Genomic DNA, 51,503 nt, shown 5'->3' on the forward strand with positions numbered 1-51,503 from the left:
TGGTCAGTATACCGTATTATAATAATGCTACTAAAGTTATTAATGATATAAATTAGACTACTGTATAAGTTCAAAGGCACTAAGAAGATCTATGTTTTCTTCTAGCATTTTAAGAACAAAGGATAATTAAACAGATGTACACATTAAGAAATTGGGCAGATACTGGCGTGCTTAAATGTAAACTCTACCCATTCCTTAATTCACAGCCCTATAAAAGAGAGGGATTTCCTTAAGATTTAAGGGGAAAGAAGTTTTTAAAAGACTAAAAAGAAACAAAACAAGCCACCAAAAGTCAATCATAATTTCAATAACACATTACAGATGAAGTAGCACCACCCCTTCACCCAAAGTAACTTTTTAAACTTGAAGCAAAATTTTTTTTTGCTTTTTCCAGAAAGTTGGTATCATAGCTTGTCAAATGGATTTACTTGAGGGGTAAATACATGGGTAAAGACCTCTCTCCATTAATCCTATACTTTACCAGAATTAAAATAAAAATGGGAAATACTATTTTATATTTTAATATTCTAATTATTAACATATGTAATTATGGGGTTTATCAAAAAACATACTACAAACAACATTCTACCAAGGATCCTTTTAAAAAATAAATATTACTTTTTTAAATTAAAGGAAAAAAAACATTTAATTACCTATTTATATATAGGTGACATTCATTCTAAATCTACCTATTTCAAATAATGAGCAAGTTTGTCCATCTAGATCCTTTCATGAAATTAACAGTGAAGTTACAAAATAGTTCATTTGTAGACAAAGACAGTAAAAGTGGAAAACACAGAGCTGCTATGATTGGAGCTAAATGAGTATCTTTAAAGTCAGTGTCCCATGTTTTCTTATAGATATACAGGCCTGGCTCAAATATATAATTTTGGTATTTAATAAGAAGACTATTTAATGTTCACCTGATATATTCGGTTCTAATGTAAATGCTTTTTTAAAAACTATTGCAGCAGTCTGGTTTTTTTAATTCTCAATGTTTTGACTTATTATAGATTTCTTTTTTGTTATACAGTAGAGTGGAATAGAACAAAAATGTAACATGCGGGTTTAAAATATCCATACTTCCAAAGTTTAATGCAAAAATTATTCCTTTCCTATTAACTGAGTTGTTAAAGGCCAGAAACATAACTTTCAAAAAGAAGTATTCATCTTTTTTTCTATTGGTAACTCAATTTTACCAACAGTTAAATGTATGTCTACAAATTGCCAAGATATCCTGCTTACACAAAGCTTTTACAAGACAAATTCACCTCAAGTCTTCACAGTACCTAGACAATGCCCCACAGAAAAAAGTGATAAACTTCTAACTCTTATATACTACAAAGAAAATGCACCAATTAAAGGCAATTCTTATTACCTAGAAAATATTCACCACATACAGGACATTTACTACACCACCTTTGGAATGTACTTTAAATTTATGGATACATTTTTAATAACAGTTCACAAGTAGACTGCCTTCACACTCACTTTATATACAGCTTTATAATTACAAACCAGTATATAACCAAACTTAGTAAAATTATGTTAATAAATATTAACTTATGAAGTCTCAAAACTAGGAACCAGTGTGTTCCAGGACATAATTTTAAAACTCACAAAAGCTCTCTTAAGTGGTTTAGGAGAAACATAGTTTAAAAAAATGATTTTGTAAGCAGCCAACAAAAGAACAATTTGTTAATAGAAGAAATTCAAGGAAGAGTATTTCCTTTTCATAAAATGTAATAAAAGACCAAAGTGTTTTAAAGGCTAATAATTAAAAGATATTTGCTTATTTGATTGGTTGTATTTTCTGGAAAATAAAGTCTTCCCAATTGAACAAAGAGCAATTTCCATCAAACTTTATAACTCAGACGCAAGGAAAGCATCCCTTAGTGACACTTCAAAGTGAATTTTAAAAATCATATATAGAGATGCAAAGATTAGTGATCAGTACTTAGCTTCTTAATTTTCCGCAACTGTAACTCCTTTACATTTGATGTTTCAAGAGAACATGAAACTATAACCAAAAAAAGTATTTTGACTAAAGTGGCAAAAAAGGTCAAGAGAGATCCAAATGAAACATACTTTCAGCTTCTCTTTTTTAAGCATGAATACTTCCAAAGACTGTGAAATCATGAAATTCTCTACAGATAACCAATAAGATCAGTCATCTCATACTTAAAATGCAATTAGTGTTAGTATAAAAATTAGAGCATATTTAAACAGCCAGGTGGGTGTTAACATTGAATCTTTTCTTAGATATGCAGCCCAAACATTCATGTATAACGTCACAACAAAGGACAATTACATCTGCTAGTTTCTGTGTGCATAACAGAACATACATTGCTTTTTCTATTGTGAAATTCTGGTTATCTAAATATATAATAGTTGAGTAAACTAACAGATTTATGTATACATGTAAGTTGCAACTTTCTATAGTATTATCTGCTCCCCCAACTTCTCTACACAGTATAAAGTGAGAAATAATAGCACAATTTGAACAATTACCAGGTTTACAATTTTAATGTTAAGATTAACATATATATACTAAAAGTTATCAGGTGAATTATTCTTTCCAGTCTTACTCCTTGATCTACAGCTTCCATTATTTGGAATTACACAAAAGTTTTCAGTGATTTAATGAAAGATTTTGTCCAAGCATGAGAATATCACTAATTTTTATTATAAGTCTTTAACATTACTGAAGTAAAGAATCAATTACAGTTTCAGGCTTTGCAGAACGCTTTCTGTTTAGAGAAGAGAAAAAGAAAACATGAATGCTTTTCCTAAAAGACTGAAATGCAAACACTTAATGTAGCAGATAATACAGAGTGGCCACAGACACCAGAAACAGACCCAGGTGTGACATAAGAGATTAAAGCCCACCTTTGCAGGCTAGGGAAAGGCTGCCTAGAGCAAGAACTACTAAAGCAAGGCCCTCTACTATATCACACAGATCGGGCGGGATTGAGAGGATAATTTCCAAAGCCACATTAAGTACCATGGCCAGGCCAAGTGAGCTGCATGCTTGCCAGACCTGAATCACTGTGATTATCTCTTCTGGGGCATGCTAAAGGTACAGGTTTACTCAGTGAAAATCACACACAAGTCATCTGAGGAAACATCATAGATGAATGTGTAAGAACCAATGGAACTGCTACATCAATGTAAAATGCTTATTGCAATTCTGCTTAGCACATGAAGCTACGCATTTTTAATGAGGAATTATCACATTGAACATTATCATATGACATAACATAGTATCAATAAACCATTTATTGTTTATATTTACTTATGCTTAAGACTATCATTTACTTAGGGTTTTCATAATATAGCAGGCTAATTCTAATATAAAAAGATGCTAGATTTGGCTCATCTAATATTGATATATATTTTTTTTTTCCCCTTTTTTGGCTAAATCAAAAAACGAACATTATTTTAAAATGAGCATTCTGAAAACTGTACCCAATTACCAAATCCAATTTTTGTTTTAGGACACATATCTTAAAAAATAAAGGAAATAAAAACTGACAGATCTCATGTACTGATCTAGATTTCTGGCTTCTTAGAAACAAGATGTAGCAAACAAAGGGCTCTCTATTACCAGATCTAACTAGGAACAGAGCAGCAGTCACTAGCTTTAGACAGATCCCTCTTCAGTGTGCCTCAGCCTCCACTACTGCTTATTTCTGTCCTATACTGAGACCAACTGTCTTACCATTTATCATCACACTCAGACTGTTATTTTTCTTACTAACTGCAGAGTTAAGGAGAAAGTATCTCTGTGAAAAGGTAAAAGATCTAGAGGGAATGTTTCTGTGGACTGATTTCACTCATTCTGTATTACATGGATGGACTTCTGTTGGCATGTAAGTTTTCAACCTGTGGCACCTAAATGCTAAAGAATGCAAGAATTTGTACTCTTAATATACTATTGATTCATCCTCCCCCAGGTTCAACTACCCCAAATATATCAATGTATCAACAGATGTCTATGGGCTATCTGAAACACAAAAATATTAAAACTATCAACCTTATCCTACATATAACTCAAAAGTCCAGATATTTACAGTAGGGAAAAGACTTATTAGCTTATTATTAATTTCAGGAGCCCAAAGTGGTACAGTTTAAACAAATTGAACAGTATATAACATAGGGAAGAAAGAGAACTAATAAGTTCCAGCACAAGGTTCCCACATACTGATTATCCTGGTTTTATATTATGATACAAATACACAATTAAATAGTTAAAACCAATGCCCAAAGAGAGAAATTAAGGTTCTTGGGGCAATGTTTATGACAGAAAAACAAGTATTAATACAAAACCTTGGGAATTTAACCAGGGATATCAATTAACATGACACTAGAAAAATCAGTGTAAGAAATAAGACAACAGATGACGTGTACATATCTGGAAAGAAAAAAGTCAATTAAAAATAAATTCCATTACTAAGAGGGACTGAAGAAGTCAGAAGACCTTAATTTTTTAGCCAGATCTTACTCAAATTATAACTATCTAAGGACTTTGATACTTTACTAACATACCATATAAAAGTCAACTAAGCTTCCTCTTAATCTTAGAACATCTCACAGCCTTTGTTTGATGGGATTCAAAGACAGTCCTTACCTTCTCCCTGTTTTTGGTCTTGCTTTCCCCTTTGATGTCCGTGGCCTTTCCAATTTCATTAAAGACTGTCGCAGGCTCTCCTCAGTATAGGCAAGATACACATGGGAAAGGTCTACTTCAAAGGGCTAAGTAAAGGAAATACAAAACACTCTTATAGGGAGAAGTTAAACCACATTTGGGGGGAGATTTTAAATAATGAATAAAACTTTAAGAAAAAAGTCAAAAAATACCAAATAAGTATCTAAAGATATTTCACTACCGTTTTTCTCAAATGTACCAAGCTTAGTGGATAAGCCCTACAAGATCCTTAGAAGTAAAGAAAAATGTATCATTTTCCTTAATGCTGCTACTTCCACCTGTTGACCTAGGACTAAGACTAGCTTTGAAAAGGAAAAAACACATTCTATTCTCTAAATAGATCTCCACAACCCAGAGAGGATGTGAAGAGTGCTCCAAAGACTGATTCCACATCACCCTTATGGCGTAAGTGATAAGCCTGCTACCATGACTAAAGGTGAGCAGAATAGTCCTAATAATCATCCCATTCTACAGCCTCTATTCACAAAAGATTCGTTCATTTTTCAGCAGACCTGATTAATAGATTATCAAGATGATAGTATAATTTTGTGACCCACAGTCCTGTAAGGAAGTAACTATAATTAAAAAAAAAAATCATTCTTACGTCTTTTTCTTTTTTATCAGCAACAGGAGTCTGCTTCCTCATGTTATTCCCTGTGTAGGCAACACATTTCTCAAAAAAGAAAAAAAAGGGGGGGGCGAAGGGAAGAAAATTGTCTTAATTAACAATACTATGAACAAGGTAAATTACTATGAGATATAATGCTATTATACTCATAAAATATGCTAGATCAGAAAGAGACCCCAATGCTTATTCAGTCCTAAGTCACTCAGTTCCATGTAGCCCCAGACTAGACCATTTATACTAAATACTCTGTGTGTTATAGCTAGTTAGAAAAACATCTTATCCACCCTACTGCATTCTCCTGATTTATACGCTGGACCACCTATCTCTTCAAAGTGCCCAGCACAATTCCAAGTCTATAGGAAGTACTCCAGAAGTATTTCATGAAACGATGAAGGTAATACTCACTAGCTGCCATTCTCCTATGTCTTCATTCCAATGGACATAGTTTTCAATCATTTCCTTTTAAAAGAATCAAAGATAGCCCACTTTTAATATTTAATAATATAGAAAAATATTCATGGAATTTAAATCTTAGTAATATTAATGAAATAAGTCTCAAAACATTACATACTGCTGGTACCCTTTTTAAAGATTTCTAAATATATAGACACAATTAAGCTACAGAAAAATGAAAGCCAGGGTATGAAGAGGCTGTTACCTTAGAGCAAAGGAATGAAGAAGAGAGGGAGAAATCACTTGGTTAGAAGTACTATCATGGTCTGAGCCTAAGGGGATGAGTTCAGTACAAAATAATTAATAAGTCAATGCAGGCCATTCAAGGATAAATAAGGAAAGAGTACCATTAACCAAAGATTAATCCTATGTGCCTGAGAACCAAAGGAAAAAAATAGCATGGCTTATTTTCACAAATTTCTTAAGGCTATATAGACATTCAAAATAGATTTTTAAGAAATCAATATATTAAAATTTATTAAAACAGGAAATTTTGAATAAGAAAGGTTGAGATTTTTAAAATATACTATTATTAAAAATTAGCGTCCATCTGAAGATGGATGGTGGTAGTGGCTGCACAATGTAGTGCATACACCTAATATTGCTGTACTATACACTCAGTAAAGTGTTAAATTTCATGTTGTATGTGTTTTCATACACATGTACATAGAATTAGCATCCCTAAGTTGAAAGAAAATGCCAGCACAAGGGTTCTGCTCTAGTTAGGATACTTAAAGGATAAAGATGTTGAATGAATGAACAGAATCTATGCCTCGTTTCTGATTCTAATTACAAGAACCTTGGTTCCTCCAAAGGGCTGAGGCACTACTATTTAGATGCTCAGAAGAATTATGTATCAAGTTCAAGTGAAATGTGATGGCATTATTTCAAGAAAATTTTATAATCAATACTAAAAAAGTTATTGGCCACCAATTAAATTAAAAATTATATTTCTCTATTCCTTAACCCCAGCCAAGGGACCCAACATATATGTTACTGATACCACCCTCTTACCTGATAATCCTGAGGTATAAAGTTATCAATAATAAGCATCTGAAGTCGAAGCTCCCGACTAAGTTGTCGAATGTTCTCCAGTAGCCCTTCAATTTCTCTCTGATGTTCTTGTTGGAGATCAGCCATCTACCAGAAAAACAATGAAAATATTAAGGGTAAGCAAGATTTCAAGTACAGAACAGTTCCATGTGAGATAGGGCACTGGTCTGAGAAACCTTGTGTTTATCCAGTTCTTTCACAAAAACAATGAGCAAAATGATACTATTACTATCCCACAATATTAGGTAAGATTGTAAACAACATTTTAGCTAAGTAGCTAAAATTTTAAATTGCACATAAAGGAGAAATAATTTATTTCTTTAAAATTATAAGCATATACATGAGTCCTCTAGGATTTTAAATCATACCTAATCAAATAAGACTTTTAAAAAAAAATTCAGAACTGGGCCTCCCGAGAGGCGCAAGGGGTTAAGCACCATACTATGAAGCAGTCCGCAGCCTCTGCAGCACAAGTTCAATACCCGGCTGGCCAGGGAGCAACCTACATGGCGCAGCAGACCTCTCCTGACTTGCCCTTCAGCAGTGTATTTCACTCAATCTGCCTGTTCTGCTCCCGGCTCTGTCTCTGGTGAATCCTCTCACCCACCACATCTCTGGCCTGTACCCAGCTCTCGTATGCATAAATAAATCTTTAAAAAAAAAAAAAAGCTTCAGAACTACCTTATTTAGTAAGCAATTTCTAAGAGACCAACCTCTGACTTTGCAGCCATCAACATAGTCCAAACTTTCTTTAATTTCTTGGTCTTTCCTTGTGCTTCCTCTTGCAAACTGGTATATTTTTCTTCGATATCCAAGCGTTCTTGCTATGACACACACACACACACACACACAAAAAACGTTCAGAACTACTTCATTAAATTAAAAGCTTGATTTTTGTCTCCAGTGTAACTCTCTTGGATGGAAATTTTCATTGTATGTGGTGTATTTCTAAAAATTACATTTTGATTATTTCTTCTCCGTGTCGGGGGCACGTCAGTGGGTTTTAGTTAGTTACAGATTAAATAAAAAATTAATACTACACAGTGGTATAATTTGATAGAGATGTTACATTGTTACACTCATATTTGGGAAAATTATGTCAAATTCTTGTGAAATTTCGTGAGACAATTGTAGTAGAATAGCAATAAATTTGAATATTTAGCATAAATTTGATTATTTAACATATGACAAATGTTTATCAGCAACTACAGCTGCCCCTGTAACAGCATGGGTTTGAATGGTGCAGGCCCACTTACACAGATTCGTTTCCCTCTTTCTCCTCTTCAGCATGAAGATGATGAAGATAAAGAGCTTTATGATGCTACACTTATGATTTTCTCATTAACATTTTATTTTCCCTAGCTTATTATGTTGTAAGAATACCGCAAATATAACATATACAAATACTCTTATCACTAATGCTTCTGGTCAATAGCAAGCTATTAATACTTACGTTTGAGGGGAGGTACAAATTATACATGATTTTTTGATTGCATGAGGGTTGGCCTTCCTAACTCCCATGTTATTCAAGGGACAAGTGTATCATCTTTCAAACAAGCCACACATGCTTTAAACTTTCACTAAGATTATTGATAGTTCACTTTTCACTAGAAAAATTAAAAGGTTTGGCAAAGCATGAACCAAAAACAGTCACATTACCTCTTTTTCCTCAAGTTCTCTGCGAAGTTGTTCTGCTCTCTTCCTCCTTTCTTCCAATTCCATATTAGATTCTTCAAGAAGTTTTTCTTGTTCCTCAGCTTTTGCCAACAAATCAACACCACCAACAATTACCTTCTTCTCCAGTGCAGATAATTTCTCTAGCAAAGTCTGATGCTCTTGTCTGTTGATTAAAATAAGAGCACTCTTAGTCTATTAATCACTTGCTATTCTACTACAATTGTTTCACGAAATTTCACAAGAATTTGACATAATTTTCCCAAATATGAGTGTAACAATGTAACATCTCTATCAAATTATACCTGTGTAGTATTAATTTTTTATTTAATCTATAACTAAAACCCACTGACATGCCCCCGACATGGAGAAGAAATAATCAAAATGTAATTTTTAGAAATACACCACATACAATGAAAATTTCCATCCAAGAGAGCTACACTGGAGACAAAAATCAAGCTTTTAATTATTACTCAATATTCTTACTTCTGCATCACATGAAAAATACTAGAAATTTAAATCATGATGCCATCTCAAATTAGTATTACTCACTGGGCCTTAAGAAGGTCTTTTTCTCGTTTCTCTAATTCAGCTCTAGCCTTGTTCCTTTCTTCTTCTTCCATGTCAAGTTTTGTTTCAAGTGCTTTTCTCTCCTCATCAATTTTTGCTTGCATTTCCACCATCTTATCTGGGGAAACCTTCTTTTTACCTATTTGTCATTTAATTACAACAACCACACCAGAGTCAATATTTCGACTTGTATAAAATATCCTCAATACATAAGACACATCCCTTAGTTAAAAAAAAAAAAATCAGCACTTCAAGGAAATCAAACAATACATTTCATTTTTATTTACTGTGTTCACAAAAAGAATTTTTTAGCTAACTGCTAAATTCAAACTATTATCCAAGTGTCAATAACTAAGAACAGAAGTAAAAGAAAAACAAGAGATGAGCAGCAACGAAAGATTAACAGAAAAGCCGAATAAATGAAAAGGCAAAGATCTGTGTGCACTCATATAGCATATGTGATCCAAAAAGCAACATGATTACTTTTTTTTGATACTGAGGTATAAAATCAAGTGACTTTGCAGAGTGCTCCTCAAAATTTAGTAAAATAACTGAATAAAAGTCACATATATGTATAATATACAGGGGTAAAAATGTCAGGCAGAATTAGTTTTTAATATATATTTTCAGAGTTTTTCTAAAATCTTTGTTTAATAGAATTACTTGTTTTATTGCACAGTATATTTTTAAGGGAAGAAATTCTATACTAATTTTATAACAGTTACATAGTAATTAACCAAGCATTTTATAGATGCTGAGCTGTTGTCATATATATCTTACATGAAAAACTAAAATAGCTCATAATTATATTGAACTCAGCATCCTAGATCTCTCTACGTCAGATTAAACATGCCAGTGTCAAATCTATGTGGAAATACTATCAGATAATAATGCTTGAAATACAGGTTTTGATTATTTTGGTTATAACATCTAGTAGTGTTTTGGGCCTTCCCAGTGGCACAGTGGGTTGAGAGCCGTGCTATGAAGCTGTCCACAGCCTCTGCAGTGCGGGTTCGATTCCTGGCTGGCCAGGAAGAGTCCCCCATGGCACGGCAGACCTCTTCTGCCTAGCCCCCTTTGTCTGCCTGTTCTGCTCCCCGCTCTGTCTCTGAATTCTCTCACCCTTCCGCGCCTCTGGTCTGTACCCCAGCTCTTGTATAAATGAATAAATATTTTTAAAAAATCTAGTAGCGTTTTAATGTATCTATAACAGTTCAACAAAAGAATTTTAAAATCACAAAATTAAAATGAAAAATCAAAGAGTGAAAATAAATTCTAGCTCATTAAACTGGTTATGAAACTGAATCAAAGGTAATTCATTTCTGGTAATTCAATTTCTTTGAAACATACTTTCCTTCAGAGAAATGATCAAACTTTTCATAGAATTGGTCTGATGCGCTCCTGAAAGTTTGTCTTTCTTAATTAACTTCCTTCCCAAGGAACCACAGAAAAGTGTTTATCAGGAGAGTTTATAAATCGTTAATGTCTTCACCCAAAAGCTAACCTCTCCTGCTAAGAAGGAAAGAGAACCAAATAATGATTATGCTGGAGATATATATCTTGAGTTTACTCTCTCAGGAACCATGAGAAAAAGAATCATTTATTGCCTTTAATTTTTTAGGATAAAATTGTATTTAAAAAAAGGCTTAAAATACGTCACCCTTCATTTCTATAGAAACAGTCCAAAGCAACTAAAGCCACAAAACAAATAAGTTAAATAAAAGAATAAATAAAAGCACTAGATCCAAATTCATGCTTTGGTGTGGTGTGATTCATTGCATTCCAAAAGTCAGGATTTAGACCTGATCACATTGCTTTCTCTGGCACAGGCACCTGTGTTGAATGTTCAAAATTACACTGTTAAAAAATAATTGAAAAAAATAATTTAACTCCTAGTTTAGTGAATTCCTAGGAAGGATTTCTTACTGATTATATTATTTCTTAGAAAACTGGGGGGAGGGTAATAAGATCAGGAATAAAGTGCATGCATTTTAAAAACTTCCAACTTCCTTTCCACCTCAGAATTACAAATATTTACAGAAAAAAATGGGAACTATGTTAAGACCAAAAAAAAAAAAAAAAAAAAACACAAGAAGAATGTGTGAAGTCATGGATACTAACAGTATAGAGGAAATGATCTGATCAACATATGTACTAAGTTTTTAGGCTTCTAAAGTTCTATTGTTTTATTAACAGTTAGAAAAACTGTTTCCAAATCTCTCAACCGGCAGTGAAATAAAAAGATTACATGTACAGTAAGTAATACAAAAGCCCATGGCTATTGATGTATTACTACTATGACTGAATTGCACTCTTTACTCAAAACCATTTAGGCAATATTTTAAACTGAAGCTTCAGCAGCAAAAATCTTGTGCTCTCATAACAGTTTCATAAAGATAATCATGCATATATAGCTAGGTTCAGTTTCAAAAGCATAATATTTAAATGACATATTATTCTTGCCAGAATTTTTGTAATACATTATGTTCTTTACAAATCATATATTAAGCTAAATGTATGTACCAACTCTCCTAACCAGATATTTCAAAATGTGACATCATTATAAGTCACCTCTAACAAGGCCTCCCTGATGGCGCAGGCAGTTGAGTGCAGCGCTGTGAAGCTGTTCACAACCTCTGCAGCGCGGGTTCAATGCCGGCCAGCCTGCGAGAATCCCACATGTGCAGCACATGGTGCGGAAGACCTCTCCTGTCTTGCCCGCTGCTCTCCTCAGCAGTGTTTCGTCAGTCTGCCTGTTCTGTACCCCGCTCTGTCTCTGGTGAATCCTCTCGCCCTCCCGTGCATCTGGCCTGTACCCCAGCACTTGTATAAATAAAAAATAAATTTAAAAAAAAAGTCGCCTCTAACCCTAAATCAAACAAAACAAAAATCCTTATAATAGGATTTCTACATGGTAGAATTCAGCAAAAACTTCATATAAATCTTTAAAAAAAATTATATCACAAAGTAATTAAGCCAAACAAGTAATTAAGCCAAACAAGAGTAGTAGTATTTTTATAATGGCCCTTTGCAATGTGTTCAAACCAAAACAGTAAAGTGAATTCTGGAAAGGAAAAATTAAAGGGGAAAATTTCAGTTAAGTGTTTATTAATTTCATTTTCATTTCATGAACACCCAAGGGCATAAGTAACAAGTTGGCCTTTAAAAAAAGATCACTTGTGGGCCTCCCCTGGTGGCGCAGCGGTTGAGCGCTGGGCTGCGAAGTTGCCCGCAGCCTCTGCAGCACTGGTTGGATCCCCGTATGCCAGGGAGGATCCCACATGATGCGCAGACCTCTCCTGCCGCGCCCACTGCTCCCCTCAGCAGTGTACTTCATCAGTCTGCCTGTTGTGTTCCCTGCTCTGGCTCTGGTGAATTCTCTCACCCTCCCGCGCTTCTGACTGTATCCAGTGCTTGTATAAATAAATCTTTAAAAAAAAAAAAATTTATTCTTAAAAAAAAAAAAAAGATCATTTGAATATGAAATCATTTATATTTGTAGTTCCAAAATTTGGCTTAATGGGCTTTAAAATTTAGGGAAAAAAAGCTTTAAAAAAAAAACTAAAGATTTTTTTAAATACAGAAGATACTTACCTTGTAAAAAAAATTTCTGAATTAAAAAAAAGTAGTTAAATAACAAAGTTGTTTATAGTTTAAATAATTGTACCATGTGGAGTGCAAATCAATCACACCAACCTGCTTGATCTTTCAATAAGAAGTAGTAAGCAAATCGTAGACAGGAAGCATATGCACAGAGATGAGGAGGGAAAAGAAAAACATTATTTCTTTTGTAAAACAAAGAAAAATGTATAATAACATTCACTTATAGTATAAGTGTAGAAATAATTATCAAAACTGAAATAGAGCAGTTTTATACAGAGAAAGGCACATTCAACACAAAGATGTAATTTATATACAAGGATAAGATTTAGGCTAAGATTTCAGTTCTAAACAATCACCACTGCTCACATTGACTCCCAAACTCGTGCAAATTTAACAATTCATCACCATGTGGTTATACTAAAAGAAGACATGAAATTGGGAACCTGTTAAGACCATGGAAATAATCTAAATGGGCAAAACAAAGTTAAGCCAACTTTAAAAATTATTTTAAAAACAGCAAAATTTACTTTATCCAGTTTCAAATGTTCCCAATTCAGTATTGTTCTATTGTAAGGATTCATTAAAGGTGTCCCTCCCCCTTCAAGAAAAGGCAACACAAAACAACAACCAACAAAACAGACAAATGATAGTAATTTTCGGTGATTATTTGATTAACAAAGGATTTAACAGACTGAAGAGTTTTTAAATCTGCAAGTTTTCCTAATGTTTTTGGCTTTTCAACTTGACATATAAACAATTTTTAGATGAAAAAAGTTTACTGCATAAAGTAAAATACATCTGTATAACAACAAACTTGTATTTGACTTATTAGATTGTTAAGGGTAATTATATAATGATTCTACAGAAGTAAATCACCAATTGATGATTCAAAGGACACATTATAAAGGTTATTCATAAATTTAAAAGGGAAGGTACATACAAGTTACACACAGCAATTCACACTGGGACAACCATCTTTCCATTTCACCAACACACATCACGAAACAATTTATGTTCCAGTTACATAAATTAGAACTAAAACTGATTGAATTTAACAAAGTATAGCAAACCTAACAACATACTTTCATGTAACTTTCTTTAAGAATAAAGCTTTTAAAACAGAAAATTAACTATAATACCTCCCACTCAGATATTTTCTCATATTTCACAATTTATAATACAAAATACCTCTACATAGTTTCTAAAGACAATTTTATGTATTTACAAGCTATCCTCTGAAATCAATGTCCTGATAAAACATAAGAATTGACAACAGAGAAAAACAATTCTTATTATTCTTCATCTTCTTCCTCTAGAAAGCTAAAAGCATAAGAAAAATAACCAATTGTTTTTGTTATTAGTTTTGGAGATGGTAAGTATCTAGATAATGCTTTAAAAGACAGTAAGCTGCAAACTAATACAAGAGACCATCAATTCCCTTTTCCTCCAATAATAAAATAAAATTTACAATACTTCCAACTTAATTAAATGAATTAAGGTTTAAGAAGAAGTCTTTAGGTTTGAAACAAGTCTAGGTAGATTCTACATTAAAAACTTCCTTGGAATCTAAATTCTCTAATCATGACCTTAGAAAGTTTCTCAAAATCAGTCAATTTAGAAATAGGGATAAACAGCCATTTAAAATAAAATGCTATTAAATTTATCTTTACTTGCTTCAAACTTTACATTTTTCTTTATTTGGGAGCTGTGAATCTCAAGTATCCCTTAAAATAGGACACCAAAGTATAAGGTCTTTACAATTCTAAGACATGTTATAATGGGCACTGGTATGCTTCCTAATAAAATGTATAAGTTTAGAAATTCAGGACTGGTTATTACATGTCTCTTATATTGAACAGAATTAGCAATTTATCATGGAGCAAAAAGAAACCAAAAAAATTATTTTATACAGCTTACTAGCTCTCTTTACATTATCTCAATTGCAAAAGCATGAATCTCTCTTCCATTGTCCAAAACAACAGCATAAGCATATGTTTTAACAATTATGTTTAACTGGAAGCAATGAAGGAGGAGGATGGGAGTAATCACATGCTTTGTTCTACTAAGAAATTCAACATGTATTGTTTAGTTATGGAAAGGAAGCAGTGCAGCAATTCTCAAATGAAGCCCATGAGCTATGAAAAAGCAAAAGCTCTGTTAGAGAATTGAAGAGCTACCACTCACTAGGCAAGAACTTATCCAGAGGTTTCTCTATGACAGAACATGTGGAGTCTGAACTACTGCTGCTGCTACTGCCTGGAAGACAAAGAAATGAGCCCAACGGGAACCAAAGAAAGAGGAAACAAGAAAATGAACACATATACAGAGAAAAATTCAGTTCCAGAGAAAGAATTTTAAAGGATAACTAAGCTTTGTAGTAAAGAACCAAAACTTACTTTCCTTTAAAATTAGTCTTGGTAGTCTATGCAGTACTTTATTTTACAACATTATACATGGAAATTAGAAACTGTATTCCTTTAAAGATCTACTGTGGGCAAACTCCACTATTACCTAAAACTTCAGGAGATTAAAATAATCAAAAATAAAGTCATTTGGTGACAGTTTAAGTCTATTTAAACTATTTAGGTTGGTAAGTTAAAGGGAACTGAATTTTAAAATTTAAAGTCATACACAATTCAAGTAACAGGAATGATATATTACCATTCACTATAGACAGACTGGTTTGTCCCCAATGTCACTACTGCCTTCTGAAACGTCAAACTATCAGATAAAATTATGTATAGTTAAACTTTCATGGTAAAACTTTGAAAAGTACACTGAACATTAAGTATTTAAGCCTGGAAGGAAAGTATGTTACTATTAAGTATTTTAACATATTACGCAATGGCATTTTTTTCTACTTAAAATTTTGTTTTTAATAAATCTGGTATCAACTTTGAATGGTTTACTCTGTGAAAAAAGATGTATGGACACAAAATCATTTATCTAAGCCTGGGGTTTACAAACATTTTGCATAAAGGGGTAGAAAATAAGCACTTCAGGTTTTGCAGGCCATGCAGTCTCAAGTGAAAGCAGCCACTAACCACACATAAATGAGCATGGCTGTTTCATATGATGTTATTTACAAAACCAGGTGGTGGGCAGGTTTGGCCAGCAGACCATATTTTGCCAATTCTTGCTCTAATAATGCTTTTACTGTCTTTTTAAGTTATAGAATCTTTCTAGGTTTTAAACCTAAGGCCTGTAATCAATCACTTACAGGTTTATTTTCAACAAAATCATTTTATTAAGACAAGCAAAATATGCACCAGCTTGAAAACAATGATCCATGTTAATGGAAGAGAGTTCTGAAATAAATATTTAGGGTAAAAGGTTTGAAATGTAAGCCATTATAGTATATTTCTCTTTTGCATTCACACTTGTCAACAAATGCCCCATAACAAGGTGAGAATGAGAGTACATTTTACATAGATAAAAAAATTAAAAAATAAACTCATGCAAATTTATTTAAAAATCCAATAACCTTTAAAGCCTAATCATGCATAAGAAAAAGTCATATTTCCCTAAAAAATTTAGGCCCTTAACACAAATGAAAGTCAGCATAAAACACTATATGAAATTTTAAAATGTATGTCAACTATCATAGGTTTTTCTAATCCTAAGTTTTCAAAAACAGGACATACGGTATTCTGTTCAGTTATAAATAGGACATCAATATAGGAGAAAAAAATAATGCAAAATTAACCAGGTATATGGCATACTTCCTCTGTTCAAACTGCTACCACAACTAAAGATGGAAAAATAAAAGGCATGCACTCAACTCCTTCAAGAATGTATCATTAAGGCAGAAAATTCAGTTAATTTCGGGAACACTAAAAAGAGCTTACCCCTTCTTTTTTTCCTTTTCTCTCCGTCTTCTCCAACCTCACCCTCTTCATCATCTTCTTCCTCAGACCCACTGATATCTGAGCCTGATATTTCTTCCCCTTGAAAAGAAATTTGATAGAATGATTTTTATTCTGTACCAGATAATCAGCTATTAAGGAAATGTCTTAATATGTCTACTTTCTTCATTAGTTTGTTGCAGTAAACAGACCTTATTTTAATATTCTTAGGCAGTATATGAGATTTCCAAACCTTAGAAAGTGATCATGATGTTACATGGAGGATTTTTTTTTTAATTCTTAAAGAGAAATTAAATTTTGATCCACTTAAAATTTCAAATGATCAGTTTAAGTACAGTTTAAAATATATTTTTAAAACAACATATTAAAATCTTTAAAAATGTGATCACTTTTGAGGAGCACTTTCTTCTCAGTTTTCGTTAAGATTTTCATTCAACCTACGTATTTTTAAGAGCCATTAAACTGTCAAATAGTACAGTGATCCCACTTTCAGGATTATATCACAAGGGCTATTTCAAAAGTACATATTTTATATAAAGATTATGTTAACTTTAAAAGTAAAATACACACATCGCTTCTCAGCCTTTTGGCTAAGATCAAGTGTAAAAGTAAAATACACACTAATCACAAGGTAATATCTGAGCCTGTAAATAAAGAATGGAAAGAGATCAGGGCCTCCCCGGTGGCGCAGTGGTTGAGCGCTGGGTTGCGAAGCTGCCCGCGGCCTCTGCGGTGCCGGTTCGATCCCCGGCTGCTCCCCGGCCACCGGAGGAGGGTCCCACATGGCGCGCAGACCTCTCCTGCCGCCCGCTGCTCCCCTCAGCAGTGTACTTCGGTCCTTCTGCCTGCTCTGCTCCCCGCTCTGGCTCTGGTGGGTTCTCTCGCCCTCCCGCGCTTCTGACTGTACCCAGTGCATGTATAAACAAACAAACAAACAAACAAACAAATAAAGCATGCCTCTATTAAAAAAAAAAAATTAAAAAAAAAAAAAAAAGAATGGAAAGAGATCATAGGGTCTTGGAAGAAAGAATTCATTAAATTCCTCTGTTCTCTAGGCTGAGAAACAATAACATTCTGTTAGCAATGAGCACACCTAATGCCCAAATCTGGAAATAACATTCTCCAAAGAAAGCTATCAGAAAGAAATCACTGCTTCTAAGGGCAAATAAAATGAACTTTCTATGGTGTCAGAAAGAAGAGTGCTTAAAAAAAAAAAAAAAGGAAAGAAACAGAACTGATGCAAGCTTGCTAAAATACAGAAATTATCCTGAAAGAGCTAATGGCCAAAGTTGATACAACCTGATTTAAAAAAAAAAAAAGATCGAAAAAGAACTACTATATGATCTGAATGTTTATTTGAAGAACATGAAAACACTAATTCAAAAAGATATATGCGCTCCCATGTTCACTGCAGCCAAGATACAATCTAAGTGCCAATGGATGGGTAGATGGATAAAGAAAATGCACTATCTATAAAAAATGAATGAACTAGTGCTATTTGTGACACATGGATGGACTGGGTTTCAATAATTGTACTATGATTATCTAAGATGTTAATATCAGAGGAAGGCACGGGACAGAGGAACTCTCTTTACTACGTTTGTAAGTTTTTCATAAAATGTAAAATTATTCCAAAATAAAGATTTTAAAATTATTCTTTTAATGTTTTTGTCTATTTTTTGTTTATATGATCAACTAATTAACTGGATTTGTTTCTACAAATGTCATAAGAGCATAAATAAAATGAAATGTGTTAAAAATAAAGTTAGTATTACCAAGTGATTCAGCAATTCCACTTCTGGGTATTTCACTCAATACCCAAAAGACTTGAAAGCAAGGAATCAAAGGATATTTCTACACCCAAATTCATAGTAGCATTATTCACAATGGTGAAAATGTTGAAGCAACCCAAGCATGAAGAAACCAAAGGTAGTTTATACATACAATGGAATATTACTCAGCCTTAAAAAGCAAGGAAATCCTAACATATTACAATTATGGATCAAACTTGAGGACATGATACTAAGTGAAACAAGACAGACACAAAAGAATAAATATTCTATGATTCTACTTAAATGAGGTACCTACAATAGTAAAAATCATAAAGATGGAAAGAAAGCAAAAGTGTGGCTACCAGGGGCAGAGGAAGAGAGAAGACTAGGGAGTTAGTGTTCAATGAGTACAAAGTTTCATTCTGGATGATTAGAGTTCTAGAGTTGGATGGAGGTAAGGGTTAAAGAACAATGTGAATGTACTTAATGTCACAAAATTGTCCACTTAAAAATAGTTAGAATGGAAAATTTTATGTTAGGTACATTTTACCAAAGTAAAAAATGTTAAAAGTCAGCAAAATAAAGAAATTAACTCAACATTAGCATAGCTAAGAAATATCAAATCTTTAAAACACACTGACTATAAATACCACCTAGTGGTCACAATTAAAACACCAGATTTCATAATCTCAGAGATAGCTCAATTACTGCTTTCCCCCACAGTAACCTTATTCAAATGCACTGAATGAGTATCTTCCCCATATGTTTGCAATGCCTGCATCTCTGGATTTCATGTTATCTAACCAGTTTTCCAAAGACTGAAAAGAGGCCATTTTAAAGACCTCTGTTATGCAAAAGACCCATAAGTCAATCAAAAAGGATCTGTTCTTAGTTTGAAGGTGAGGAGTCAGTGAGTACTTTATGATGGTAAGTACCTTATCCTCATTGTTATAGGGCAGCCCCGATATTGAACGGGTTGCCTGGCTGTGGGTCCTCACCCGCACGCTTACAAGGGACTTATTAATACTCCACTACAGGCATACACAAAAGGTTAATAAAAGGTTTATTTACAAGGGAAAAGGAAATAAGGAAAATGTACAACTCAGGGAGAAAATAGGGAAATAAAGTCCTTAATGCGTTAGTTATTTAATAAACGGCCATATGAAATTTACAGCATGGGAATTGACCTGGAGGTTCAAATTAAATGATTTTTAATCACTTATAAAAAGATTACATAATTTTACTTGATTTTAATATGAAAATGCTAAAGCATGTATCAAGTTACTTTGCAGAAATATGCCTTTAGATATCAATGTTAGAGGCGCACAGAATTCTGAATAGGCGTTTTTATCAAAACATATAGTGACTAAGAAACATACTGTTAGCCAATGCAACGATTAAAATTTTGAGAAAAGTTACCTTCTTCAAGTTTTTTTTTCAGTTCTTCTATTTCTTTCTGAAACTGACGAAGCAAAGCATCTTTTGGATCTTCATTAATTCTAGCCTTATTTTTAATATTCTTAGCACGATTGGCATAACGTAATGTACTGATAGTTTCATCATAATTGTAATCTGCTGGCCCAATATTTGCACACTGTTGGATTAGGAATACAAAATAAAATATTATACTTGACAAAGGGAAATTAATACCAACATTATTATTATATCAAAAAGAACTTCTGAACCACATTTACACTCTGATCTTTTTGAAAAAGCAAGCATCAAGCATACGTATTTCCAAACAATATTATGGGCTAGTATACATGGTATGCTAGAAAAATAATTACAAATCAAAGAAATAAAACATTCAAGTTTTCAAAATGCTATGCATATTAATTATTGGCAAAAACAGGCATCTTAAATTTGCCTGATGATAACCATACCACCAATTAAATCTTACCATCATGGTTTTTGAATTTCCGCCTAAGGAATCCTGAAGAAGACGAGTCAATTTAGAGTTACGATAAGGTACATGAGTGCTCTTTCCATCAACCAACGCAGAAATTACATTACCAAGGGTGGAAAGCGAAAGATTGATTTTTGTAGCTTCCTTCAGGCGCTGTCCAGTAGCTCCAGTTTTTGCTTGTCTTTCTGAGCCCTAACAACAGAGACAGAAATTAAACTAAAACAAAAAAAGTAAAGGGTAATCTTCCCAAAGTGTAAAAAAAGTTAAATTAAACAGTAAAACAGCAAATGTGATACCAGGAGTTCTCCTGAAAATAACAGGCAGGGAGGAAGAAACTAGAGGTAGATGTGAAAAATGACAGGCTAGAAAAATTCCACAATAAATAATAAACACAGACAAAAGTAAACAACTTAAAAAGAATCAGAAGTCAAATTTCTTCACCTGAATTTTTGTCCATTTATAAAAGTCACAAGAGTTATTCCGTAAGTAGTATCATGTTACTTACAGCAAGATCAACAAGATGAAGTTTCCCCATCCTGACATGCATGTTACCATCAACACCTTTTTCACTGCATTCTATAGTGATTGTAAAGATGGCATGGGAACGAGAACTATGTTCATTCATATTTGTTGCACCAACAGAACCTTGAATAAAGGAAATGTTTTTAAGTATAACACCAGGAAGTCCTTTAAAAATAATAAAATATCCACAATGGTTTAAAATGCATAAGCCATCACAACTAAAAGCCAGAGTATGGCTAACTCATAAAAGCACAATTAGCAATTACTAGAAATTTATCTGACAGTTTATGTTGAAAAGAAAGGAATTTATAATGTTTCTTATATCAAAGAGATAATTTCACAGAACAAAAACACTTCAAGTAATACTTAAGTTCACTGGCTAAAAAATAGTTTACAGAAAAATACATATCATGAAAAACATGAAAAATGATTGTTGATTCAGGTGTCTCTATAAAGTATTACGTTCTGGCTCTCTAAACCACAGAACCCTTGCACATATGCATTAGGTGACACAAAGACACTCAGTACAGCATTGTTCACAACAGCAGATCAGAAACAACCAATAGGAGTGGCTATACAACAGTCAGACTATGGATTACTAAGTAGTCTTTTAAAAAAATAAGGTTGATCTGTATGACATGGAAAGATGCTTGTAATATGAACTGAGGGAAAAAGTTATAGCAGAATACATAATGATCCAATCCCTATAAAACAAAAACATCCACTCAAAACATAAGTACTTGTATGTAAGTATTTTACATAAATAAACTGTCAACAAAGTCTGCTTTGCTTTTCACAATATGCATGCACTGGATCTTTCTTAAATTTCCAAGTACTTTATTTTTTAATTTTTTTTAAAGATTTATTTATTTATGCATACAAGAGCTGGAGTACAGGCCAGAGGTGTGGGGGGTGAGAGGATTCATCAGAGACAGAGTGGGGAACAGAACAGGCAGATTGACCAAAGTACAGTGTTGAGGGGAGCAGCAGGCGAGTCAGGAGAGGTCTGCTGTGCCATGGGGTAGCTCCCTGGCTGGCCGGGGATTGAACTCATGCTGCAGAGGCTGCTGATTGCTTGATAGTGCAGTGCTTAACCCCTTGTGCCACCAGGGAGGGCCCCAAAATTTCCAAGTACTTTAAAAAACATGTTAATTTTACCCAATGCCAACATTACTCCCTACTGTATTTTCATGGAGAACTTCTCCATGCAAGTTTTGATTTTAAAAGTTTTTGATGTTAAAAGGATATTCTTTACTGGCAAATAACTATATTAAAAGTTAGATAACCAAACTGTAAGTTAATAAAGCCTGATTAAATAAAAAATGTGTGAAAGTGCAATGATTTGTTACTCCATATTATGATATCATTCTATTCTTTTTAAAACCAAATTGTGAATCTATGAATTTTTCCAAAAATATAAAAAACTATTAAATCAGACACCACTTCAAATCATCTGATCACTAGAGATACACATGCATGTTTTCATGGAATGTTAGGTCTAATTTTATCTTCTGGGTTTTTTCCACTTAACACTATCTCCTATGTACATATCCATGTAAAAACAACTTGAAAATTTTACTGAAATTAATTTTACTATTACTATACTGAGAAATATCTGGGATTTCCACCTTCCCCTCCATTTTAGGTCCTTATAAGGAATACTAGTATGAGCATCTTTAAGCAGATATCTCATTTTTTTTCTTTAGGATTTATTATTTCCATTTATTTATCATTAGGATGTACCTTCCAAACTGAAATTACTAGGTCAAAGGTTAAGACTAGTTTTACATAACTATGTGATAATCAAATCACACTGTAACAGTGTTTTTCATTTTGGAATGGAAGAAAACAAGCAAACTGAAAAACCATGAAATAGTTTAGTAGTATTGCTTTTACAGTATAAGTAAAACATACTATTTCTGGTTGTGAAAACAAATCAATGCTGCTAAAAGTGACCTCCACTGAATTTCACAATTCCTAGGAGAGAAGAGTGTGCAGCACTCAAGCAAACTCTTTGTTCCAATCTACTGACATATCACAATATGAATAACCAAAAATTACTCCAGTTTTAATGTTTGTCAAAATATTTATAGACTCATGTATATATAATATTTACTGCAGTATTACTGATAATAGAAAAATTGAAAACAGGGTCTCCTTGGTGGCACAGGCGGTTGAGCACAGCGCTGTGAAGCTATCCACAGTCTCTGCTGTGCGGGTTCAATACCAGTCTGCCGTGGAGATACCCACATGGCGCAGCAGACCTCTCCTGACTCGCCTGCTGCTCCTCTCAGCAGTGTATTTCAGTTAGTCTGCCTGTTCTGTTCCCCACTCTGACTCTGGTGAATCCTCGCACCCTCCTGCACATCTGGCTTGTACCCCGGTTTTTGTATGCATGAATAAATAGATCTTTAAAAAAAAAAAGAAAAGGAAAACTGAAAACAACTCAAAAATCTATTAATAAATGATTGGGTCAATAAATAATGGCAGATTCATAGAATGAAATGCTATATTATTTTTATTTTTTTTTTATAGAGGCACGTTTTATTTATTTATTTGTTTTGTTTTGTTTATACATGCACTGGGTACAGTCAGAAGCGTGGGAGGGTGAGAGAATTCACCAGAGCCAGAGCGGGGAGCAGAGCAGGCAGAAGGACCGAAGTACACTGCTGAGGGGAGCAGCGGGCGGCAGGAGAGATCTGTGTGCCCTGTGGGACCCTCCTCCGGTGGCCGGGGAGCAGCCGGGGATCGAACCGGCGCTGCAGAGGCCGCGGGCAGCTTCGCAACCCAGAGCTCAACCGATGCGCCACCGGGGAGGCCCGCTATATTATTTTTAAATGCCTGTGTATGTCCTAGTGGGTGCTAATGTAAAGTGATCTCCAAGATAATATTAAGTGAATAGAGTACTATTATCTGAACTATTAAAAAAAAGGTTAAGTACTCTCTCTAAAAACACAAACACTCAGGCACACATACACTATATCAAGAAGAGCACATGAGAAACTACTAGAAATTGTCACCAGAAAAGGGAACAAGGTAACGGAGACCAAAGGGTATGACAAAGACTTGTTTTTCAATACAAACTTGTGTTCCGAATTTGATTATCATGTTTGGATGATCTATTGAAAAAGATAATTTTTCAAAGAGGAAGTTTATTGTTTCAAAGGCTTAAAAACACTGGTTTGTAGAAATATTAACAATTTACAATGATAGCCACAATGTAAGTGTACCTGACTAATTTAAATTTGCATTTTAGTTGCTAGGCATGTTAGGTGTTTAGCTGAGAGCTGACTTATTTTTTTAAGTATAGAATTAACTACTTTTATATTATAAACTGTACAAATGGGTATGAATCCTGTAGTTGTATCAATTTTGATCTATTTTAAGTAGCACCTTGTATTCCACATTTTCCTGCTTCACTATATTCCTTTTAATTATTTTACTATATTTCAATATATTTATACTTCTAAGTTAGAACTTTTCTACTTGGAGATTGTTCTTGAACTTCATTTACTCATTAAGAATTTTTTTCGGGGCCTCCCCGGTGGCAGAGTGGTTGAGCACTGGCTTGCGAAGCTGCCTGCAGCCTCTGCAGCGCTGGTTCAATCCCCAGCTGCTCCCCGGCCACTGGGGGAGGGTCCCGCATGGCACGCAGACCTCTCCTGCCGCCTGCTGCTGCCCTCAGCAGTGTACTTCAGTTCTTCTGCCTGCTCTGCTCCCCGCTCTGGCTCTGGTGAATTCTCTCACCCTCCCAAGCTTCTGACTGTACCCAGTGCTTGTATAAATAAATAAATCTTTTAAAAAAAAATTATTTTTTTCCTTAGGCCTCCCCTGGTGGCACAGACAGTTGAGTGCAGCGCTGTGAAGCTGTCTGCAGTCTCTGCAGCACCAGTTTGATCCCAGACTGCCAGGGAGAATCCCACATGGTATAGCAGACCTCTCATGTCTTGCCCGCTGCTCCCCTCAGCAGTGTGTTTCACTCAGTCTGCCTGTTCTGTTCCCCACTCTGTCTCTGGTGAATCCTCTCACCCTCCTGGGTGTTTGACCTGTATCCCAGTTCTTGTATGTATGAATAAATAAAAAATCTTTAAAAAAAAAAAAAAAGAATTTTTTTCTCACTTATCTCGGGTCTTCAGATTCCTTTATTTTCATTTTATTTTCTCACTGGAAATTTTTAGTTTTCCTTGAATAACTCTCACAAACCATGTTAAACTGATTCTCATAATGAGAGATTTTAGTCACTATTGTGAATGGAATTTTGTTTAAAATTGTTTAAATAAGCAATACATGAGCATATTCTCTGCACGAAAATTTGAAAATACAAACACACAAAAAACAAAATGAAACTCCCTACATCCATTTTTCCCAATTTTACTTCCCCTTTCCTAAAAGTAAACACTATTAAAAATATTTTCATTTTGTTATTTCACATATACAAATGTGGAGACACAGATATATTGTCCAAATATATACTTTAATAACTTGTGTTTTTATACTATAAATAAGATACGGTACATACTGCTCTATAATCTGCTTCTTTTCTCACCCAATGATATACCTTACAAATCTTTTGGGTGTCTAGATACAGATTTAAGTCATTGTTTTCAACAGCTTCATTATAATCCATAGTATTTTTGTACTATAATGTACATGTAACTAGCATTCTAGTGATAGTTAAAGTGTGCAAAATTGTTATTATAAATAATGTTTAATAGGCTTTTTTTTTTGTTAATATTTTCTAGACTAATATATCCAGGATAACGGAAATTTCTAAAATTTCAACAATACAGGTGTACTGTCCTTGACAACAGCCATCCCACTTCACATTTCCTCACAGTGCCCATTTCTTCAGGGCTCCATTGACCTGGATATCCTATCATACAAACTGAGGAGTGAAGTAGCTCTCACTATTGTCTTAACATTCATTTTCCTGATTATGTGTGAGGTTGAACATCTTTTCATATGCTTACTATTGTGTACAGTTCTTTTACAGATAATCTTTTTATACATATCTTTTGCTCATTTTCCTGTTGAGTTGGCCTTCTATTACTTGGTTTATAAGAATGCAATAGATTATTTTAAATTTGTTTAATTTTCTTGAGTTTGCAGATTTATAGTCTACATATAAAAACTTAAAAAAAAGTTTACTCCCTATGTTCTTATCCTTTACCTCTCATCTCTAATTGCAACTACCAGCATCACTAGTACTACACTTGGGATACCTGTATACTAAATATTGCTGAAGTTTTCTGTTCTTTGGGGAAAAAATTTGAAACAAGTATTAAAAACAGTAACAATTTAATTTTGCTTCAATTTTTCTTGTGAACTGAAGGAAGGCAACATAGTGAGTGCCTGGTTAATGCTAACTAGTGGTCTAGGTTTAAGTACTCTCTCTGCCACTAAGTTGTGTATTTCCTTGGACAAAATACTTAGACTAAGTTTTGGGGAAGAGTGTCAACTATTCAACATTGAAGTAAAGGTTGATAAATTGGAACTGATGTTCCAGGAAGCTGACTCTGATCTGGATTACATTCAATTCAAGAAGGAAGAGGAATCAATAATAATCCTGATTCAACAGGCAAAAAATACCATTCTACTATTTACTGTAGCAATAAAGTCTCTATATCAAACTTTGTAAACCAACTGTTGAACAGAAAGTGACTAAAAGCCACACTTGTGCTACTTCGTTTTTTGTTTTTAAAGATTTATGCATACAAGAACTTGGGTGTTGGTCAGAGGTGTGGTGGTGGGGCACGGGATGAGAGAATTGACCAGGGACAGAGTGGGGAGAACAGGCAGATTGAAATACACTGCTGAGGAGAGTAGCGGGCGAGACAGGAGAGGTCTGCTGTGCCGTGAGGGTTTGTTCCCTGGCCGGGGATCGAATTCATGTTGCAGTGGCTGGCTATAGCTTGATAGCGCTGTGTCTTTAACCCCTGCGCCACAAGGGAGGCCCCCTCATTTGTGGTACTTTGAATAAGACTATGACCATGATACAAAAATTCCAAAAGCAAACAGACTTGGATCGGTTACCCCTGACCAAAGATGAGAAAACTGCAAGAACACAATTAAAATCTCACACATCAGATTTACAAAGACATGGAGTAGCAAGAGGGAAGAGATCGGGCCTCCCCGGTGGCGCAGCGGTTGAGCGCTGGGTTGCGAAGCTGCCCGCGGCCTCTGCGGCGCCGGTTCGATCCCCGGCTGCTCCCCAGCCACCGGAGGAGGGTCCCACATGGCGCGCAGACCTCTCCTGCCGCCCGCTGCTCCCCTCAGCAGTGTACTTCGGTCCTTCTGCCTGCTCTGCTCCCCGCTCTGGCTCTGGTGAATTCTCTCACCCTCCCGCACTTCTAACTGTACCCAGTGCATGTATAAAAAAAAAAAAAAAAAAAAAAAAAAACCAGCAAACAAATAAAGCATGCCTCTAAAAAAAAAAAAAAAAAAAAAAAAAAAAAGAGGGAAGAGATCAATTCCAAGAGATTTTGAAAAATGTCTTGTTAGCACTTGATGTGGGGAGATGGTGAATAAGGAGACTTGGCTTGGGTGAATGGATAGTGATGTCGTTCACAACAGTGGAATATAGGAAGGACAGAGAATTACAGAAAGTTTAATCAAAAAGATTGAATGGGAACAAACAGAATTAAAAAATACATGCATAATTAGTCTTTTGATTTTAGGCAAAGAAGTCTCTAACACTATTTTGCATCTGGTTTTGTATTACCATAGGTGTCCTGGCCTACTGTAAAAGAATATTTATGTACTATCATGTCAGACAAATGTGAATAAGGGTGCTTTAGAAATTAAAGGATTAAAAAATTGCATTATACATTATATATGTGTATAATTTTTTTGAAAAATTTGACTGAAGATGTGATCCCATTATCAGTAAGACCTAGAGTCCCTCAAAAACCTAACTTTAGTAATAAGCTAGCTTTTCTGTGTCAGCCTTCCTTTTCGATTTTTTTCTCAGTCTGTCTGCTAATTTTAGCAACATGAGCTCTACTTTCAAACGCTGTTTTAGACTGCCCTTGTTGTATTTTAATACTATCTCTGTTCTCCTTCGACCAATAGAAACTGTTCATTCTATATGAAATCAGAAGTATACCAGCAGCCATTATTTGCCAGTGCTCTATGTGTGTTAATTTTTTTTTCCTCCTTGAGTGTTATCTTTATTTTTAAGTAACTAATGGCAATAAGGTATCCAAAATCAGGACAAATTTTGATAAAAAAAATGTTAATCACAGGGTTATTTCTAATAGCAGGTAAACAGGAAAGTAACTCATGGCATATCTATAAAATAAGAGGTCAAATTACCAATAAATTACTAGTTAATATTCTGGGAAATACTGAAGCTATGTTAAACTAGAAAGTTCAAGAGTTAAGGTTGAGCTTTGAAGTCACATATAAGATGTAAATAGCAGGTTTTAAATTCTGGCTGAGTGAACCTGAGCAAATTGCTTATGTATGTCAGGAGGCTGGAAGCACAATAAGATAAAGTGTCTGAGTTTGATATTTGGTAATCCTTCCATAAATGATATGCCATTTGTGTAGTAATAATAAAGCACTAAAAGGACTAGGACCAACACATCAAATGTTAGTTCTGAAAGTTACAGAATTCTGCTTTTCTGCTATACAGTATGTATGTCCACTGGCAAACTTCTAACAGCTGACAAATAGGGTTGGGAGAGTAGATTCAGTTATAATTGTCTTGTCCTGTTTGAATATTTCATGAACAGAAGCCCTACCCTCTTTTTCAAATTATAAAGAAATAAGTTACACCTTAGGACAGATAATCATTTTCCTCAGTATTAGGCAATTAATGTTAAGGAAGTTCTTGTCATGGAATGGCTCTGGGATGTGATGCTGATTGGTAGGAATGAAAATTACAGTAACATGAAGAGGTTATAATAAATTCTTAGTGTTAAAGTGGTTTTCTTTTCAAGCAGGGAATGAAAACTAGATTGTACTATTTTTCCTATGACATCCTTCAAAAATATCTTCTAAATGTTAGTTCTTCCCACCTACTCCCCTTAAAATTATTCTCTACGCATTTCTTCATATTCACTTGTTACCCAAGTTTCATTTACTACCTCTTTGCAGATTCCCACATATAACTTCTAGTAGACTAGATCCTTATTTCAAAACACCTCTACCTGAATATTCATATCAAACATGTCCATGAACAGTTACTCCTTTTACTATTTTGTTAATGGAATGTTAGCTAGTATTTAAAAGTTTATACCCCTTTCTTCTTAGTCAATAAAATCTAATTCTGCCTCTGAAATATTCGTACTATTCAACTTCCACTTTATTTTTACTCTTACTAACCTAACAAAGGTCTTTTATTTCTCATATGAATTATAATTACTTTCCCCCTTTGTAACAATGATGTGATTAGGTCTTAAATTTAAGAGACCTAAGTTGTAAAAAAAAAACAATAAACTAAGTTTCCGTTTCCTTCATTACAAAATAGAAATTTAATACTTTCATAGTTGACTCTGAGGATTAAATGAAATTCTTATAAAGCACTTACCATATTGTAGGAAATCAATAAATGTTACCAGTATTATTATAGTTAAACTGAGACAGTTACATGAGAATTTCAGATACAGTATTACTGAAAAATAAAATTGTAGTCAGCATGGAAATCAATCTGATTTTTTTCATTCACAATGCTCTCTCTTATACAGTAAGTAAACAAAGAGGAAGTGTTTTCAAGAAAGCTAAAAATCCAAATCTTTTTGGGTAAAATTCCACACCAGTTACTTATAAACCAGCCTACTCAACACATATTTAATCCCAGTTATGCATTATACTTACGATTTTTGTGGCCTAGAGTCATAATTCTATCCATATCATCAGCATTATTTACCACGTAAGCTGATAAATCTTTGATATAAACTCCCACATCAGGTCTTTCTTTAACCTAAAAAAAATCATAAAGTATTACACATATATCTGTATTTCTTCCAGTTATTTACTGAATATTTATTATATATTGGACACTGTTAGACAGTGATGATGTAGTAATGAATAAGAAAGACATAGTCTCTATGCGTTTGAAGTTACAATCTCATAAGAAGGAAGAACGTAAAAACATAAACAAATAATCACAAACAAAAATATTATTTCAATTGTGATAATGCCATGGGTGGGGTGAAGGAAAGAACAGTACAAAAATATAGTATAAAGATGTTTAAGCTAAAATTTGAAGAAATAAGAGACAGCCAATCTGGGTTGGAATCTGGTAAAGAGTAAGTGCAAAGATCATGAAATGTGAAAACACTAGGCACTTTAATAAACAAGCATTAAGCAAACCAGGAAAAAAAAAAAAAAGGTCTCCCCTGGTGGTGCTGCAGAGGTTGAGCGCTGGGCACTCACCCTCTGCAGCACTGGTTCGATCCCTGGCCACTGGCGAGGGTCCCACATGGCGCGCAGACCTCTCCTGGCGCGCCCGCTGCTCCCCTCAGCAGTGTATTTCGTCGGTCTGCCTGTTCTGTTCCCTGCTCTGGTGAATTCTCTCACCCTCCCACGCTTCTGACTGTACCCAGTGTTTGTATGAATAAATAAATAAATCTTAAAATAAAAAAAAGGTCAGAATGGCTGGAAAGAGTAGGAAAAAAATGGAAGGGATATCTGGCTAGAAAGATAGGCAGAAATAAGATTAAGCTTAACTAATGGTCTTTACATTAACAGTAATTTGAAGCTACCAGAGAATTTTATTTGAGTGAAATGATGAGATTTATTGATATCCATGTAAAAACAGTACCTTTCTGTGAGTGATCTTATGAGAACTTTTACCAAATTTGAAGAATGTATTTAGGATAGATTTACCTAAAATATACATAGTGTTAAAAATACAAGTATCTCTCAGAGGACCCCAAAAGTCACCTCTACCTGTCTATAGAATAAAATTAAACTGAAGGAAAGGACTGTAGCAGCCTGCGAAAAAAGTGATTCCACAGGTATTATAACCTTATAGACAAAGATGACAACAGAAGTTTGAAAAACAATCCCAGAAACAAAAGTCACAAAGCTGATTTTAGATATAGTTAGGGCTTTTGGGTTTTTTTGTCTTTTATAACAATTATAATATGTACTTAAGCAGTAGGAAAAAGTATCCTTTTTCTGTCACAGGATATAAATTAAACCTTAATTTTATTATTAGCAAAAGGAGTGTGTTGGTTTCTACAGACCAGTGGGCTTCAAAACATGTGCTCTGAAAAGCCCTTATAAGGTGCATGGTGGCACTGAGAAAACCGCCTTGGGAGGGTGGAGGGCTACATGGCCAGACAAGTTCTAATGAGAGCTTTCCTTTCATCTATCTTATACATTATGCTTCTACTAAGGTTTTCATTTGAAGAAAGTGTTTAAATGCTTTAAACATTTTAAAAAGTTTGAAAATAACTGGTCTACATCAATGCTTCTCAGGAAATCTATAGTAAAGAACAATGTGGAGGGCCTCCCCGGTGGCGCAGCGGTTGAGCACTGGGTTGCGAAGCTGCCCGCAGCCTCTGCAGCGCTGGTTTGATGCCCGGCTGCTCCCCGGCCACCGGAGGAGGTTTCCCACATGGCGCGCAGACCTCTCCTGCCGCCCGCTGCTTCCCTCAGCAGTGTACTTCGGTCCTTCTGCCTGCTCTGCTCCCCGCTCTGGCTCTGGTGAATTCTCTCACCCTCCCGCGCTTCTGACTGTACCCCAGTGCTTTGTATAAATAAATTAAATAAATAAATAAAATAAAATAAATAAATCTTTTAAAAAAAAAAAAGAACAATGTGGATATTTCTAATCTGGCAAACTGCTATTTCTGTAAAATACAAAAATCATGATCTTCAATGCCATGGCAATATCAAATTACTATAAAGCTTTTTTTTTTAAGCATTTTAAGCATTTTATTCTCACTTTCTGTACTCATCTCATTTCTGAACATAAATATTCTTCAAATTGGCACCAGTCTATAGAGTCTAAGGTCATTTGTAAACAATATATTAATTCATTAAGTACAGGTGAATGATTAGATATGATAGATGAAGAAATGAAGTATGACTAAAGATTTATGAACATTAAAAAATGGGCAGTAATGTTACGAATTAATAAAACAAATTTGATTAATAACAAACATAGCTTATAACATTAAAACAATGGATCTCAATGGTGGCAGTTACTCCCACACTCAGAATGTTTTAGAAATTTGTGGGGGAAGTTTATGGTTCACTTGAGGATACTATTAGTATTCATAGGCAGGGCCCAGGGATACTAAATATCCTGAAATGGAAGGGATGACCTCAACCAATTAAGAATTGTCCCATCTAACAGTCAATGTTCTACTAGGTATTCACATGGATAAAAAATATTTGAGTATGGACTCAAAGTACTTTACATATAAAAACAAAATGCTTCTCCATAGTAATGATATTAATATAAAAATGCAGGAAAAAACTAACTTGCTCAGAACTCTCCTATTCAGATCTAGTAGTAACTAAAAGACCTTGTCACTGACAATAACACAAATCAAGGTGTTTAGGACCAATACAATCCACTTATAATAGTCTGTATTTGTGGCTGTGGTAGTCGTGATTATAACATGTCCCTAACTACTTCATATATCATTGAACGTGATCACATCTAAACATTTACTTACTGAAATATCAGCACTTTAAGTACTTTTAGTCTCCTTTATGACACAAGTGGGTAGCATATTGAAATTTTCAAAATTACACATTTAGGCAGATTTTATTTTCTATAAATTTTACTTCAGGATTGCCAAACATAATAAAATATGATGAAACAGGGACACTGGATCTAATGAAATGAGAATCACTGACAAGACTTCCTGAGAATAAACCGCATTTATAATTACCAGTACAAAAAGGGAAGTTCTTGCCAAATGATTTTTATTCTAATAATTTGAGTGATTAAAAAAATAAACTTTTGGGCCTCCCCGGTGGCACAGTGTTTGAGCACTGGGCTGCGAAGCTGCCCACGGCCTCTGCAGTGCCGGTTCAATCCCCGGCCACCAGTGAGGGTCCCACATGGCGCGCAGACCTCTCCTGCTGCCCGCTGCGCCCCTCAGCAGTGTTCGTCATCAGTCTGCCTGTTCTGTTCCCTGCTCTGGCTCTGGTGGATTCTCTCACTCTCCTGTGCTTCTGACTGTACCCAGTGCTTGTATAAATAAATATAAATCTTAAAAAAAAAATACCAATATAAACATTTAAAGGGAAATCTCTTTTGTTGTCTGACTCAAATACTAAAATATGTGGAGATATTTTACCAAATTTTACCAGTCACTTATTACCTGATTTAATAGTCCTGCTTCAAGAATTTATTCACAGATATGCCTGCACATGTATGAAACATATACTGGTCTATTTACTGCAAAATTGTTTGTAATGTAATAGTCAAAGAAAAGAGGACCTCCCTTGTGGCCTAGGGGTTAAGTCTCAGCACTACCACTGTGAAGGCCCATCGCAGTGGCCTGAGTTGGATCCCTGGCCAGGGAGCTGACCCACATGGCACAGCAGACCTCTCCTGTCTCACCTGCTGCTCCCCTTAGTAGTGTATTTCAGTAGGTCCACCTGTTCTGCTACCCACTGTGTCTCTGGTCAATCCTCTCACACCACACATCTCTGGCCTGTACCCCAGGTTCTACACAAAAAATAAATTAAAATAACTTGTTTTTAAAAATAAAGAAACAACACAAGTATTCAACAGAGGACTGGCAAAATAAACTTATGTGCACACAAAAAAATACTACATGGCCTTTTAAAAAGACAAAAGGAAAAAAAGAAAAAGAACGAGGAAGCTTTCTCTGTATTGATTTTTGGAAAGAGTGCCATAACTCCCTGTTCAGTGAAAATAAAAAACAAAACACAAAAGGAAAAAGAAGTCTTCTCAATAAAAAATGGTAAAATAACTGGACATCCACATGCAAAAGAATGTGGAACCTTTCTTTGTATATCAAACAATACAAAAATTAAATCAAAATGTATCAAAAGACCTAAACATAAGCGATAAAACCACGGACCTCTAAGAAACAAACGAAAGTGTAAATCTTCATGACCTTGGCTGAATTAATGGTTCCTGAGATACAACATCAAAATCGACATTATCAAATTTTAAAGGTGTATGCTTCAAAAGACATCAAGAAAGTAAAAAGACAACTAACAGATGGGGAAAAATTGCAAATCAAGTATCTGATAAAGGAACTGTATCTAGAAACTAGGATTTCTAGAAACATATAACTCAATAATAAAACCACAAACAGCCCATCTAAAAATCTGAATAGGTGTTTTTCCAAAGAAGGTAGCCATATAGTCACTAAGCGTATAAAAAGGTGCTCAACATCATTAGCAACAGAGAAATGAAAATCAAGCTCACAATAAGATCCTACTTTGTAGCCACTAAAATGGGTACAGTAAGATTCAAATAATAACAGGTAATGACAGGGATGTGGAAAAATCAGAAATCTCACATGCTGCTGATGGGAATGTGAGATGGTGCAGAAATAGGTAAACAATCTGGCAGTTTCTCAATTGGAGTTGTCACATGCTCTAGCAATTGCACTCAAAGATATATAACCAAGGAAACTGAAAACATATTCACACAAAAACCAGTATAGTATGTCCATAAAAGCATTAGTCATAAAAGACAAAAAATTTTAAAAATCCAAATATTCAACTAATGAGGGGATTAATAAAATGTGTGATAACCATACAAGGCATTATTATTCAGCAATAAAAGGAAATGAGGTACTGATACTTGATACAACATGGAAAATGAAAAATTTATGCTAAGTGAAAGAAAGTAGTCACAAAAGAATTACATATTGTATTTCTTTGTAAATCAAAAATCAGGCAAGTCTGTAAAGACAGAAAGTGGATTAATAGTTGCCTAGGACTAGAGAATACAGTGGGGGTTTTAGGGTCCATAGGGGCTTGGGGCTTCTTTCAGAGTTAACAAAAATGCTCTAAAATTGATGTGGTGATAGATGCATAACCCTATAGATATATTAAGTTAATAAATTGTACATTTAAAATGGGTAAGACGGTATGCCAATTTAACTCAATAAAATAAAAACATGAAGTACCTTTTAAAACATGAAGTACTGATTCAGAATGAACTTTGAAAACATTATACAAAGTGAAAGAAGCCAGATACAAAGGGTCAAATATCATACTATTCCATTTATATGAAATGTCCAGAAAAGACAAATCCATAGAGATAGGAAGTAAATTACTGGAGGCTGGGAGATGGAGAAATGGGAGAGTAACTATTAATAAGCATGGGATTTCTTTTTGGAGTAATGAAAATGTTCTAGAAGTAGATGGTAGTGATGACTGCAAAACTTTATGAATATACTAAGAAACACTAAATTGTATACTTCAAAATAGTAAATATTAAGCTATCTGAATTCTCTATCAATTTTAAAAAAATAATTAAAAAAATAATTCAGGTACACTTATCAGTTAATTGCATAATGTACCGACTCAAATTCTTTAACCATGTGATAATTATTGAGAAAGGTGGCTGCGGTTGTAAAAGGGCAACGTGAAACATCTATGTTGATGGAAATGGTTAGTATTGGCTGTGTAGTGGACATACTAATCTATGCATGTGATAGAATAGTACGGAACACAAATGAGTACAAGAAAAACTGGGGATATCTGAGATCTGTAAAGTGTAGCAATATCAATATCCTGGCAGTGATACTATAATATAGCTTTGTAAAATGTTGCCATTGAGGAAAAGTTTGTAAAGGGTAGATCTCTATAAAGGGTAATCGCTCTATTATTTCTTAGAACTGCATGCGAATTTACATTTATCTCAACAAAATTTTAATTTAAAAAAAAAAAGGACAGATCGGGCTTCCCTAGTGGCACAGGGGTTAAAGTCTCAGGGCTATCAAGTTATCGCCAGCCACGGTGGCATGAGTTCAATCCCCAGCCAAGGTGCTAATCCATATGGCACAGCAGACCTCTCCTGTCTCACCCACTGCTCCCCTTAGCAGTGTATTTCAGTAGATATGGCTGCCCTCTTCCCTACTCTTTCTCTGGTGAATCCTCTACCCCCTGCGCCTCTGGCCTACACCCCAGTTCTTGTAAGCATAAATAAATATAAAAGTAGACAGATCAGTGATAATAATATGCTACTTTTGGGGTGAAAATAAAATTGAATTTGTTTGTACTTATATAAAAAGGAACACTGAAAGGATACTGAAAGTGGGTATCATAGGATGGGGAGAATGGGGCAGAAGGGGAGGACAAGACTTTTCAAAGCAAGAATTTTTTTTCAATTTTTTTTAATCATGTGATCCTGTTATCTGTCTAATAAATAAGTAAATTATTAAAAGTAACTTTTGTACAAAAAGGACTTTAACTTAGTAAATATTGTGCTCTGGAAAGTACTCCAATTTCAATTACTCTTACCTCTAACCTCTGTGTCTGATCCTTGCCCAAAAGGTCACGAACTTCTTCATTATATATTTCCAAATAAGATACTCGAACCAAAAATCTATAAATAAAACATCATTTTTAAAAACATAAAACTGCCCCTATAGGTATTCTATTTTTTTAAGAGTGCTGATAAAATTAACACCAACTTTGTCTTTTCCATGTTTGTATTTGTCAACATTAAAAAATAAAAGAATTCTCTTTTACCTCGTATCACCTTCTGCTTTTGCAATATGACCAAATATGTGAGCAAATGAATTTGGAATGATTCCTCTAAGTTCAGGAACAGCTCGAACGCCTTCCATAGTAAAAGTTTTGCCTGTTCCAGTTTGTCCATATGCAAAAATAGTCCCTGAAAATGACGAAGAAAATAATGATTTTTGCAGTCCAATGCTATAGAACTACAAATTAATTCCTTTGACACTATGATGCAACTTGTTCCAGATTTAAAATTATCCTAGTTCATATTTCTCTTTATTATCAACAATTATAAACATGTACTCTGTGCTACAAGAGTAAAGCATTTGCAGTATTCCTCAATGAACCCGCTTCTTGTCTTGAGAGATAATCCAAGTTGTAGAACAGGAATAGGGGGGCCCAAGTAGTGATTGGCAGCATCCCTGACTTGAAAAGGAGTTGCAGTCTAGAGAGGCCACGTACTTATAATTTGTAGGGCACCATACCAGAGAAGAGAAAGTCACAGACAAAGCTCCAAAGACCTGCAGGGTCATCCTCCACACACACAGGCCAGGAACAGTATCTGTTGCCACCAGTCAAACTTAACCTTATGATTCATGGGATACTAGGCACAGTATACAAAAGGGTTTTGTCACAGTCATAGGAAATAGGAACCCCTGACTGAGAACTGGCCTCTTCCTAACTAAAAAATTTAAAAGGAAAGATCTGAAAGAATCAAACTGTTTTCAAGTAACTGCATCCCAGAACAAAGATCACAAACATTTACAGGAATAAAAAATATCCAAGGTCAAATCTGCAATGTTCACATCCAACCAAAAAGTGCCGAAGTTGAAAAAAAAAAAAAGATATCATTTATAATGAAAAATCCACCAATGGAAACCAACTCAGAAACGACACGGACATTGAAATTGGCAGACAAGGATATTAAGAATAATAAAAACTGGGCCTCCCTGGTGGCACAAGGGGTTAAGATGCAACCTATGAAGCTCTCTACAACCACTGCGGCACAGTTAGATCCTCCGCTGGCCAGGGAACAACCCACATGGCGCAGTAGACCTCTCCTGACTCGCCCGCTACTCCCCTCAGCAGTGGTCAATCTGCCTGTTTGTGTTCCCCACTGTCTCTGGTGAATCCTCTCACCCTCCACACCTCTGGCCTGTATCTTGTATACATAAATCGATCTTAAAAAAAAAAAAAGAGTAATAAAAACTATATTATGTTGAAAAGAAACCTGGATGGAAGATATAACAAAAACCCAAATCAAACTTCCAGAGATGAAAACTACAAAGTGTGAAATGAAAAAATACAACAGACAGGGTTAAAGGTACACTAGACAACGCAGAAGGGAAGATCAATAAACTTGAAAACATATCAACAGAAACAACAAAAAATGAAACAAATGGAATTAAATTAGAAATCAGTAACAGAACATCTCTGGAAACTCAAAATATTTGGAAACTAACACATTACTAAATAATTCACTATCAAAGAAGAAATCAAGAGGGGATGTAGAAAGTATTTTGTATTGCATGAGAACGAAAACTCAGTATGTCAAAATCTACAGGAATCCACTAAAATAGTACTTAGGGGGTAAATAACAGCATTGAAGCTCTATATTAGGAAGAAAGGCCTCAAAAACAATGATCTCGGGGCCTCCCTGGTGGCACAAGAGTTAAGACACAACCTATGAGGCTGTCCGCAGCCACTGCAACACGAGTTCAATACCTGGCCAGGGAGATACCCACATGGCACAACAGACCTCTCCTGACTCACCCGCTGCTCCCCTCAGCAGTGTACTTTGTTTGGTCAATCTGGCTGTTCTGTTCCCCATTCTGTCTCTGGTGAATCCTCTCAGCCCCCCGCCCCTGCGCCTCTTGCCTGTACCCCAGCTCTTGTCTGCATAAATAAATAAATCTTAAAAACAAACAAACAAAAAAACAATGACCACAACTTCCATGTTAAGAACAAGCAAAAGGTGCGCAGGGGTTCAAGTCTCTCGCAGGGGTTAAAGTTATTACCAGCCACTGAGGCATGAGTTCCATCCCTGGCCAGGGAACTAATCCACATGGCACAGCAGATCTCTGTCGTGCCTGCTGCTACCCTCAGCAGTATATTTCAGTAGATGTGCCTATTTAGCTCCCCACTCTGTCTCTGGTGAATCCTCTTATCCTCTACACCTCTGGCCTACACCCCAGTTCGTGTATGCATAAATTTTTTTAAAAAAGGAGCAAGGAAAAAGAAAATGAAGTAAGAGAAAAGAAACAAGATAAAAGCAGAAAATATTGAAATGGAAAATAAAAAAAATAAAGGACAATAAAGCCAAACACCAGTTCTTTGAGAAGATCATTAAAAATCATAAACCTCTGGCCAGACCAATCAAAAAAGAGAAAAAAAAGACACAAATTACCTACATCAGGAAAGAGAAAGATTATATTACTATAATCTAACAATAGGGGACTGATAAAAACAATTTTTCCCCAGTAAATTCAACAACTTAACAAAACTGACAAATTTTGTGAAAGGACAAACTACCAAAGCTCATTCAAGAAAATAATAGGTAACCCATATAGCCCTGTACCAATAAATAAATTATAGTTAAAAGCTTTCCCACACACACACAACCCCTCTTCTCCCAGGCTTTACTGATAAATCCTACCAAACATTTAGGGAAAATGTAATAGTAATTCTAGGTAAATCTTTCCATATAATTAAAAAGGAGGGAATACTTTCCAACTCATTCTATGTAGCATTACCCTGATGCCAAAACCAAATAGACATTACAAGAAAATTATCAAAAATTTAAACACAATTTTAGCAAATCAAATCTAACAACATACAAAAAAGTATAATACACCATGACCAAATGCATAGCTCTTTCACATTTAAAAATAATTCAGGGCCTCCCCTGGTGGTGCCGCCAGCCAGCGAGGGTCCCACATGGCACGCAGACATCTCCTGCCAGGCCCGCTGCTCCCCTTTGCAGTGTATTTCGTCAGTCTGCCTGTTCTGTTCCCCGCTCTGGCTCTGGTGAACTCTCTCACCCTCCAGCGTTTCTGACTGTACCCAGTGCTTGTATAAATAAATAAATAAATCTTTAAAAAAGATATAAAAAAAATACTTCAATGTAACTGACCATATTAAAATACGTATAAAAAACATAATTTCAACTGATGGAAAAAAACCTGCACTTGACAAAATCCCATTTAAAAAAAAAAACTGTCAGCAAACTAAAAACAGAAGGGAATTTCCTTGCTCTGATAAAGGGTATCTATGAAAAATGTAGAGATAACATTATCCTTACTGGTTTACTAGTGAAAGAGTTAATGTTTTACTTGTTTTTCTTTTTTAAGATTTATTTATGCATACAAGAACTGGGGTACAGGCCAGAGGTGTGGAGGGTGAAAGGATTCACCAGAGAGAGACCAGGGAACAGAACAGGTAGATCTACTGAAATACACTGCTGAGGGGAGCAGCGGGCAAGACAGGAGAGGTCAGCTGCACCATGTGGGTTGCTCCCTGGCTGGCCTGGGATCGAACTCATGCTGCAGAGGCTGTGGATAGCTTCACAGTGCTGTGCTTTAACCCCTTGCGCCACCAGGGAGGTCCCATACTCACCACTTCTATACAGCAATGTACTAGAGGTCCTAGCCAGTGCTACTCATATAATGAAAAGATTGGAAATAAAGAAGTTGAACTATATTTCCAGACAAGATGCTCTTGTGCATAGAAAACTGTAGTGAGTTTGTCAAAAAAAAAAAAGCAGAGTGCAGGATACAAGGTCAACCTGCAAAACACATTAATGTATCACTTTATAGTCACTGGAAAAGTTATATAATCAAAAAGAAAACCACAAGCTTTGGTAAAGAGGTGGAGAAACTGGAAACCTCACATCCCATCAACCTTATTGCTGGTGGAATATAAAAATGGAATAGCCACTGTGGAAAATCTGTCAGTTCATTTTTAGCCCAGTAATTCCACATCCATGAAAATTAAAAATATACATGCACACAAAAACTTGTACAAGAATGTTCATTGTAACATCATTCATGAAAGTCAAAAAATAGAAATAATCCAAATGCTCAGTTGATGAATGGATAAACAAAATATAATCTATTCGTGCATTCTTTAATGAGGGACGACATATGCAGTGGTGTCCCAATAGGCTGTAACATGTAGCCTGGGTGCCTCATAAGCTATACTGGTTTGCACTGCACTATATAATGTTTGTACAATGACAAAACTGCCTAACAATGCATTCAAAACTTATCCGTAACTGGGCCTCCCCTGGTGGCGCATTGGTTCTGTTCTGTTCCCCGCTCTAGCTCTGGTGAATTCTCTTACCCTCCCATGCTTCAGACTATACCCAGTGCTTGTATAAATAAATCTTAAAAAAAAAAAAAAACTTATCCATAATTAAAATACATAACTGCATATCCATGCAATGGAATGCTATGTGGCCATAAAACAAAATGAAATAATGATATAAACTACAACCTACAAACATTAAAAACATGTTAAGCAAAAGTCAGATACTAAGAAGTACAGAGCAAATGGTTTCATTTGTATGAAATGCCCAGAATCAAACTTACACACACAGAAAGTAGGTAAATGGTTGCTGAGTATGAGGGAAGAGGATGGCAAGTAACTACTAGCAGGCAGTTCTTTTTGGGGTTATGAAAATGTTCTTCAAATAGATAATGATGACAGCTGCAAAGAACTGTAAGTTTACTTAAAACACCCTGACTTGTATACTATAAAATGGTTAAAATAGTCAACTGTTAAAATCCATCTCAATGTAAAAAGTTACCTAAAATAATGAATTGCATTTCTATATATTGACAATGTATAATTACAAAAACAAATCAAACAAGACACAGAGAACTGTAACATGTTCATAGATCACAAGACTCAATATTGTCAGAAAAACAACATAATCCCTATCAAAAATCCAGCAGGTAGTTCATGTGTGTGGAAATTGACCTGATGGTCTTAACATTTCTATGAAAATTGGAAAGGACCTAGAAAAGTCAATGTCTTTTTGAAAAAAGAGTAATAAAGTTAAATAACATATACTGCCTAATTTCAAAACCTATACTATAAACATATAATAAAAAACAGGACATGGAATAGACAATCCAGAAATAAGCCTACACATGTTTAGCGGACTTCTGAAAAAATCATCAATTCTATATGGAAAGGCTGGCCTTCTGAACAAATGGTACTGAAACAACTGGATATCATAGACAAGAAATGGGGAAGTAAAGAAATAAAGAGAATAGACCCTTACTTGAGACTATAAATAAAACTTAAAATTTCTAGATGAAAACATAGGAGAAAATCTGTATCTATTTGGGTTTGGTAAAAATTTCTTGGCTATGTCACCAAAAGCATGAGACAAGAAAAAATTAATAAAATGGACTTATTCAGAATTGAAAACTTTTTCTCTTAAAAAAAAAAAAAAACACATTTTCTCTTAGAGAAAAAATACTATTAAAAATATAAAATGTGGGCCTCCCCTGGTGGCGCAGGCGGTTGAGGGCAGCACTGTGAAGCTGTCCGCAGCCTCTGTAGCGCTGGTTTGATACTGGCCGGCCGGGAGGGTCCCACATGGCACAGCAGACCTCTCCTGTCTCCCCGGCTGCTCCCCTCATCGTGTATTTCGTCAGTCTGCCTGTTCTATTCCCCACTCTGTCTCTGATGAATCTTCTCACCCTCCCCCACATCTAGCCCGTACTCTGGTTCTTGTACGTATAAATAAATCTTTTTTTTTAAGATTTATTTATTTATGCATACAAGAGCTGGGATGCAGACCAGAGATGCAGGGGGTGAGAGGATTCACCACAGACAAAATGGGGAATAGCACAGGCAGACTGACTGAAGTACACCGGTGAGGGGAGCAGCAGATGAGACAGGAGAGGTCTGCTGCACGGATAGAATACTCGTGCTGCAGAGGCTGTATATTGCTTCATAGTGCACCACCCTTGCACCACCACGGAGACCCCATAAATAAATAAGTCTTTAAAAAAATAAAAAGGAAATAAAATCAAAAGATTTAAAAATACATATATGTAAAATGACAGGCCACAGACCAGGAGAAAATATTTTCAATCGCTGATCAAGGATTGAATACAAAATACCAAAAAAGCATAAATCAGTAAGAAGACAGCCAATGGAATTTAAAAATGGGTAATAGGCAGCAGTCCCCCTGCCCACCTGTGATTATGCAGGTAGTTCTTTTCACCAACTCTCTCCCTCTGCAGGGCAGCAGCTTCTTGCCTGCCCATGACCTGTACCATGCCAGGGATTCTCCTCACTGACCCCCCTCAGCAGAGGGCGCTCTCCTCAAGGCCACCCGCCTGCAACTATGCAGGCCTCTCTCAGCAAACGTGTCCCTTTTGGGGCAGCTCTTTCTGCCCGCTTGTGTCTATGCAAGTGTCTTTTATTCTTTTGTCCCCCTTTCCTAATAAACCTGCTCTTTAAGTATTAAAAAAAAAAAAAGAAAAAAATGGGTAAAATATTTTAAGAGGTATTTTACCAAGGAGGATATACAAATAGCAAATAAATAAATAAATAAATAAATAAATAGATGCTCTGGGGCCTCCCTGGTGGCCCAGGGGTTAAAATATCAGCACTATCAAGCTATTGCCAGTCACTGCAGCATGAGTTCAATCCCTGGCCAGGGAGCTGACCCACATGGTGCAGCAGACCTCTCCTGTCTCATCCACTGCTCTCCTCAGCAGTGTATTTCAGTAGATCTGCCTGTTCTGCTCCCCACTCTGTCTCTAGTGAAACCTCTCACCCCCTGCACCTCTAGCCTACACTTCATTTCTTCTAAACATAAACAAAAACTGCAAAAAAGGGAAAAATAAATGGTCTGTACTACCAGAGAAATACAAGACATAATGGGATACCACTAAGATACCCCAGAATGGTTACAATTAAAAAAACTCATAATCTAGATGTTGGCAAGAATATAAGAAAACCATAACCTTCATATCATGCTGGTGGGGAAAAAAGTAGTACTGTACCATCATCACCTCCTTTGAAAACAGTTTGATAATCTCCCTTAAGATAAACATGCAATAACTCTATAAGCAGTAATTCCACTCGTAAGTTATCTTCCAATGAGAAAGTTTAAGATGTATCTGCATAAAGACACGGACTATTCATAGCAGTATTTAACCAAGAAACTAGAACAATCCCATCAAATAACATAAAAGATGGTAGAGTCATACGATGGAATACAATCCAGCAATGACAGCAGGACTACAAATGACATCAAGGAACTTTTTAAAGTGATAAAACTGAATTGTGGCAGTGGTTTCAAAACTATTTATTACAGGGCCTCCCCGGTGGCGCAGCGGTTGAGCACTGGGTTGCGAAGCTGCCTGCAGCCTCTGCAGTGCTGGTTCGATCCCCGGCTGCTCCCCTGCCATCGGAGGAGGGTCCCACATGGCGCGCAAACCACTCCTGCCGCCCGCTGCTCCCCTCAGCAGTGTACTTCGGTCCTTCTGCCTGCTCTGCTCCCCGCTCTGGCTCTGGTGAATTCTCTCACCCTCCCACGCTTCTGACTGTACCCAGTGCTGGTATAAATAAATAAAAATAAATCTTAAAAAAAAAAAAACTATTACAATTTATCAAACTTTACAATTACAATGGGTGAATTTATTGGGGTATTAATACCACCTTGATCAAGTTGTTTTTTAAAAAAATAAACTATATAAAGTACTCACCATTGTAACCTTCAAGAACAGAATCAATAATAGGCCTTGCAGTTAAGTTGTAAACATCAAGTTGTTTACTCTCTGGTCCAAATACAGTATCAAAAGTAAATGTTTTTGGAGGTTCATTGGAAGAATCAGTCTTATGTACAGTGATAGTTCCCCTCATCTCATCCACACTGACAGCCTGCTTGTAGCACATCGATTTCTCTCTTTCATTAAGGGGCCGGCACCGAACAACCACCTTCACATTATCGCAGCTTTCTGGCTTCTCTGATTTATTGATCTGGTGGAAAAAATGTTTAGAAATAATGAAAAAAAACATTTACTTTTACTTTCAACTAATCAAATTAAAATCTGAAAAATGGGGCTTCCCTGATGGTACAGGGGTTAAAGTCTCAGCACTATCAAGCTATCTCCAGCCACTGCAGCCTGACTTTGATCCCTGGCCAGGGAGCTACCCCCATGGTGCAGCAGACCTCTCCTATCTCACCCGCTGCTCCCCTCAACTGTGTATTTCAGTGCATCTGCCTGTTCTGCTCCCCACTCTGTCTCTGGCAAATCCTCTGACCCATCCCACCCCCAAACCCCCTGGCCTATACCCCAGTTCTTCTACACATAAACAAATCTAAAAAAAAAAATCTGAACAATGTCAGGGTTGGGGCAAGAATAAAGTAAAACAGAAAAAAAGCTACAGATACTCTGCAATCTCAGGGCATTGTACGTGTTAAACACACCATATATTTTTGTTAAATACAATTAAAGATCTTAGAGCTACAGAAAAACTTATTAAAGGAAATGAAAGGGAAAGTATTTTCTTTATAAAAAAGAAAATGTTTTCTTTATCATGCAGGTGAGGAGAGAGAATCTAAGTTACATTTACAGTAAATGCTATTCAAACAGAAAATGAACCCATATATTACAGGACTTCTTTCTGCACAAAAAGTCCCTAACTTCCTCTGAGTTTCCCACCTGTAGGAAAACACATGTGACTATGGCTAACAATTTTAATCAAGAATACGGTACTAGGTCCTTAGTTTCCTGAGACTTTCATTTTTATTTTCTATAATGCATTAGTAAAATGCTTTTTATCATATAATAAATCCATATACTGGGCCTCTCTGGTGGAGCAAGGGGTTATAAGACACAACCTATGAAGTTATCTGCAGCCACTGCAGCAAGAGTTCGATCCCCGGCCAGGGAGGTGACCCACATGGCGCAGCAGACCTCTCCTGACTCGCCTGCTGCTCACCTCAGCAGTGCATGTCAATCAGTGTGCCTGTTCTGTTCCCCCGCTCTATCTCTGGTGAGTCCTCTCACCCCCCCACACCTCTGGCCTGTACCCCAGGTCTTGTATGCATAAATCTTTAAAAAAATAAATAAACCCATACACTGCCTTTTCTATACAAGACAATAAATTAAAGATAGGAAAGAGGCTATTCAACCAGACCCTGTGACTCTGGACACATCACGGTGGCCTACCGGCTACAGGCTGGACTCCCTGCATTCAATACTCCCAGATCTGTGTAAAAGCAGTGAAAGATGCTCTGAAGACAGAATTCAAAGCAAGTGCTAAGAGATCTGGCAGCAGTGTAAAAATCATGTAAGTGAAAAAGGAATAAAGTACCCTGTAATGGGCAGGAAGGGAGAGTGCAGGTTTTCTATGACCCAAGCAGACGGGGTAAAGGAGAAGTCCTAGAGCCCTAGATGGCTCTTCAGGCTTTTTTTGGGATTTACCAGGTACACAGCAGGCAGGGGTGCTGAGGGGGCGGGGAGGCTAGCAGTCCTCCCAGCCCCCAGCAAGTCTTCACTCTTTCTGGGCTCTCCAGCGTTCTCTCATGGCCTTGTTCTCTGCTGGCGTCCCAGTGATGCCGCCCTTATAAGCCCAGTCTTAGCCCAGGTGAAGCCAATCTACATATGCCCACCCCACTCCAGGTGCCCGCCATCAGGCATGCATTCAGGACCTCAAGGATCCATCATCTATCCTAATGGCAGGAGGGCAGAAAAGCCTGATACTTTTTCACTTATCCTACATACCCTGACTAAACCTTGAGGTGCCACATTTTCAAGGTGAAGATGTGTGAGCAAATTTGGCAAATTAAAAAAATCTCACCTAACAGGGGGGAAAAAAACTTGTCCTATTCGTATATTGACAATGTCAATAAAGTATGACTCAAAAAAAAAAGTCCAAAGACAAAGAAAAAAGGGTTAGTATGACTCTAACCTTATGAATACTTGTATTTGCAGTTTCAATTTTTGAAATTATGATTTATAATCTAAATTAATATTGAAGAGAAGGTTAAAAGATTCATTGAACTGTTATTTGTCAATTCCTACTGTAAGCATGAGAGAAATAAAGGTAAGCCATTGTCACTGATAATTGTATTATATCAAAACAACACAGTTCCGGGTCTCCCTGGTGGCGCAGTGGGTTGAGCACAGTGCTGTGAAGCTGTCCACAGCCTCTGCAGCGTGGGTTCGATTCCCGGCTGGCCAGGGAGATACCCACATGGCACGGCAGACCTCTCCTGTCTCTCCCACTGCTCCCCTCAGCAGTGTTTTTAGTCCATCTACCTGTTCTGCTCCCTTCTGCATTAGCACGATTAAGACCGCAGGTGATAACCACAGAGGTTAATGGCATAAAAACCCTGATTAACTTCATTTAACCTACAGCACCCTTCTTTCTCCTCCTGTATCTGGTTACAATTCTACTTCTATTTGCTACTTATTTGATTAAGGTCTGTTTTCCCCTCTTCCTACACCAGAGACTGCAAACAGGTGGTCAAAGGGATGAATTCGGCCCACCAATATCTTTTGTTTCACTCACGGTATTTAAAAATACTTTGAATTTATTGCTAATATTTTTAAAGTGAGAATTTTCACAAAAACGTCTAGACTGACTCTCAAAAGGACAGGATCTGACCAGCCAGCATTCCTACGTGGCAACACTTTACAAGTCGCTGGAACCGACTTCGATCCAATGTAGCCACCCCTGCACTTCATTAACGTTAAGTGTCTTGTCTCTGTGTGGTTTTCACCTCTGCCCAAGAAGGCAAGCATCTCTCCTCTAACGTTGAAATACCTAGCAGATTTTGTTGACCATTTTCTCTCCAGTGCCTAACATCTTGTTAGTACCAAGTTCTTGTTGCAAGCGTTGATAAATGACTTGAATGCAGTAAGAAGGAACGAATATTGAGCATTTAATGCTAAATGTCAAGCATTGTCCTTCAATGCTTGAAGGACATTATTTCATTTCATTCTACAACAATCCCATGAGGAAAATTTTAGTTATTTGGGAACTACAGGCCCAGAAAGAACAAAAAGTCCGAGGTCTCAATAGCAGCAATTAACTGGCTACCACGCAAGCGCTTTCCATGACCCTATAATGGATGTACGACGCCCCCTAATTCAGTGCACCATAACCACCTGCGAAATCCTAAATCACAAACACACCTTTTGTAAATTAATGTTACCTCAATCTAAACAAACCACACAAAAAAAGGCCAAACATCACCTCCCACTACCCTACCCACACCCCTCACACACAAAGACACCCACGGTTACATTCTGCATTGTAAGCTAAAGAGCCACGGGAGGAATGACAGCTCGAGTCAGGGCCCAGGAGTAGGAGCAGACAGCCCTCACTTCCCAGCCTTCGGGAGCTTGGCTCCGCAGCACAGAAAGCCCCCGTTCGGTGCGGAGCCTGCAAAGCCGACCCTCCGAGGTCGCTCCCAGACGCCCTACCCAGGAGGCAGGGCTGGGCGCAGCGCGCCGCCTCAAGCACAGCGCCTTTCTGTCAGGAGGCGCAGGCCCTGCGGGGTGCAGCAGCGACCCAGGCGGCAGGGCCTGCCCCGGGCCCTCCCAGGGCCGTCTGCACCCTCGCGGGCCCGGGGCCCACCAGTCCTGCTCCCCAACTGCCCGGGCCCGCCCGGCCCGGCCCTGTCCCGCCCCATCCCGGCGCCCGCCGGCCCCGCGCCTCCATGGCAACGGCCGCGCCCCCGAGCCCGGCCGCCAGGATGAGGAGAAACCCCCGAGGCTGAGGAACTCTTCTCACCGGCATCTTGGCTCCCTCCCGTGCCCGGCGGACGTCCCCGCCCTGGATGCAGGCCAACGACGCCGGGTTCGCGGGAGACGCAGGCCAGAGGTTTCCCAAACGCCGCCTAGGCGCTCTCCAGACTGCGGCTCCTCGGGCGAGAGCACGCTGTGCGCAGGCGCACTCCGAGTCGCCCCGCCCCACCGCCTGGTCGCAGGCGTTCACGCCCTCTTGAGTCACGCCTGCGCAGGGGCTTTCCTAGGCCGTCGCCTAGGACGCCAGACTGAGGCTGCGCCTGCGCAGAACTGCCATTCCGCTGCTTTAGAAATCTGGCCCCTACCCGGGCGGTCGCCACCCGTTTCGAAGAGAAGGTGCTCCTAAATCGCACCACCCATGTTCTGGCACTCGCAACACTCCAGATATTAAAAACAGCATTAGCAGTGATCCCATCTGGAGAGCTAAAGACTTTGCAGACATTACTGCGCGCTTGACTGCTGGCTTGTTTATGACCTGTCTCACCATTAGGTGAGGTCGTGAGGAGTTTTGTTAGTATTCTCAGAAGAATCTCCAGAGCCTAGAATAGGACGCAGAATAGGGCCTGGCACGGGATAGGTTTTCAATATATATTTGTTAAAGAACGAATGATCTGTCTTCTTTCCTGTCTCAACCTCTCCCCCTGACCACCACTCTGCCTGGGTGTGTTATAGGCATTTCGAGTTTATCATGCGCAAAATTGAAATATTGATTTCAGCCCCACTATTCTCCAACCCACCACCTCTGCTAAGCACTAAAATAAATAAATAAATAAATAAATACCTCCCTTTAAAATTTCCTTCCCTCATCACAATAAATGTAAGCTGAATTCCAACAACTGCTCAGGTTAAAAGCTGCGTTTCTTTCGAGTATTATTATTATTATATTATTATTATAGAACTGGTTTATTTGTATGCATCCTTGTCCTATCTTAGTCTATTTTCAACACAGAAGTCAATGTGATGTATTAAAACATGAATCACATGTTATCTTTTCTCTGTCCAAACCTTCCAGTGATTTCTCATCTCGGAGTAAAAGTCACAAGTTCTCTTTCCATTTCCTGCAATCTTCCTCTTACTCATTCAGTACCAGCTCCAGCTGGTCTCCTTGATTCATCTGACATTCCAGATATGTTTACAAATTAGCTTGCAAGGGTTTTTGCCCTTTCAGTAGGAGCAGATGAAAATAATGATAAAGCATTTTACTATTCTAAGTGCCTTAATGTTTTTTTATTGATTTGCTCCATTTAATGACCTTTTGAAATAAGCTCACTATTAGTCATTTTAATAGAAAATATAAGAATAACTACTTTACAGGTAAAGAAAGTGAGACAAGGGCCATTAAGTAACTTAGGCAAGGTCATTCATATGAGCAGTAAAAAGCCCAAATCAAAACTCAGGCCCCTCTCCTCCTATACATTCATCTGACACCCTCATCTCCTGCAGAAATGTCTGGTTACCTGTGACCTTTTCAGTGAGCCCTAATATGACCTTTATTTAAAATTCTAACCTTCAGTCCCAATTTTCTTCTCTCCCTCTCCCTACTTTGTATTTTCCATAGTATGTATTATAATGTAGATATCCAGATTCATTCTTCTGCATGTGACTATCCAACTGTTCTGGCACCATTTTTCTGAAAAGACTATGCTTTCCTGAACTAAATTATAATGGCACCCTTGCCAAAAATCAACTGGTCATAAACGAGAGGGTTGGTTTCTAGACCTCCAATTCAGTTCTGCTGACCTGTCTGTTCTAATGTGAGTTCTATACTATTTTGATTAGTATAAGCTTGTGGTAAGTTTTGAAATCAGGTAGTGTGAGGCCTCTACGTTTGTTTTGGCCATTCTGAATTCCTTGCATTTTTACAGGAATTTCAGAAATACTTTTTCAGTGTTTACAAAAAGGCAGTATATGTTGAATCCATAGATCAATTCAGCAAGTATTACAAATTTCATAATTTAAGACTTCCAAGTCATGAAGATTCTCCATTTATTTAGGTCTTTTTTTTAATTGCTTTCAATGATATTTTGTAGTTTTCTGTATTTTTCTTTTTTGATTATAATCTTATATATTTTATTCTTTTTTATGATTTTGAAAATGGAATTGTTTCCTTAAATTTATTACCAGATGATTGATAGTGTATAGAAATAAAATTGGTTTTTGTAGTACATTGGTCTTGTACTCTGCAACTTTCATGAATTTAATATTTCTAATAGTTTAGTGAATTTTCTATATTCAATATTTTATTTAAACACTTTAGGCAGATAATATCATTTGGAACAGAATTCTAGGTTGGCGGAGTGTCCCCCCTTAACACTCTAAATATTTCATTCCACTCTCTTATTCCTTGCATGATCTCTAAAGAGAATTCCAATGTAACTTTATTCTTGCTCCTCTACAGATAATATATTTTTTACCCTTTTGATTCTTTAAAGATTTTTTCCCCTTACCTTTGATTGTTGCAGTTCAATAAGATATGCCTTGTGTGGCATTTCCCTGCTGGGTGTTCTCTGAGCTTCTGTCATGTGTGGTTTGGTCTCTGATATTACTTGGCAGTATTCTCAGTCATTATCTCTTCAAATATTTCTTAGTTTCTTTCTTCTTCTGATATTCCTATATGTTTTAATGTAAATTTAATGTAATGTAATTTTTAACAAAATATATCTTTAAAGTACACCTGGATTAGTATTCACAAGGTGACCATACTTATGTAATCAACACCTAGATCAAGAAACAGAACCTTACCAGTCTTCTGGTACAATACCCTGGGTATTCCTTTCTAGTCTCTATATACTACCCCTAAGGAAAAGTATAAGAGTTACTATCTTGGCTCTATTATAGTTTTCCTTGTTTTTATACTTTATTTAAAAGGAATCATAGTGTATGATCTCTTTTGTATTTTTTTCCCTATGTTCAATATTGCCTTTGTGAGATTCTTCCATATTCTTGATTAGAACAATAGTCCATTCTTTCTCAATGCACTGTATTGTGCCACAATTTGCTTATCCCATTCAATTGTTGGACATTTTGGTTGTATCCGGCTTCAGGCTATTGAAAATAGTCTTGCTCTGAACATTATGCAGCTGTCTTTTGGTGCACACATGTGCTTTTCTGTTGGGCATATACTTAGGAGTGGAATTGCTGGGATTTCCAGATAATCCATTCATATTTATTGTCTGTCTTTCCTGACTAAAACGTAAGTTCTGTAGCTATTTTATTCACTGTTATGTTAGGCCTTCAAAAAAATAATGGCTGAAGGATAAAAGCATGCATGAATGAACACCTCCTGAGAGAGCTATTAGTGCTTTTTTAGACAA

At 36.3% G+C, this 51,503-nt stretch overlaps 1 protein-coding gene and 1 pseudogene across 2 annotated transcripts; one reads left to right on the forward strand and one right to left on the reverse strand.

Annotated features, from left to right (window-relative positions):
* Positions 1 to 2,701: 2,701 nt before the first annotated feature.
* On the reverse strand, positions 2,702 to 48,466 carry KIF3A (kinesin family member 3A; the record flags this gene model as incomplete). The annotated part of the gene is given in 21 exon segments (XM_084251899.1): positions 2,702 to 2,750; positions 4,631 to 4,755; positions 5,313 to 5,381; positions 5,742 to 5,795; positions 6,804 to 6,929; positions 7,556 to 7,666; positions 8,502 to 8,682; positions 9,069 to 9,225; positions 16,538 to 16,636; positions 19,747 to 19,921; positions 20,228 to 20,425; positions 20,739 to 20,878; positions 29,576 to 29,681; positions 36,179 to 36,263; positions 36,410 to 36,554; positions 44,134 to 44,407; positions 48,176 to 48,307; positions 48,309 to 48,343; positions 48,346 to 48,412; positions 48,414 to 48,437; positions 48,440 to 48,466. Coding segments are annotated over 21 exon segments (2,379 nt in total).
* Positions 44,969 to 45,743, forward strand: LOC311182818 (ATP synthase subunit epsilon, mitochondrial-like; annotated as a pseudogene). The gene is made up of 2 exons: positions 44,969 to 44,974; positions 45,550 to 45,743. The product of its transcript is annotated as an ATP synthase subunit epsilon, mitochondrial-like (transcript).
* Positions 48,467 to 51,503: the final 3,037 nt, after the last annotated feature.

Source organism: Talpa europaea, assembly GCF_964194135.1.
Source record: "Talpa europaea genome assembly, chromosome: 13".
NCBI classification, from domain to species: Eukaryota; Metazoa; Chordata; class Mammalia; order Eulipotyphla; family Talpidae; genus Talpa; species Talpa europaea.